This window comes from Pieris rapae, chromosome 4, assembly GCF_905147795.1.
Source record: "Pieris rapae chromosome 4, ilPieRapa1.1, whole genome shotgun sequence".
Taxonomy (NCBI): domain Eukaryota; kingdom Metazoa; phylum Arthropoda; class Insecta; order Lepidoptera; family Pieridae; genus Pieris; species Pieris rapae.
The window spans coordinates 1,354,265-1,426,353 of record NC_059512.1 but is presented as its reverse complement, the minus strand read 5'-3'; the positions used below and the strand labels follow the sequence as shown (position 1 = coordinate 1,426,353).

At 33.2% G+C, this 72,089-nt stretch overlaps 2 protein-coding genes and 2 long non-coding RNA genes across 4 annotated transcripts; 1 reads left to right on the top strand and 3 right to left on the bottom strand.

The window, feature by feature from the left end:
* Positions 1-4,699: 4,699 nt before the first annotated feature.
* Positions 4,700-8,268, top strand: LOC123689135. The gene is made up of 2 exons (XM_045628001.1): positions 4,700-6,945; positions 7,047-8,268. Exons 1-2 carry the CDS (start codon positions 4,700-4,702, stop codon positions 8,266-8,268), a joined length of 3,468 nt encoding a protein of 1,155 aa, XP_045483957.1.
* A 10,682-nt stretch (positions 8,269-18,950) lies between these two features.
* Positions 18,951-35,084, bottom strand: LOC111004133 (atrial natriuretic peptide receptor 2-like). The gene is made up of 10 exons (XM_022274998.2): positions 35,074-35,084; positions 34,640-34,753; positions 29,668-29,874; positions 28,177-28,296; positions 27,347-27,476; positions 25,983-26,224; positions 25,306-25,400; positions 22,306-22,524; positions 21,362-21,453; positions 18,951-19,512 (listed from the first exon to the last, which is right to left on the bottom strand). Exons 1-10 carry the CDS (start codon positions 35,082-35,084, stop codon positions 19,390-19,392), a joined length of 1,353 nt encoding a protein of 450 aa, XP_022130690.1. The 3' UTR covers positions 18,951-19,389.
* A 5,890-nt stretch (positions 35,085-40,974) lies between these two features.
* LOC123689152 lies at positions 40,975-54,959 on the bottom strand. Its single transcript, XR_006750193.1, has 4 exons — positions 54,856-54,959; positions 50,942-51,077; positions 50,193-50,299; positions 40,975-41,058 (listed from the first exon to the last, which is right to left on the bottom strand). It is a non-coding gene; the product is annotated as an uncharacterized LOC123689152 (long non-coding RNA).
* Positions 43,668-44,159, bottom strand: LOC111002257. The gene is made up of 2 exons (XR_006750192.1): positions 43,880-44,159; positions 43,668-43,762 (listed from the first exon to the last, which is right to left on the bottom strand). It is a non-coding gene; the product is annotated as an uncharacterized LOC111002257 (long non-coding RNA).
* Positions 54,960-72,089: the final 17,130 nt, after the last annotated feature.

Below are 72,089 nucleotides of genomic sequence, written 5' to 3'. Positions count from 1 at the left end.
ACTAAATTTAACATTAATTAATTCAGTGTTTTCAAATAATGATGGCAATGGTTTTTGCAATGATTATAATCACAAAGCAGGAAAAGCTGTTAGTAACAGATTATAGAATTCATAATCTTGACATGTATGCAAATATAATTCGTTCGGTAAAACCGAGCACCGTTGGGAGATAAACCCACGTGTTAAACTGGTTTAAGGAAATCGTGTATAATATGATTATAATGATAGGCTCGGTATGGCAAAATTAGAACAATTGAAGTGTCACTTGCAGCGGTTAAGAATGGGATGGGTAGATTTTTTTTAATGTTACAGGAGGCAGATAGGCCGGAGGCCGCTTGATGCTAAGTGACACCGCGGCCCATGGACACTCGACATGCCAGAAAGCTCTCAAGCGCGCTGCCGTTTAGGATTGGTTGGACTTGGATTGGTGAACGCTATTTTCTTGAAGGACCCTAAGTCGACTTGGTTCGGAAATAGTGGGCAGTTGGTTCCATATAGTGGTGGTGCACGGAAATTGGCTTAAGAATCGCTTAACTGTGGAACGGCGGATGTCAAGGTGACACGGGTGGTATTTTGTATTCTACCTCGACATCCGATGATGAAACTCTGCGGAACATGCGCAAACTTGTTTCTTTTTGGGGTTAAATTGGACTAGATTTAGTCAAGTCCAATACTCCACGAAGCAGAGTTTCGACTTCAGAAATAAGTTTGTCCCGGTAAATCGTCAACTACCCTAGAAATATCCGCCCGGACAGTGTATAGAGTAGATATAGATTGTTTATTAATTATTGGACCGCCGAGTTCTGCATTTGTTTTACGCTTCCATTTCTAAAGTTACATTTGAACATTTAATTTTTTTCCGTGTCGTAAATTTAGTTTATTTAACTATATTTTATCCATAACGTGTCACTATTAAGATTTTCGGTGTCATAATATTAAGTAAGAGTTAAATAATATAATTCCAATGAGATGACTTTCAATGATTCAATTTCAGGGAAACACAGATGTCGTAAAAATGTATGCGCGTGCCGCGCACGCGTACTTAAGTTACGGTTTTTCCCAACTATGACTTAAACCCGCATTTAAATAATCGTGAGAAACTAGACACACTATTAAACTTAAAACTTGTATTTTCTCTTTTTATTTTTATTTGCAAATAATCCTCTTTAACGTTTAAGTTAACCAACGTTTATTCGTTTTTTGATTTTGTAAATGTAAATTTACAATTAATTTAATTTGTTTTTTTTGACATTCATAAGTGTACATGTTTACCTATATGAATAAAGATATTTTTGAGTTTGGGTTTGATAGGACAATCGAAAACTTTGTGCTAATTTAAAACTAATTATAATATTATTATGAATTATTTAACTAAAGAACTACTTGACAAATCCAGTAGACAAATTAAATTAGATATATGCGATATTGGGATTAATAATTATTTAAACTCGAAATGTTTGTGAAAGTTCAAGGAAGGTTTAAATGGCCCCACCAATGATGCATGAGAAGTGTTGCCCCAGTGGCTTAGGGACCTTCATCCCTAAGGTCGTAGGTTCTGAACTTTCTATGTGCGCAATTAAAATTCGCTTGAACGGTGAAGCAAAATATCGTGAAGAAACAGACATCTCTTTGTTTCAGGCACAGGAGGCTGATCACCTACTTCCTATTAGATTTAAAATAATTATCATGAAGCATCAGAAATCTTATGTGCAGAAATATACAGGATTATGTTTTATAAAAAAAAAAAAATACTAAAAACGACATTTGAATTTACCAATAAGCACTGTTCCTGGGAAATATTTGAAATCTTTTGTCTTTTTAGGAATTAAACATTTCTACTTGGTGCCATATATAAAGTATATCCGATATCTTTGGTGAGTTTTAAAAACTTTTTATATAGATTTGTCACAGTTACATTTTAACTTTTGTCAAAAATTGATTTATAAAATTTTTTGTCGTAAACATTTGTTTTTGTGTGAAAAGGTAACTTACCATTACATTACTAAAAAGGGAATCCCGTTAAATTAGCGACTTACTCACATATTACCTATGTACCTACTTTAATTAAGGAAAGTCCACACAAATAGCACCAGCGGTCTAAGCTTTTAACATTAGAACCATTACTTTTAAACTAATTATCCCAAGTTCTATCATAAGGTAGGTTAAGATTTAAGGCCTAACTTATATTATATTTTGTGGTATATATAAAGAGCGTACAATTTTTTTTAAAGTTGGCAACGCACTCACGAGCCTTCTAGCAATATTAGCGTCCAATTAACATCAGTTACGCCTCCTGCCTTTGCCTCCTATGACAAAAAAAAAACACTTTCATCCTAATGTGAATTACGTGCCTATTTATTGCATAAAACTGATAATTTAATGTATATCTTTATTATCATTACCCATACTTCTACCTACATTAAAATATTGCCGCTAAGATTAATATATTTTCATTTAAGACAAAAGTCTAGTTTGCTAATATCCAATACTATTCTATAAAATAAGGTAAATTAACGGTACGTTGGATTCTCGTTACGTCAGTATTACGACAAATACTGACTCATAAATTACTTAAATATTCAAGCCACATTGAAGTTCCACCAGACGAGATCTTAACGCTCACAATGAAGACGTGTGTTCTGTTATTCACCTGCTTTGCGATCGTTCAATCGCGGCACATCGGTTCAATTGAATCGAGTAGTGTGAAAGTGAATAGAAAGATAGACAGTGTAGACTTAAGTCTCCGTGATATGAAATCGGAACCTTTACATACATTTGATGATGCGTTTGTAAAGTCGGATTTACTGGAGAAGATGAGAAAGTATGGAGATTTAAAAGTGATACATGAGAAATCGGATACAAAGAAGCTTTTAAGAAGGAAGAGAGCGGGTATGGTTGTTGGGAGATGTGCAAGAGGATACAGAAGAATGGGAATTTCTTGTAAAAAAATATAAGTGAGTATTTTATTGTTTATTTTCTATATGATCGAACTACTTTCATCATAAATTAATTTCGAAATAATTGAATCGTCGTCAATTTGTAAGCTTTCGAGGTAGCCCAAGATTTAAATCGCAACTTTTAAATTTAAATTTTTCGCCTATTCTAATTATAGTAAATTATTATCTGATTTCTTTCTTTATTCTGTCTTCACTTACGAACGTTCTTTATGCATTATATATTAGTTATTCCAATTAATGTATACAAATAAATGACACAAATTATTCAATTAGGCAAGTTATGTTTTTAAAATATCAATAAGTTCTTATTATATGAATGCAATTATAATCTCGATTACACCCATCCCCTTTTAAACTATAATAGCGTTCTCTTCAAATCCCGAACTAATTATTTATTATTTATTTCCAGATAATGATGGATGCCTCATCCATCAACCTTCTTCTAGTCATACCATCACACCTCAGCTAAAACTATGTTAATTTATTTAATATTTAATGTATAGTAATCACTGAAAATGTGTTCATAACTTTGTAATTATTATTGTAATTTAATTATATTTATTTTATTTCTTTAAGATGCTAAAAAGACAATTTATTGATAATTCTATAAAAACGACAATTAATTATATATCTTCTAAGTTATAGTAAAGAGTTTGAGCATTTCTGTATTTTACGTAAAAATAACTATTTTGAGATGCTTCAAAGACATTAGCGGCTATACTAGTTGAAAAAGGTTTAGACTTTTTGTTTTAATTTTCTCAACTGTTAATAAAACTATACCAAATGTTTAATTGTATAGTGCTTTACCAATTGTTAATTAGTGTCTGAATACGTTACGTTTAAAAAGTCCTGATAGGAATCTGTGATTTTAATTACTTTATAGTTATTTATTTAATATTTACTCTGATGAAAATTGTTGGCGACTCATAAATAGAAATAGAAATATATTATAAGTTAGGTTTGAAAATTGTAACTCTATAAATAGAAATTAAGTGCGAGTGTTAAGAGTTATAAGTTAGACAAAATATGTATACAGATTTAAGTGAGAAGGTTCATTTATGAATGTAAATATATTTAATAAATAAATAGAATACTTCGCCGAATAAAAGGGTCACAGCTCTCGACGCGGTATACCGGCGCAAATGTATGTAAGCGTAGCTCTCGTCGCGGTATACTTGCGTAGTACTTAAGCTCGGCGCGGGCGAGTCTCGGGGCAGTCTCGGTTCAGACAGTGGCAGTCGCGGTTCAGACTTGACACGGTGCACACGCGCAGTCGCGGTTCAGACTTGACACGGTGCACACGGGCAGTCTCGGTTCAGACGTGACACGGTGCAGACGCGCGTAGAGACTCGGGCTCTTTCCTCTATCCCGTGACAACGAGCTGTGATCCAAGAATAATCGGCGAAGCAAGAAATAAGAACAAGCCGCAGTTTCATTTCAAGACAACACCTACAATTACGCACTAGCAGGGGTGCGTGGGTCGAGGCGGTACCAGCGTTACGTCGAGCCGTCTTGACAAACGAGTACGCAGTCAAACCCCACCGGTATACAAAGCCGCACCGAGGTTACTTAGGTTACCGCACGGGTGTTATCAAACGAACACGATTTAAACGTATTATACCGTGCGGGCCTTAGTATATCTGCGAGTGTCGACGGTGGTGATTGGCTAACCAAACAATAGTGGTCCTTCGAGCCGGATCCTGCAACGGTTGTCATCAAGAAGTGAATATTGCGAGAAGGAAATGCCAGTCACAAGATCACAGAACGGGATGCAGCGAGGGGAATCGACGTTGACTGTTACCTCCGCCACTACGTCCGAAGTCCGGACCACAGGCGAAGAGAAAACGATCGAGCAGTCCACGTCGACGAGCGCTGCCAGCCAATCAGAGCAAGCATTGACTCTGATACCAGCGGGTTATACCCGGCGGGCCGCATCGAGAACCGTATCAAAAGCCAGCTCAAGAAGACTAGCCGAGGCCAGAGAAGAGTTGGCTCGCTGCGAGCTGCGGGAAGCGCAGGCAGCAGCACGCCTGGCCAGATTACGATTAGAAGCAGAAACGGAAGAGGACGACTCCGTTATAGAAGACGTCAACGATGACCATGAAGAAAAGGTAGCAAACTGGATGCGCTCATCGGAACAAAAGCCAGAAGAAATAGAAACAAAGAGCGACATTCGAGCAATAGCCGACGCAATAAAGGAAGTCATGACGAACCATGTAATGCCGCAACCGAAATACATTCAAGAGCTGCCAATATTTGAAGGGGACAGCTCCGAATGGACGGCGTTCCGAGTTGTATACGAAGATACATCTCCCATGTTCTCGGACGTTCAGAACATGGCGCGGCTGCGTAAGGCGATTAAAGGCACGGCGAGAGAGAGTATTAAGAGCCTCTTGTACTCAGAAGCGAAGCCAGAAGAAGTTATTAACGCTTTACGCCGAAGATTTGGTAGACCCAACGCATTGGTGTTAGCCGAACTTGAAAAATTAAAAGCGCTGCACAGAACGACGGAAAATCCCAGCGACATATGCGTATTCGCAAGCCAAATAAACAACAGTGTAGCCGCCATAAAAGGATTGAAGAAACCGCAATACCTGTACTCACCGGAAATCATGAAAATTATCATAGAGAAGATGCCTGCGATTCTGAGGTTCAGATGGTACGACTACACGGCTGCGAGGGAAGAGGAATCGTTCTCAGATATTCAAACAATAAGCGACTTCCTCAATTTAGAAGCGGATAAATGCGGCGCATTCGCGGTACTTGAAGACAGCAAAAGTGTACAACCGAGCGCAACGATAAGAAGACCGGTGAAACAGGCTACTTTTAATATTGCTGAAAAGAGTAGACCAGAAGAAATCAAGTGCCCAGTTTGTGAATGCAACCATAAGCTCAAAGACTGCCAAAGATTTCTGAATGCAGCAGTCAACGAGAGATGGGAAACGGTTAAGAGGCTTAAGGTTTGTTTCAAGTGCCTTGTTGGAAAGCATCGGAAAGAAGGATGCCGAAGACCACCGTGCAAGTTGTGTCAGAGATGGCACCACAGCTTATTACATGTGACATCGGAGAGCGAACAATGTCACGAAGAAGCAGCGACCAAGACAGCGACGGTCAATACAATTAGTACACCGAAAGCTATTTTAAAGATGCTTAAGGTGGAGCTATACGGACCGGCTGGGAGCAAACAAGTACTGGCGCTGCTAGATGAAGGCTCAACGGTGACACTGCTTGATGAAAAAGTGGCTGCTAGCATCGGTATTAAGGGTCCCCGCGAAACCTTAAATATAGAGACTATCGGCGCAGGACAAATGAAAAATCACGACTCAATGATTGTAGATATCAAAGTGAAAGGGATAAGACAATGCGAGAAGAGCACACTTAAGCGGGCAAGGACTATCAAAGAGCTGAAATTAGCCCCACAACTCATCGATAAAACCCGACTTAAGAAGTGTCAGCACTTGCGGGGTTTACTGCAAGACGTGTGCTACGAAGCTGAGGCGCCGAAGCTGCTCATTGGCCAAGACAGTTGGAAACATATTGTCTCATTACAAATACGACGTGGAAAGCCAGGGCAGCCGGTGGCGTCAAGAACAAAGTTAGGATGGGTTATCCATGGCTTCGATAGCAACGGTGTGTCTCCGATCAATTATGTAAACACATGTGCACATGCAAGAGTCGTCGAAGACAAAATAAATCAGCCAGTGAGAGAACATCTTAATATTGAGTCTTTGTGGGTTCAGCCGAAGAAGCCTTCAACCGATATAGAACAGCGAGCACTAGAAATATTGGAAAGAAATAGTCAACAATTAGAAGATGACAGATCCGAGGTCGGACTATTGTGGAAAAGGAAAGACGTACAACTTCCAAGCAATTTGTCAGCGGCCTTCAACAGATTTCAAAGAATAGAAAAATATCTGCGTGAGGACGCTAAGTTTAAAAATGAATATAGCACGCAAATAGATCTGTTGAAAAGCAACTACGCTAAGAAGTAACAGTCGACTGCGCATCGAACAAAAAGCGGTACCTGCCTCACTTCCCAGTGAAGAAAAAGCTAAGAATTGTGTTCGACGGTGTAGCCAATCACAACAGAGGGAGCCTCAACGACATTCTGCTGTCCGGACCGGACTTCAGAACCGGTCTACAGTCAATATTAGGAGTGTTACTGCGAGTACGTCGAGGACTCGTAACGATAGCGGCCGATAAAAAGGAAACGTTTCTGCGGGTGAATATATGTGAAGAAGACAGAAACAGTGTCAGGTTCCTTTGGCAAAAAGACAAGAAAGCGCTAGTGAAGGATAACAGAATGTTATCAGTGATTGTAGGAGCTGCGTCACCTTGTGCCAAGATTTATATAAAAAACAGAAACGCAAAGGCCTTCTTACATAAATATCCCGAAGCTGCGCAAGCAATAGAGCGGAATCGCTTTATGGATGACTATTTGCAAAGTTTTCACTGTGTCAACGATTACCAACGAGTTATACAGCCAGTGAACTTGATCCACATGAAAGCGCACTTTGAGTTACGAGGATGGACGTCGCACAAAAGAGTGATCGTTGAAGACGACACCGAAGCTCGGAAAAGCTACTTAGAGCATATCGGTAGAATAAAAGACAATCGGCTGCCGCGATGTATGTCACTATTCTGCACTGAGGGGGAGCTGCATACTGTCGCAGACGCGAGTGAGACAGCGTATGCAGCCGTAACTGGAGGTAATGGAGAATACTTAGAAAACCCCGTTGATGTCAAGTCGAGAGTAAAGTCTCGGAAATCAATATCTACGCCGAGACTTGAAATGCAAGCAACCTTGTTGAGGACAGAACACATAGACAATTCACCAATCACGAACCTAGCTGAGAATTCGAAAAAGGAGACGCTAAAACCAAACTACATTCTCATTGGACGATCCAGTGGAGCTGCGCGCATACTACATTTTCCTGATGCGAAGCTGGTGGGCAGAAAAGATTTGAAGTCCGTCCAACGACTCTCTGATCACTTTCGGAAGAGATCGCTACGGGAGTACTTGCCCAAACTACTGCCCAGGAAAACGAATAAACTACAGAAAGGCGAGCAGCTGCAACCAGGCGACGTGGTTTTTATCGTAAAACGCACGCTACTACGATGCACTTGGCCGAGGGGAATCATCGAAACTACATACCCCGGGCCCGACGGAATAACCAGAATCGTGGACGTCGCAACCAAAGGGGGAGTGTTACGAAGACCATCGTCGAGGATCCTGATCTTGGTGCCTGCGGAGTCGCCGTGCAGGAACGACGGTGCTTCGCACGAGGGGGAGAATGTTGGCGACTCATAAATAGAAATAGAAATATATTATAAGTTAGGTTTGAAAATTGTAACTCTATAAATAGAAATTAAGTGCGAGTGTTAAGAGTTATAAGTTAGACAAAATATGTATACAGATTTAAGTGAGAAGGTTCATTTATGAATGTAAATATATTTAATAAATAAATAGAATACTTCGCCGAATAAAAGGGTCACAGCTCTCGACGCGGTATACCGGCGCAAATGTATGTAAGCGTAGCTCTCGTCGCGGTATACTTGCGTAGTACTTAAGCTCGGCGCGGGCGAGTCTCGGGGCAGTCGCGGTTCAGACTTGACACGGTGCACACGGGCAGTCGCGGTTCAGACTTGACACGGTGCACACGCGCAGTCGCGGTTCAGACTTGACACGGTGCACACGCGCAGTCTCGGTTCAGACGTGACACGGTGCAGACGCGCGTAGAGACTCGGGCTCTTTCCTCTATCCCGTGACAACGAGCTGTGATCCAAGAATAATCGGCGAAGCAAGAAACAAGAACAAGCCGCAGTTTCATTTCAAGACAACACCTACAATTACGCACTAGCAGGGGTGCGTGGGTCGAGGCGGTACCAGCGTTACGTCGAGCCGTCTTGACAAACGAGTACGTAGTCAAACCCCACCGGTATACAAAGCCGCACCGAGGTTACTTAGGTTACCGCACGGGTGTTATCAAACGAACACGATTAAACGTACTATACCGTGCGGGCCTTAGTATATCTGCGAGTGTCGACGGTGGTGATTGGCTAACCAATTCAATAAAAATACTCATGTATAGTTAAGTCCAGCCAATACATTGTAAGTTTTTGAAAGTATTTAATATGTGGTAAATGAAATAATGACAACTTTTTGTATTATATTAAATTTTTAGTAAATAACTAATAAGCTTAAAGCTTAATAAGTATTTTTGATGACTGTAACCTTGTTTATATTACATAGTGGTATTAATAGTTGATAATATATTAAGTTAAACATAACAATTATTTTATTTATGCAACCTACAATAATTTCAAAGCGTCCTGAAGGACGTTTAGGCTTATTATTATTATTATTTAAATCCTAGGTCACTCTAGTAGTCACAGGCCCGCCTGGCTTTTTCCTTTCCCATTTAATGTTCTCTAATCTCATTTTCTTCTCTGATCTCTATATTGACATTCAATAGTAAAACATGTCTATTTCTCACGAATTTCTCTTATAACCATACCATACCATACTGGCATACCGCGGAAGCAGATACGAGACAGGTGTGTAATGTGTGTATGTTGTGGTTGCAACTGTGTTGAAAAACCACAGCGATTGTCGTTTTGTCAGAGACAACATAAGTCTAATTTTGCCTCAGACGCAAAAAAGTAAAATAACGTAATAATAATAATAGTAAAAATTAACAGTGTAAGTAAAGAAATCTTGTGTAAAATATATAGTAATTAAATAGCAATAAAAAATAAGAATAATTGTTAAGAAATAGATAAATAAATATTTTTGGGCGGATTATTGAGCTTTCGCGGGATAACATTTTCGATCACAGTACTTATTGAAATATGCAAGATAAATACAAATATACATGTGTATAATTAGTTTGCTATTTCTTATGCAACACATGTTGTGTTCAAGAAGAGAAATTCATTGTTACTGTCGTTTATAATAATCTTAATTTCATATTGTATGTTAAATAATATTAATAATAAGTATTTTTTACATAAATAAAATAAAATAGATATGAATATAATTTTAACTAAGATGCAGCCCTTGTCCGGGAGAAGGCCTCCTCCAGCTTTTTTTCATCCATTTTTATTTTGAGCCGTCGTCATCCAATTTCTTCCAGCTACCCTTTCGATCCAGAAATAAATAAATCAATTTCATATTGTATGTTAGAATACTCATAAAGCCGGCACCGCAATCGCGAGCCATATCACATAAAGGTCTATCCACATACATCGATCCGATCTACCCTGGATAGCTTGTCTTGACAGATGGCTGTTGGCACACTTTTATCAATATTTTAATTAAGATACCTATCTCACATGGTCAAAAATGGATTAAGATAGGTTATTGGGTTTGGGCGTATGACAAAGACTACTTTTACTAATACCCTATACGTACTGTTGTGACTATTTATCCAAATACGGTAATTTAGCAATGCGTAAAGCCGCGGATTTTAATAACGTCAGTATTATGACAAATACTGGCTAATAAATCGCTTAAATATGGTAGCCATAGAAAGGTCTATTCAGACGATTTTAAGCGCTCACAATGAAGACGTGTGTTCTGTTATTCACCTGCTTAGCTATCGTTCAATCGCGGTACATCGGTTCAATTGAATCGAATAGTATGAAAGTGAATAGAAAGATAGATAGTGTAGACTTAATTCTCCAAAAAATGAAATCAGAACCTTTACATACATTAGATGATGCGTTTCTGAAATCGGATTTATTGGAGAAGATGCGAGAGTATAGAGGTTTTAAAGAGATTTATGAGAAATCGGATACAAAGAAGCTTTTAAGAAGGAAGAGAATGACTATGATTGGTGGGAAATGTCCAAAGGGACATATAAAATATGGAAGAATATGTAAGAAAGTTTTTTTTTTTTTTTTTTTTATTGATAAAGATTGCCAACGCTCGGCACACTGATACATTGGTAAAAACAAACACAAAATACAATTTTGAATGTGATGAGCAATTAGAGGCAAACATGACATTCATTTTGAGCACATACAAAAATCAATCGAAACAATTTTTAAACAAAACAAACATTACAAAAAAGAAACAATTACAAAAAACTAAACCAAAATCGATTTTAAAGTGTGAGGGGAGCAACTCTGGATATCCAGACCTAGCTTGTTTATCAGAATGCTTTATCTGGACACCGGAGAGCTTTGACCAAACCGCGTCCTACGGAAAGGAGGGACAAATGAAATAACGGGATGCCTAGGGGATCGAGAGGGTACATAAATCTTAAATTTAGAAAGAAGGTTCGGACAATCAATCCTATTATTGAATATCTTTGCTGCAAACGATATATCAATAATTTTTCTGCGATTCTCCAATGACATCATATTAAAGTGTGCCAGCCTGGTTTCGTACGTTGGCAACTTTTTTTTCGAGATGCCACTGGAGAAAAGCAGATGCCACAGTAACCTCTTTTGTAATCTCTCGAGTCGTAGCATGTGCGTCGCATAATGCGGCCTCCATACAACTGAACCATATTCTAGAATGCTCCGCACGAGGCTATTGTAAAATAGTATTTTTGATTTGATGCTACGAAATCCTTTCGTATTTCTTATGACAAAACCAAGCATTCTAGAAGCTTTCTTAACTATAAAGTCTTGTTCTGAGAACGTTAGCTTATTGTCATAAAGTACCCCCAAGTCACGAATCACTCTTTCCTCTCGAAGTACTACGCTACCTATATGATAGTTGTGAATTAAAATATCCCTTTTTCTTGCAAAACGAATAAAGTGACACTTTCGGACATTTAGCTCCATACCATTAGAGACACACCATGAGGTCACTTCATTCAGATCAGATTGGAGCATCGAGCAATCATCGGAGCTACTGATAACACGGTAAAACTTGAGATCATCTGCGTACATGTACTCCTTAGAATGCTTAAAACAAGTTGTTAAATCATTTACAAATATATTAAATAGTATTGGCCCTAAATGAGAGCCCTGTGGTACACCAGAGGATATTTTATGTATTGTGGAGCTAAAGCCGTTAACGACAACGAAAAATTCGCGATTACTTAAATAAGATTCAATCCATTTAAGAAAACGCGGTGATACGCCATAGCTAGACAACTTATTTAAAAGTGTTCAAATATAGAGTGAGGAACTCGATCGAAAGCCTTGCTGAGGTCTGTATAAATCGTATCAACTTGGAGACCACGATCCAAAGCATCACTTAGGAATTCAGTATACTCAACTAGGTTAGTTGTGGTTGATCTACGTTGCATAAACCCATGTTGTGATAAAGCAATTAACTGTTCAAAGTGTTTATAAAGATAGGGACATACTAGAGACTCAAGTATTTTAGCAAAGGAGGAAAGAATAGAAATGGGTCTATAATTAGCAACTAGCTCTTTTTCCCCCGACTTATAGATAGGTACCACTTTAGCCATTTTCCATTTGTCCGGAAAAACTCCTAAGTTAAGAGATTTATTATAAATTGTAAGTAGAGGTTCCACCAAATACTTAGCACATTTGCGTATAAAAATGGGCGGAATATCGTCTGGGCCAGCGCCCTTATACTCGTCCAAGTGTATTAGTTTCTTAAGAAGATTTTCATAATTCAAAGCCGGCGGACACAAGTAAAGAGCACTATTATCAAGTTTAGAAAAAAAGGATTTTTAAGAAAGGAAAAAAAATTGAGCTACTTACCAACTTATACGTATTTATTTTATGTGAGTATTTTATTGTTTATTTCTTACATAGCATTAGTAGTGTATCGTAATATATCTATTTTGTACAAACCAGAATTCTAGCTAATGATTTAATTACTTTTATTATTAAAAGTTAAATATTTAAATTTTTCGGCCATCTTGTTTATAATTATTTATTATCCGAAGAAATAGTTTTTTAAACATACTTTATCCACCACATATTACCAATAAAACGTGTGAATTGTCTAGAACCAAAAGAGACAAAACAATTTAATTGTGGCAGTTATATTTTAAAATATACAATTAATATCGATACATTCTATTTAAAATAATAAAAAATAAAGAAAAAATCCTTCTATCCAAAACACTAACCAATTATTTATTTTTTATTTCCAGATAATGATGGTTGCCTCATCAACCTTCTTTTAGTCACTACCACTCTCAGCGACAACTATGTTAATTTATTTAATATTTATTATATAGTGTTTACTGAAAATGTGTTCATAACTTTGTAATTATTATTGTTAGTATAAAGGACATTTCATAAATAATTATATAAAGTTCAATTCCTCATTTGCTTCTTGAAGCTTAAAAAGTTTTTTAGTTTTTTATTCAATTGATTATCAGTATGTTATTAACGTTATAAAACTGTGGTGATAAAAATCTGTGATTATAATTATCTTATTGTATTTTTGTAATCAGAAGAAAATACTTATAGTTTTAAGGCAAAATTGTACAAATTGTTGGTATCATATTTTTTTACTCTTGATTTAAAACTGTACGCCTTGTTGATATTACTTTTTAGTAGTTGTCTTAATAGTTGAGAATATATGATTTTAAACATAACAATTATTTTTTTTACTCAATCACTCTATCCATATTAATTTACAGATTTTTTTTTATCACATTTGACTTACTCCATAGATGCGCAACGCGATAGGAGCCGCTCATGATATTTTTTGTTGTTGTACTCTCATTTTACTATATAAGCGATATGTTTGAACAATTTATTTTTATTTTATCACGTACAATAAAATTGCAATTACGCTGAAATGTAATTACGATATGTAATTCTTATGGTTCGAATCTCACTTTACAAAGTAATCGTAAAAAAAACATTATTGCTAATTTAAAAAAAACATATATATAAATGCAACCATTGAAGCCTGGACATCATATTTTTTTGTATCCATTTCGTGATCATTTTATTATTATAATTCTGTGCCTATTACATTGGATGTTGGTTAGTCTATGCTTTAGAACGAGGGGTAGTTCGCACGGCGAAGGAAAGCAAGTAAATATTTTTTTTATGTAACTTCTGATTATGCACTTCTTATATATTCTCATAATTTTTATTATTTTTCTTTTCTTACTAGGGCTGCCTGCAAGAGATCACTTATTAGCGATAAGGCCGGCCGTGGCATCTCTTTTAATTTTTATGTATTCTGTTATTTGTGTTTCTTTGCAACGAATAAATAAATAAGCACACAGAAAGGCCATTGTTCATCCATCCGCGATTATAGTCAGCCGCTGTAAACATGATATTGAAATTTCTTTATAACAACTTATGTATAGTCAAATTTTAACGAAAAACATATTACACTATATATTTTTTTTATAAATTTACCAGAAACTATTTTGCTATACATTAATCTTTTTAATACATTTTTTATTATAGTATTACGCTTCACAAATAAGCGAGTGAAAGTATATTTTTCACGCTGGACGTTACTAGTCAAGAGCAAAAAGGTTATGTTTCCGACAGCGGTGATTATTATGTCATAAACTCTCCCAGAAAGTATCAACTCCTGTTTTCAGTCTCGTAAATCATTATCTTCTAAAATAAAGCGAATTCTCTAAAATCCCCATTAAGAACTTTGTAGAGTACGGGTAATAAAAAAGGTTTTAATTTCTTTATATAATGTTTTAAGAATCTTCTTTGGAACCCTTTTGATCATTACCTTTTAATACTTTTCGTAAAGGACAGTAGATGGTTTCGAGAATAGATTTTACTTATAAGGAATACAACGCCCTAATACAGGTGTAAAAGGCTCTGACTTAGGAGTTGTCCTTATCTAACCTCCTAAAAGCATCTGTAATAGTCCGAATATGCACCGCAAACGAGAAATCCAGAACAAAAAAACGCCACAGTATTATTCGGAGAGACACTAAAAGTCATCTCTTCAGTAGTAAGTGTTTGGAAATGACAAACATTCTATGCATTTGCATTGCTACCGCACGTATTGAATTGAATGAAAATTAACAAGTGTATGGCGTTTTTAATATGAATTCACTACAGCATTTCACAGCAATGACTATACCGATGTAAGTGTGCCGAGTGTTGGCAAACTTTAAAAAAAAAGTCGGTAAATCGCTATCGCTATTAAAAGTTACAGTGTACGCGCGCTGATGCTGAAAACAACTGACTGAAAAGCTGTTATAGGAATTGACTTTCATTATGAACAATAATTTTACATTTACTGAATGATTTACGTATCCCAAAGATCAAAGTCCAATTCTGATATTTTCCCATACGTATGATATTTTTCATATAAATAAGGTAAAATAACGGTGCGTTAGAGCTTCGGGTTTTCGTTACGTCAGTATTACGACAAATACTGACTCATAAATTACTTAAATATTCAAGTCATATTGAATTTTCTCCAGACGAGTTCGAAACTAAGGATGAAGACGTGTGTTCTGTTATTAACCTGCGTTGCGATCGTTCAATCGCGGAACATCGGTTCGATTGAATCGAGTAGTGTGAAAGTGATTCATAGAGAGATAGATAGTGAAGACTTAAATCTCCATGAAATGAAATCGGAAGCTTTACATAAATTTGATGATGATTTTGTGAAATCGGATTTATTGGAAAAGATGAGAAAGTATACAGATTTAAAAGTGATTCCTGAGAAATCGGATACAAAGAAGCTTTTAAGAAGGAAGAGAGCGGGTATTCTTCTAGGAAGATGTGCCAGAGGTTATAGGAGATTAGGGATTATGTGCAAAAAAAATTGAGTAAGTATTTTTTTGTTATATTTCGTATTTTTTTGCTTATCAAAAAATATATAATAAAGTGTGATAGAGATATGACAAATAGACTTCATCAAATCACGGGTCGATTAAAATTATATTTTATTAGAATAAATGTTGAATATCGTCGACACAATTTTCTTGTTAGTAGTAATTAGCTGATGGATTTTAACTTTGTTGAACCATGTTGCACACAGGAACAATGGTTAAAAAGTTCAGTCCTTCAAAACAATATTGTATAAAAAATAAAAAAATAAACAAATAAAAATATTTTTGAGACAATACTAACAAATTATTATTTCTTTACAGATAATGTGGAACTTCTCATCAATCTCTTTCTAGTCAAATGTTTACGCTTCATCTTATCTTATTTAATATTTACTGTTTATTAATACATTCATATCGTGAAGATTTGTTTTTAGTACATTGTTAGCAAGTTAGGCAAAATAGCTATGTCAACAGTTATTATTAAAAATAAAACTAATTGTTGTAATGGCTTCGTAAAGAAGTGATTATATAGTAAATTCTAATTATGTACTGGTTTAAATTGTAATTCAAGAACCATTTCAATGTTTAAAATGGACCTTAGACTTAAGTAGAGGAGATTATCTTGATTGCACGGTTAGACTCTTCTGGTAAAACCAGCAAAGTTAAAATTATCGTTAAAATCTATTGTGATATGTTACCGATAAGCGGCTAAAGCTAAAAGCTTAAATAGTATTAAGAATCGCTATGTTGAGAATTCTGTGATAAGCATTTTGTGTATCATACGTGTTATTGTTATTAATAATAGTTAAAATATAATAAAAAAATCATACATGACTCGTTTATTATTCTTTTAAATTATAGACGTAGATAAATAGATTAATCACTTATCTGTTCACAGTTCATTCTGTCCATGGGCAAATAATTGTTAAACCTTTCATGGAATACGTCAATTGTGAAGTCCGCCTTACCATGATTACTTATTCAACGTATGAATTTAATTATTTATTAAAGTTTAACACAATATATATAATGCTCTATCTACAGTTTATGTTTAAAGTTATGTTAAAATATATGACGATTATATTTTTTTTTCTCTAATTTTACAGCAAAACCACGGATTAGGCATTTAATATTTTTTTTACTACCAAATATGTCTAGTTCTGGAACTTGCAATTACTTGATTTTTGTACAACCCATTATGTGGGTCCCGCATTTAAAATCATATTAAGAAGATCGGTCAATTTGACCTAAATAATTACCATTCAACATAAAGCTATTCACATTATATGCGATAAATTATGTATAATTATTTAATAGGATAATAACACACAAGTATATATTCAATTAAGTAATTAATTGAATATATACTAATTACTTACGTATGTATAATTATACATACGTAAGTAATTACGGAGTAATTGATCAACACTTATGAATAGGAAATCCCATACTAATGAATCTTAACAATACGACGGCATGTCGTTCATTGCGGTAATGTGACAATTTCATGTGATCTTTGTGAGCACTCTAGAAGGCTCACAGATTGCCTTTAAGGTAGTGATATACTTTTCTATTGCCCAGGGGCTCACGAACATGCAAACGAGTTAAGCCCTCACCGCCTATAATCATCTGCGACATCAAAAGCTTACGTTCGTTATCTAAAAGAAAGTGATATACGGTACTACTGTAAGATTTCCAAAGTAGTATAGAAGTCGGTAAGAAATATCAATTACCACCATATAATTCAAATAAATAACTTACTAGTTGATTAGTGAGGACGAATCTCTTTATAAAAATTACTTAACTACGTCCGAGCTATCAAAATGACATTAGCCTGTGACACGTGATATGATACGGATACTTGACAAAAAATCTCAACTCATCAAAGGTCACGGTGCTCTTTTATACAGTAATGGTTCGCAGAGTACCTCAATATTTATTAGTATGCTACTTCGATGTCTTGTGATGAAATGTAGATGAATCTGTCTTAAAAACCGTGACACCTCAGAAAAGTCTTTACCCAACAGGCTTAAAAACGCAGATAATCGTCATCGTCGAAATATTGAGTATGAAATAGTTTTAATATACCATGTTTTAGTTGTGATCAATAAAACAAATGAAACGTTCAATTGGATTTATTGTGAACAAGAGTAGAATTGAGATACTTTCAGACAATTTACAAATACTGGCCCTCACCCAAAAGACACCAAATACAGTCACATAAAACATCTACTATTTTATTTAAGTTGTGTTAACAATGTACTAATTAAAACAAGTTAAGTCTGTTTAATTATTTAAAAACAAATATTTTTATTAATTAATAATTATAAATTAGCGACTATTATCTGGCAATGTCATTATTAATAGGCCTTTATCTTAGCTTTCTGTAGTATTTTTTCATATCTAACATAGGCTTTTGTACAGTTTTAGTACTTAACTTGAACGTCGATCGTCCAAGGACCTAGAAGTCTCCTCTAATGTGACGTGTGAACGCTGAGGCAATCTCACTTCATAAACCTTTGTAGTTATTAAGAACAAGTGCGTTATCTCTGTAACCTGAACATTTATTTTTAAGGCTACAGGACACTAAGGCTGTCAATGAAAACGAGCGCTTAGTTGGGGGCGAAACAGCCTCAGTCACAAAAATGGTTTTTAAGATTCAAATGCGCATTACATTATTACTATTAATAACGTATAGGCTAGATTGTAATACATGTAAAGTCGCACAGTATTTTGTGAACTTTGATGTCGAAAAAAATTAACATAACTAACAAAATTAACTAACATAACAAATAATGAAACTGTTTCATATTTACCGGGACTAAATAACTATTAAAGTTCAGTGTCTTTTGTGCCAGACGTTTTTAAGACCTTAATAATAATAATACTTTAGTGGCGCTTTAACCCTATACGGGTCTTGGCCAACGTTGTATCCGTTCTCAAATACATTCTTTGCGGGTGGGTGATCGGCCTTCTGTGCCTAAAACGTGTCGATTTTTCAGACATGCCTGTACCCTCACGATCTTTGCCTTTAAGGCCTGCATTCACTTTGATTAGTGATTAGGAAAAACAAGTGTGGACTGCGACTGATTAGTGCAGGTCGTTAGTTGTCTGCGTAGTGACATGATTATAAGCGTGTTCTATTTTTTGAGTCACGAGTAACATGCCAATGCCAAAACAATGCCAACTTGAGGGGTTCAACTAACAACACGAAACAAGATGTCCAGGGATTTTTTTTTAAATTCCCGCTAAGAAAAGTTAAGAATAACTGAATTCGAAGAAAGAAAACTTTAGCAATAAAAAAATAAGAATTGTTTCATCTCACTGCTATTACCATTAATATTATTCGGTCATTGATTAACATATATAAATATGTAAAATTTATTCACATAATTACAACAGCTATTTTTTACTACTTCAACGTATTTTTAATTCATATTTGAAATCACATTTCAAACCAAATGTGGTAATACAATTTAGGGGTTTTTGATCAATATTTAGGGGTATTCAAAACAAGTCATTTTATTGTTTAGCTCGGATATACTTAACAGAGCCACTAAACAAGAATTGGACTCTACTTGCACTATACACCTGCACTAATCATCCTAAATTACTAATCACTTGCACTCGCACTAATAAAAGTGAATCAGGCCTTTAGCTTTAGAGCAAGTGTTTATTGAGCAAATTGAAAAGAAAATCTAGGGTCGCTTAATTAGTCTTTAAGACCTTATTAAAAGTTCTAAAACATTTTGGTCGTAATCCTGTAATCGTACACACTTGGGGCTTTCTATCTTTTCATCTTTCTTTCCTAAGAGCCAAAACGTCTCCATTACGCCCTTGCCCTGAAAATATAAAAAAACACTATTTAATATATCTAATATATAAATTACTGTACTTTACAGTACAATTAATTAAGATTTAAAAAATATAACAATCAAATTTGAACTGCGTTCCCATTCAGTGTTGTCTTTTATTAACATAACTTTTACACGTTTAAATAAACTTACTTTTTTAACGGATTGAAGTATGTATTATTGTAAACTTATGTTTATTTAAACATAATTTTAAACTTATCCGACGTTTAGCGTGCTTAACAGCGTCCTTAAAAGGATCATACAAAACTAGACCGCTAACAAAAAACAAATCTAACTTAACTAACTTAAACTTTAAAACTTATAATGTCACAACTAAGAGGCCATTCAAGGGAATCTATGCAATACATTACGTTGTTTATGCTTGAAAACAAACTGCACTATCGAGGGCTCCTACAAAAAATCAATACATCTATGAAATATTGTTTTTGAGAGCTTTGATGACACGAGGAACGGGGGGGAATCTACTTACATGATACTTGAACGGCCGCTAATACTAATGTAATGATATGTAAATTAATTATAAGTTGTATGGATTAATAAATAAAGCTTTTATCAATAATGATAATAATAAAAAAAATATCCATTAAGATCTACGAAACGAAAACCACAAAGAACCAAAATCTCTTATGGCTTATGAATCTTGAGTATGATGATGATCTTAAGTAAACTTTAAATTTTTTTTGAAAGACAACAAGCCAGCAGCTGTATTAAATGTAAAACTAGTAATCTACGTAATTGTAAGGAATGTATTAAATCCTCTGGACTGCATTTGTTATTTATTTTTTGTTATCGTTTACGCGTAAACTGAACCGGTTCGAAATGTGAAGATATAACGGCCTTGAGAAATAATTATGTTACTTTTTATCCTTATTCTTGGATGCTTAACTAAATGTGTACTAAATATGCAGGCACACATTATGCAGGAAAGAAACTACATCAAAACCCTTTATAAAGTAGTTTTTAAATTAAATTAATCATTCAGTTGACATGAAAGATAATCAAACAAGGATTATAAGACAGATAGTGCTCTATCTTTTAGTATAATGTTACTAGCCAGGTGTGGTAACCTTGAAATATCGCTACTGAGCCATACATGTTATATTATATACATGCATGTTTTTGACAATTAACAACTGCCAAAAACAAAGAAAAACGCTAGCTCGAATACTTAGAAACTTGGGTCTGTGGGGAACTATGACGCCTTTGTTTATTTCATTGCCTTTACTATTTTTTTTTAAATCGATTATGCTAGATCGGGTTGTCTGAAAGAAATATTATTAATCCTTTAAGCGATTTTTTTTTATTAATTTCATATTTTAAATAAATTTATTTTGCCATAAGCTGGCTGTAAGGGTCTAAAATCGAAAACACTCCCAAACGCACACATTTACATTTACATACGCATACACGCATACTAAAGGTCTTAAACGATTTAAGTTTATATTTAACACTGAGGATCTGTTTCACAATGTCTGGATAAGTTCCAAATAACCTATTTTTTACTTATTGGTAGCATAAATTAGAGTTTGTTGCGTTTCACGGCTGTCAGATAGTGCTATTTGTCATGAAATGTGAAGTATCTTATTTGGAACTTTTATCTTTCGAATAACTTATGTGTTGCATAGCTATTTGGTACTGTATCCATACATTGTGAAACAGGCCCTAAGAGTACTTCTTTTACATTTTAAATTGTTTTAAACAAGCACACTGCAGTACATTATGATTGTATATATATATTTACCCACAACACTCGCGGGGCTATCATCACCGTCATGAATAAAGTTTTATTATATATCTATATATAGGATTATTTTACCTGAACATCCACCAGTCCTCGTGACTGTACAATGTAATTTCCAATCTCGTCGAGTGCATCTTTGGTTGTCGGGGAAATATGAATTTTCATTGCTGAAAATGTATCACATATTTTTAATAAAGAACTAGACCTAACCTCAATGTTTTTGTGGCTTATAACGATGAGGTGTTCGTAAAATGCAACATGCTCAAGTTGTTGTAACATGTGAACCGAATGGCCTCCATTCATACCAGAAAATTTAAATAAAAAGTGTTTTTTTATATTATTATTAATATAAGTCCAACTTTAATAATTGCGTTTAAGAAATGTTACAATTGTTTTTCTTTTTTTAATTTTTCTTTAATTTTAACGTCTAGTGGTGGTATTTCAGTGTTTTATAGTGTGGGAATAAAAACAGTTTAATAATGTACATTTAAAAATGTTAAAGCCTTATATAATGAAGTTAAAATAAGCTTAAGATTTTTTATCTCTGTTTAATTGTCATTTCAAAATTGTATTGAATGAATCAAATTGAATTTACTTAATAAAAAAAGTGCGTGCGTACAAAGTACACATTTCAGAAGTGAAATTTCTTTGTTAATTAATTATTACGAAGGTAAAAGCCCCAATAGATGATCACTATATGAACACTCCATGTATTTGTAAATCTATATTCACTCTGCTTACACACTATATATGTGCCAATGAAAATATAAATAAATACAAAATTTGCGTTTACTGCACAAGACGTTATGCGACACAATTGCCATCTACAGTTCTAATACTAAACAAATAATACATCAACCAATAGCATATAAGTATTTTTTCTCGATCTCCCTTTCTAACTCTCAATCCGTCGCATTTGCTCTCTCCCTTATATTCGTCAAAAACGCTGCACATATTCGTGACGTTCCGTAAAATCTTTACCCTCATGCATATTTTAACATAATCGGTGTTAGCCATACCTTCTCCAGTACTTTCCATACGACTAGCTGTATTAATAGCATCGCCAAATAAGCAGTATCGAGGCATCGTTGTACCTACGACACCAGCAACGCACGGCCCCGTGTTAACGCCAGCTCGAATGCGGAGAAACTCTTCGGGTCTGTGAGGAACCCTGGCGCCTTCCAGACTTCTCATTAGAGAGAGAGACATGTCTGCTATTTCTGACGCATGTAGGTTTCCTAGAAAAGAATTTTAAATTAAATAACAACCTTGCTACTTATATATCAGTTAATTAATCTCTTTTTTCACAGTTTTTTTTTAAATCATAAGTAAAAAGTATCTAAGAAGGGTAAGAAGGACTTTGATTAATTTTAAACATATAATTTAAATTCATTCAAGGAAATCATTTCACATTACATATGGTAAAACCACTTCGTTCTGTTTAGAAATTATAAAATTACTCATTTTAAATGATTAATCGAACGACGTAAGTAATGACGTCCTTTTTCTGAAATTAAGTTACAAATATTATCCTCGACAGCGGTCTAGTGGGAAAAAAAGGACTCAATTGTGAACCCAGATGCACTCCTTATAGGTCACTACTATAAGTCAATTTTAATCAATACTTTTAGTCGATAAAAATGTACCAAGGAATCGATTTTGCCGCTTCCATTTTAATTTACATAATATATTTCAACACGCGGCGTTAGAAATAGATTTATGGCACGTTTGCGACATCTTGTTTACCTCACAACTACGGATAAATTTCACGAGATCACTCTTAGTAATTTGAGCTAAATCACGACTGATCCAAATTGGGTTTCAGTAAGTCCATATCTTTATCGAAAACGGCTTGGGGCGAATGCTAATTAGAATGCCTAAATATCATAAACTCTTGAAATAGGTCCGTGCTTAATCTTATTCTCTTTAGCTTATCTTCAAAGTTTTGGTCGCGCCAAGTATTCTTGTTGTAATAAATAATAATAATAATAATAAATCAATTAATTATTATATTATTATTCTTGTTGTAGCTCGATATAATGTATTTTTTATTTTCCGATTCTTGATAGTGTAAATGGCGCCGCACAATTTCCTCCACTCTTCCCTGTCTTGGACTTCTGCGTCTCGGTGATGGAAGACCAGTAAGAGCCCTTACTTATTCAGTCCAGCGGTTAGGAGATCGGCCCCGAAGTCTGGTCCACTTTGCCAGTCACAATAAGTTATTTTAATTTTCGGTATCGATAAAAACTGATCCGTTAACAAAGTGTCAAAGTTTTTTTTTACCGTTTAGTATGGTCAATTTTGTTTCCATATATGTCCAGGGAATCCTAAGCATCCAACACCGTATTTCCGGAGTATCTATTTTTCTCTTTTCAGACGTTCGTATTATCTATTCGCTTTTATTATCAGTTACCACAACCGTCACAGTTGCATTGATGTATAACTTATAGTTAGAAACTTCAGTGCATTGTAAAATATTCAAAAAGCAATACTGAGTCGTGCACTCGAATAACGGTTGAATCAGCAAACTTTTCTTTGTTTGTTATTCGCTCATAGCGACACACACCGGTATATATTTATTTTTATTTTATTTATTCACACTTCGTTGCTAGAAAGACACACAAAAACCACAATACATATAAATTACAAGGGATGCAACAGGCGTGTGGTATATAGTGTGACTTAGACCTTAAAATCGTCGTGTAAATTCTTTATTTATTCAAACAATGAATTGTATTATAATACAAAAGCATCTGCTCAATATTGCAAATATTGTATTAACCATATTTAATGAAAGCAAGGGATAAAGTTTATGAATGTTTAAACTAAAATTTTACATCAGACTGATGTAAATTCAGCCTTTATTAATTTCATGGATCAATTGTTAAACCAAATTATACTCAAAGTATTTTATAGGCCAGTCTTTCCCACCGTGGGGTCCACGCCCCACAGGGGGGAAATTTGATTGAACCCCTTTGAGGTGAGGGGGCAATTCGAAAATTATTTGTAATTTTAATTTCATGTTTTGTAAATTGTGTTTCGTTAACAATTTCCTAGTCTTCCTCAAACCTATAATTTAAGTTACTTAAGTGAACAATTCAATAACTTAATTTTAAAAATTATATATGTTACATATGAATTTTAAAAATAAAGGCTTGCGACAAAAACCGTTGGGAAACACGAAACGCAACAAAATAGAACCCGACAATACTCAAATGAAGTAAAATGTTCCTAAGAATAAAGGTACGAGTATAATCTTCGTCTCGCCTGTCAAGGTGACTTTCTTTTTTACAAATAAATACCGAATTATATCCTATTCTGCACATAATAATTCGTTAGATTAGTGTTATTATACTAATTTGGCTTAACAGGAAAAATGTATCACTTCGCTCGGCGCCAGCGTGCATTTGTTTTTGTGATTTCCTATAAGATGACTGTTTCGGCAACCTTCAGCCATGCTATGGTTAAAATCATCATCATCTTCTTTGGCGTAACAAGATGAAAATCTTTATCTACGTTATAGATAAAAAGTATTTAATAAATTGAAAGTTTTATTATAACGCATTGTCTAGTTAAATAAAGTTTATTTAAACATCACAAAAAACTAAAATGTTGACGTTAACTTCAGGGTGTTGGTTTTTTGTGTCGGTGGGCGCGCATAGTAAAAATTTAGTCTCATCATTTTAGACGCGCCAAAAGAAGTACAACTTCTTGGCGCATTAGGAATAAATCATGAGAGTAAATTTTTACGATGCGCGCGCACACCCTGAAGCAAGATGTTCAACATTTTAGTATTATAGAAAATCAATTAAATGATATCCAAAATATCTCCAATTATTGCTTTTAGTATATAAAATATCGAATTTGATTTACGACTCAAAAACACACCATAGTGAACTAGTGACCGAAAATGGCGGAAATAATATAATATGCCAAGAGAGATGAGATGTACATCTATGTAGGCGAAAAAGTACTGTATAGCTGTGTATGTGTGTATGTTCTCTCGGAAAAATACTTACCATTCCGCTGTGGAAGTCCCGATACGACCATATAAGCGTCTCCTATAGTCTCCACTTTGTAAACATTATACTGCATTATTTTATCATCAAACATCCTGAAATTGTAATGTTAAATATTTTAACATCTATCTTTGTATTATGTTGTATTGTGTCATAGGAAAATAAGTCTTTAGAATTCGTACTACCACTGTGTTTTTAAGTAAAATAACGAATGGACAAAGATTAATTATTTTCTTTTGCAATTAAGAAATGTATAAATATACAAAACAATTATATCATTAGCAAATGACAATGTATTTCTAAATAAATTACCTGATTTTCTCTTTCCTAAATACACACTAATATTATTGACATAATTATAATTGTTTCAATCTCGCTAGACTTAACTCAACGCTGACTTTAACCTATCTCAATCCATTTTTGACAATCTAAGATAGTTTAGTCCATACATTGTGAAACAGGCCCTTAAATTCCTTTATTAATTACTTTTCATTTACATTTCTTTGGTTACTTTTACACATTAACATTTATTGCATAGCTATCTTTTTAATGTGATTATTTTAAGAACGACTACAATGTCTTTTTAATCTAAAGTATTATTCTGATCATATTTGTAGAAGAACTTCTCTTCGAGACAATTATATAACTTTGTACGAGATAGTGAACGTTCTACTTACTTATAAAGCATATTGAGCATATTAATCACTTCCATAGGAGTGCTATTCGCAGATATATTCGTGAATCCAACGATATCACTAAAGTATATAGTGACTGCGTCAAAAGATTCCGCGGGTACGGTCCTTTGTGCACGAAGCCTCCTTAATACTGGTAGAGGCAGCATCCTTGATAAAAGCAAGTCACTCTTCTGCTTTTCAGCCATTAATTTTTGTGTACTTATTTCTATTGATTCTGTGAATTTCTGGAACGGTATTTGGTGATTTAAGGGATTGGTTTTAAATATGAGATTCGATATATTGTTTCTAAGTGCAATCACCTTTAAAATGAAATAATAAACGTGAGAAAAAAGGCTTAGGCTTCGAGCAAAAAATTTACAATGGCATTACATACGCAGTAGACATTTTTTTATGAAATAAAAAAGCAAGTCCCATAAAAAATTGCGCAGTGTAATATATAATAACTTCACGCCACTGAATCATGCATTATGCAGTGGTTATAATATACTGCTTTACATGGCAGAGAATAAAATAAAAAGCTCACACAAGATAATACAATAATTTTTAAACAAATCCAGTTAAATAAAACACTTTTTAACGAATTAAAGCTATGTATTATTATAAACTTATATTATCTGTATTTATTTCCCGGGAGTTGAAATAAATACAGATGTTATAACTTTTTCAACAGCTGTGATACTTTTTGACATTCAACGTCTTCAGACACCGTGACCACGCAAGCTGTAAAGCACGCGAAACGTCGGAGAAATTTAAATTCTGTAAAATGATTATAAGTTTATAATTATTTATAGAATTTTTTGAAATATTTTTTTTATACATAGCTTACATCCGATAAAAAAGTATTTTCTTTAAATGTTTAAAACTTATGTTAATAGAAGACTAGATGTATTTAATCGTGAAATTTTATAATTAAGTATACCAGCGATTTTCTAATAGTTTACATATCAAATGAATGTGTTGACTAAATGTCTTATATGCCTTAGATGGGGGATTATCATACAGACATACATATATCCATATCGTGTATCTCATGTATTTAATATTTAAGTTTTTTTTCGACATTATTGTATTAGCTTAGTATAATATATAATACAGTAGATTGTAAGGATAGTATATGTATATTTTTGAATAAATAAATATATGTTTTACTAAATGCCTGCCCTAACACAGCTGCAGAGTATTTAGTAGTAGTATTTTAATTAATGATAAAACAAGCTTCCGGTCCAGTAGATGTTGGGTTTATCAGTTATTAAAATAAAAATCAATCCTCTCTTAATTCTCTAGAGTCTAGACATCTGACCTTTCTTCGATCTAAACTAAGTGAAAAATAAAATAATTAGTCCTACCTGAATAGTATTAATTGTATACCGTAGTAAAAGTATTAATAGTGGTGAAACCAGCAATACAAGTATCAAAACTACGATTCCAAAACACAGTGTCCGTCTCGCAGACCACATTTCACTATTCACCGATTGCCTAAAAATATAATAGTTATATTTTAAATATAATAATTAGTTTTATTTGAGACTAATTAAAATAATTAGTCTATGATTTTGTTTTTAGTAATTTTCTTGTATAGGCATGGCTGACGGCATTCCTTTGTTGGGAAAACTATAAAGAATAAGAATGTTATGGGGTAATAAAACCCCGTAACATTATGACGTCTATTTATTTTTGGAGGATGGATGGATTTATTAAGGGCATTATTTTTTGCAGTTATTTTACGTTGCCTCTAAATCTGTGTAAGTTCGAGAGTTAGAGACACAGTTGTAGTTAATATTTGCAATTTTTTAATGTATTATGTACACATTTAATTAAGTAATTTTTAACAGCACCTATAACAGGGCGCAAAGAGAGTCGTGCATGATGTCATGTGATACTGTCATTTGTGAAACCAAAGGAAGAAGGGAGGCAGACAAGGCTACCGTGTCCTGACTCAGGCGATTTCTGGCGCCACCATGGGGTTTTAGTATGCACAGCAGCGAGTCCCAGATAACCCTTCACCACAAGGCAAGCGTGCCGAGCAGCGTATAAAAATTTCTCACAAAAAGGGTGAGAAAAATAAATCTTTGAAATAAATGATTTCCATATACAAAGGTATCCATGGTAAGAAATACCGTACTTAACTAACGAAAGGAACTAAGGTAAACACGGTACTATGTTATAAATGCCTTGCCTGACATAAGTCCACAAATCCTCTTGTACGTCCCTCAGCTGAGCCAAGTGGCTAATCGTTTCCTCAACAAAGTAGCGATCGGAGCCTTCCTCGAACTTTAAGCCGTCTCTTGATTTGTAGCTGGAAAAATCTGATTAAATTGAATTTCGAACGAGAATTGTAAAGTTTGATTGGCAAGTTTTTGAATTCTTTTTAAAGTGAAACTTCTATTACATCGTATCAAACTTTTTGGTCTGTGTGGCGCATGTCGCGTGACGGTCGGCAAAGGAGTAGGGATAAAGTGAAAGGCGCTCGTTATAGCAGCCTAGGCCAATATGGCGGCGCACATAGTTCGCAGCAGCTGGCCGTGTAGTGTATAGACTACTAGATTCATTTGTGCCAGTGCTCCACGCTATTATAATATGTGTATATAATCTAAATAATTGTTAAGTATTATCTATGTCGTAATCTCTAAGACACAGAATTCAATAAAAATATGAGTTGGAGACTTAGTCTACTTTTATAAGTCCCATTATATTTCCAATTTTCCAAGTATAAAAATAAGATTTATAAAGCGATTTATACCCTTAATGGAATATTAATCCAAAAATCTTTAGTTATGTCTATAATGTGAAAAAATTTTCACTTTTACCGTGGTTTCAAAAAACCACACAACATTTTTTTACGTTTATTCATTATACAGGCGGCGCTTGAATTTAACTCTATCAATATCACTAACTACATTAGCTGCGCATATGGCGGAACACATGTATTAAATGTATTAACATTCAGCTAGGATAAGACCATTCTTTTTCTTGAGCCTATATTATTCTAAGGTCTAAGCTTAAAAGGTTAGACGGTTTCCTCACGTTAGTTTTCTTTTGCTTGCATTATTGCAAATTGAACTAACTCCAAATACATTCGAGGTACAAAGACATGTCCACAGCAAATTCGTAACGTAACTAATAAGGTACTGTTAGTATGAAACAGTGTGAGAAATATGACATGACCTACAGAGACACTAGAAATACAATTCTTAATTCATATGTATGATGTTGCGAATTCAGTCATAGAATTTAATCGTTTTATTGAAAAGTTTACATGGGTCCAACTTAGCATACTTTATTAATTAACCAGCATAGGATTTAAAGAAAAATTTAAAACGTATAATTTTGGTATGTTTACTGTTGTTACGACAAAATCACGTCCGTTACTATTACATTTACGTCACAGTTTAAAAAAGCTACTGAATATTTTGTTGTTATCAATTCAGAGTATCTAGTAGAAAATGTAAAAAACCCTTTAAGACGTTAAAAACGTAAAATTTAAGTGTTAAATATTTAAATTTTAAAATAATTTGTTTCGATCATTTCAATCAATTTATTTATTTTTTCACTATGACTTCGGTGAATCGACACATGGAACGTATAAATCCTATAACACAGAATATTACAAAATTCAGTAGATTTTGTGTTACAGTTTTTGAACAGCGATAGATAGATAGCAGCTCACCTTATCAATATTTTGTCAATCACACGTGCGTCTAAGCCCTCCAAATCCAGATATTGCTTGGTAGATTCCAAGTACTCCAGGGTCAGCTTCAAATGGAGCTGGAGGAAGAAGTTCTTAGTCTCCAAACTTTCTAATACCAAGGGATACAGAAACGCAAGCGATAGTTCCTCCATTGACTTTAAGATTTCATAGCATGCTGTTAACTGCCTGAAAATATTTTCACATGTAAGTGATTTATATCCAATGGATCTGTGGGTATCGTTCGTACATAGGCACATAACACATATAAGGAGAAATATTATTAAACAACCTTACCAAACCTTGGAAAACGACTCCTTATTTAATTCATTTTTAATATAATGTAAATGTTACATTAATGATTTTAGTAAAAATTGACATAAAAAACTATTTGACGAAGAAGTTCTGGTGATTGAAGCGGTTTGGATATTTTTCGTGGTTCATGCCTTTGCTTTTAGAAAGCACTATTCAATTACAGCGATATTAATATTGACCTAATAGGGAAAGAAGGAGACGAGATTAAACAATTTATCAAGCAATAAAAAGCACACCCAGTAATCAGAAATTTTTACATATATATCGCTCATTGAATACAAAACGGCCATAAATCAAAATATATTGAAAATCATTTTATTTCAAAATTAGGGACTAAAGCTACAATATTTTACGTTTTGCTGAAGACACCCGTCATTTTCAATCATATTAATGCCAAACTGATCAACCGCCTTTTTTGTATTGGGTTGACTTACGCGCTAACTTCAGAACAAAACCGCCATTTTGTGAGTTGCGACCCAAAACTCGGAGCGAACGCATATCAGTTCAATACAAAACGGCTACAATTCGGAAAAACACCCAATATTTAATACAGTGTTCTGTGCAAAAGAGCCACTTTTTGAAATACGTCTGTGTTGCATTCAAATTTCAAGTAAGTATATTCTGATTTTTTAGTGCAACATAGCCATATTTTGGAAAACGTACATTTTGCATTCCAAAATAAAATAAGGCGATGCCATATTTACAAATGTGTACTTTTTGTATTGAATTTTTACAGAGGTATTAATAATTTATGTACAGCTAAACTGCATGTTTTAAAAATTTGTCAATTTTAGAACAATGGCAATTGGCCATGCTCAAAATACGCACCATCTAGAACTGAACAGAATCAAACCTTGTTCCACGACAACACGCAGGAAACTGAAATAGCAGCACAGGATGGACAACAAAGAGAAATGGCAAATTTTAGTTTTGATACGGACTCCTACCCTGACAGCCAGCCTGATTACAATATATCGTGGTTAAGTGATGATGAAGAGAGTTTAAGAACTTGGAAAAAATCTATTAAAATCGTTCCACCTAGTCACTCATCAGAGTCATCAGACAGCGACTCTGACGACAGTTACATGAACTGTTGTACGTTATCTAGTTTAACTGATTTTTCCTCGGACGATAGTGGAAAGGATCCTCATTTTCTACCTGAGAAACACATAGAAACAAAACGGACTAAGTAACAATTTTTCTTACCGCAACCGGGACCTTCTAGGGCAGATAATGAACCCATAGAGACTGGACAACCACAATCACCCAGTATTATCATCCATCCCCCTAGTATTGACAGCCAACCTCTTAGCATTGACACTCAGCCTCCTAGCATTTACTTGCAGCCTCCTAGCATTGTCACCCTGCCCTCTAGCATTGACATCCAGCCCCCTAGAATTGACACCCAATCCCCTAGCATTGACACCCAGCCCACTAGCATTGACACCCAGCCAACAGTGGTGATTGTCAACCACCCAGCGTGGAACCTCAGCTGCTATCACGAAAAAGAAAATGTAACTCAACACATTGGAAGAGAAATAAATCCAAGGCTCTTAAAAACAGCGGAAAAGCATATGAAACCATGTCCAAATCAAACAAACAAATAGAAGCCAAGAAAATTGGACTTGAATGTTCCGATAAATGTAAATTAAAATGTGCTAACCAATTTTCACAGGAAGAAAGGTTGGCTTTGTTTGAGAACTATTGGAAGATGGGTGACTTGACAAATCAGAGGCATTTCATTAGCGACAACATGACAAAAATTGAACCTAAGTATCGCTATGTCCGTGTTGGCAGCACTCGTCAAAACTTTAATCACGCATATTATTTTTTCAAAGACGATAAACGCATTCGAGTATGCAAAGTATATTGAATACAAGTGAATACACTTGCTATTTCTGATAAAACGATAAGAACTGTTGTCAAGTAGAATTCTGGACGAGTTGGATTAATACAAGAAAATCGAGGGAAATATGGGAACCAGTTAAAGTTAGAGACCGCTTTGAAAGATGGTGTCAAAGCACATATTAATTCAATCCCTAGAATTGAAAGCCATTATTGTCGTGCTTTGCATCGCCTGTACGTTATCAAGTGCAAAGAAGAAAATAAGCCACATGTTTTATATAAAATATATTGTAATATTTTCATGGAGGACTGTAACATCTCCTTTTGGCAATCTAAAAAGGACTAATTTTGTGATAATCATTTGAATAGTTTGTAGCTTTTTAGATTTACAGCGAGAATTTATTTTTTATAGTTATTTCCTAGTAAATCATGAAATAAAGCATGTTTCATTTTAATATTTGTTTAATTTTTTTCAGATAATAACCCTAACATTGGTTCAAATTTTGAATGCAAAAAGGGCTTTTATTGTTTTTATCCGGTTGGACGAGTGCTATCACAGAGGTAATATTTTAAAAGATAGAGCAACAAATAAGGAATACAATGATATATTAACATCATAACAATTAAAAATAAAAACTTGTTTTTTTTTCAAATAAACATTTTTTAAATTTTGTTTCGCCTCTCCTTTAAAAAATGAGGTTTCTGGTTTGTGACTGTTTTGCATTCAATGAGCGATATATAGAATTGTCAAGTACGATAAATAGCACAAGAGGTAACGTGGGTCCCGCTGTAAATATCATGAAGTTTTCCGGAGTAGTTGTCCCCTGGATCCTCCAGACCTAAGCTTAGTCAAATGAAGTCCTTTTTTAGGAAAAAGGGGAAATTTGAGACGACCCTGCTACCTAACCTCTCGGCCACTTATCTGGCTGAACCCTGATAGGCTACAATAAAAAAATACAGAAATTATTGTTGTTAGTTGGAACCCAGTACCTCCGTTATAAGGACTATATCAGCTGAGTTAATAGGAAGAATAACATGAAAACAACAAACAAAATGAGGTCACACAATTTATGACACACTAAAACTTCATGTAAAAGTAGCTGAAAACAAAGGTAAGTTTATGCGAAATAACGAGACAGATCTTAGTCTATTTTTGTACGTTTGCCCTTGTCCCGTTTCTCAACTTATGTTATCCCTTTCATAGCACACACTATTTTTAGCAGCTATTTCTGATTCCTAGGAATTAACAGGTTAAATCTAGACTGATAACTTAAAAAAAATCAATTACAAAATTTCTTTATTAAAGTTACATTGTTTTAGCAGGTATTTAACCCTGAACTAAGGCTAGGAAGACCTGTACATCAGGGTACTCCGCTCTTCCAATAGGTTAATGAAATTGTAACTAAACAATTGTTGCCAAAATACTATATAAAGATAAATAGAAAGATTACTAAAATAAAAATACAGGTTCACATGTTTGAGAAATTTGTACACACCTAAAATTACTGATAATGTTAAGAAAGGGATGGATGGGTTAATGTAAAAGAGCGTACTCGACTGCAAAATGCAATCCATCTATGGCCAGCGTTAAGTGCATTGAAATTAAATTTGTGGCGCCATATTGATAGCCCTCCTAGTAATTAATATAACCATCAAAAGACACCTGTGTTTATTCGACAACTATCGTACTATTCGTTAAGTTTTTTAAGTAAAGTAAGATTTGTTTGTTTAAAAAAAAATTATGAAAATGAATTTCGTTCGCCTCCGACTAATATGAATAATATTTCTTACATAACATATTTCACATATATTCTTAATACAAATTTTAAAAAAAGCAACAAACTAAAAGTAAGGTAACAGTTATGGAAATTAACTTAATCGAAAATATAAGCACGCAATTTAATAATCATATGAAACAAGATTTTCTAGTTTAGCCCCTTTAAGCCTCTTTCATTTAAACATGCTTATGTTTCAATGTAAATGTAATGCAAGAAAGAGCTTTATTAAATATCATAATTCCGAAGCTTTGTGGCTGTTGGGAATTTGTAAGCATAGTTTGCTATGTGCTTATTAACTTGATCCTCTGCATAACAACTAAGCCTTCAGATAATAGGACAGACGGGACGACAGACTGCAGGTATACCATAATGGAAATGGAAATTCTAAACGTAGTTTGATTTGATTCTGTAGAATATTCAATCTACTTTGTATGTATAGTTTCGTTTGTGATAAACAAAAATCTCTAAATAGATGCTGTCTTAAAAAAAAGTTTACAAAATGTTTACGCTTTGTATCAGCTACTACTTTATGTACCGGTATATTTTTTTACACTTTACCATAATATAAAAAAAAGAAACAAAAAAATATGGCTACATAAATTATTAGGCAAGCCGGCCTTATCACTAACATGCTGTTTCTTCCAGGCAACCCGAATATACAAAATAAAATTCCATCAACGGTATATTGCATTTTTTTATTAATATAAAAAAAACATACTTAGCTTTCAATTTTAACACGGCATGTTGGTGTTATATTTAACCAATCAGAGCAAGCGACAACATAAACTGATAAAAACTACACCCGTTTTTTTAATTATAGATCTTAAAATTTTAAATAAAACCTCTTTTCCAAATAAAACGCCATTTTAAACTTATATGTTTCTCGCCTATTCAATGTAACGTATCTTAAAATGAAACAGTTCGCCTATAATTTATAAAACTTATAGCGTAACTTTAGAAACTAACCATTAAAATTAGAATCTTATATCAATGCAAAAAGATTCCATTTCACTTACCTCCACAGGTTCGATGACGTAGCCTTGACACTCTTCATTATGTACAAGAGAAGAACGGAGTTGATTTGATCGTAAATAGATGCTCTGCTCGAAGCGTCTGTGAGTTTTGAATTTCTGCAGGAATTATTATTTTTTAAAAGGGTCTTATAACATTGTCAATAAAAAATATTACGCACTTCTAATATTAGATTGTGAAGTGCGGAAATCATAATTTAGAATAACTCTAACTCATTTCAATTCCAATTTTAGCCAGCTATGACAGTTGACAATTAAACTTTGCTTAGTTACTACTTACTGATCAAATAATGCAAGTAATTTCATCGATTTTTGCTAAGCAATAGTTTAAGCAGTGATACAATTAATCTAGAATAATATAAAATTTAAACATATTTTACTTTGGTTTCTGAAGAATGTCAAATGCAATTTCAACTTACCCGATTGACATCACATCTTCCCGGTATGTGCTGCGTGTTAATGGTTAAATAAATTAAGCATATTATATATTTACATATGTTTAGGGCCAAATCCTGAGTTCGATTCCGAACTGATAGAAGTCATTTCCAAGTAAAACTATTTGTTAACATTTCATTATGGCAATCTAGTGTGAATAAGATATAAATTTATTTATAGTAGTTTTACATTGTTTACAGATAGATCACATACTTGCCGATAAAAATGATAATCAAAACAGATGAGGAAGTATGTCACATGCCCCATTTACAACACAAACAGAAACTAGACGCATGATAAGCTCCGTAAAAGGCATAAATCTTGCAGCATTGTGGCTACCTCAAAGAGCCTGTCTTATCTTGACTTCTTAAGAAGATCTATCAAAGCTTATACAAAACGTTTATGATGGGTAAAGCAAATTGTTTTAGTAATATAACCGACAATTGAGTCGATTAATTATTATTAATACAAAATCCTTCCGAAAATCTAATTCTAATTTGGTCAATTATGAAAATGGAATTCTAATCTTCGAAGGTTAAAAAAATCAAAACTTATTTATATTTTATTTAATTATTTATTAAGACTTCGTTGCATTACATAAAAGGAAAAAAAAATAAACATAATTTAATAAAAAGGAACTGGCGGCATTATCGCATTCGAGCGATTTCTTCCAGACAACCACTGTGAGTAAAGGAAAAAATAACATAGATTAAATTACATAAGGTAGGCAAGAAGTACAAAAATATATATTACAAATACAATAAGAAGGAAAAAACATACATAACAGAAACAACAACGGCAACGCACTCGCGAGCCCTCTGGCATTGAGAGTGTCCATGGGCGGTGGTATCACTTAACATCAGGTGAGCCTCCTGCCCGTTTTCCCCCTGTTCTATAAAAAAAACAAAAAAAAACAAAAAAACAACAAAAAAAACAAAAAAAAACAAAAAAAAACAATAACAATACAATAATAAGTGATATTGTGATAATATTTGTAATGATTTGTTACGGACACACTACGTTTCATAAATTTTATGCAAATTAAATCCGCGTTCATAATACAATTACTGTTGGCTTTAACGGTTTTAAAATTTATGATCTACGGATTTTATCTCTTTAAACTGCATTTCATAAACAGTTCTGATAGAGAAGACAGTTCTCAGTACTATTTTCTCAATTTACTCGACGCAAACAGTTTTCAAAGCTTAACACTAGAGTAGTCTAGGCTAGTAGTATTCTATACTTATATAAACATTTCTAATATATTATCTTATTATGTTCGAATATAAACGAAAGATGATTTAAAACTGTACTGGAATCTGGTTGTTCACAAAGAAATTGACAGTACTCATAATATATACTGAAAAAACAAGAACGAACATTCGTTCGTTGTAAAATGCGTAATATTACAAACATCAACAATTGATAGCAATAAAATGACATTTAAATATTCTGTAATTAAAATATGAATTACTAGCTGACCTGGCAAACGTCGTTTTTCCATGTATATCATTTATAATAAAAAAAATAGGGGTTGATCGTAGAGACTGTATCACAGTTGATAAAAAAATAATCATTTATCTAAAAATTTTAAAAAAATATTTAGGGGTGGACTACCCTTAACATTTAGGGGGATGAAAAGTAGTTGTTGTCCGATTCTGCAGGGATACCCAATATGCCCACAAAATTTCATAAGAATCAGTCAAGCCGTTTTTACATCAAGAAAAAACATTGAGACGTACAATGTGAATTTTACGGAACATCACACATATACTTTATGTATATCTTAGTAGCAAAATAATTTAATTTGCAATAGAGTTTTATTCTTGAGTTAAGAAAGGTTTTAAAGAAACCATTTTAACAGTGTACTTTTTAGTTTTCTAATCTTCTTTCGAGATAGCTTTCTCGTGTTCTAATGGACATTTATGCTCCACAAATCTAGATAATATAAATTAAAGAATATATCATATACGCAGAGATGTTTGTTAAAAGAATATATATCTATCAGATTATTAAAAGACGGGAATTTTTATTGCCAGTACGTCCCTTCAACCTTGATTTCAGAACTGGCAATCAATATGAGTGTATCTTTACCATCGGACTTCAATACAGAATACGAAATATCACCCGTATGAGGTCCATCGTGCCACAATCGAGCGTACCAATTTTTAAGGACGAGCAGAAGGCAATGTGAGTGTCCATGGGCGGCGGTAAACATATTTTACTTTGGTTTCTGAAGAATGTCAAATGCAATTTCAACTTACCCGATTGACATCACATCTTCCCGGTATGTGCTGCGTGTTAATGGTTAAATAAATTAAGCATATTATATATTTACATATGTTTAGGGCCAAATCCTGAGTTCGATTCCGAACTGATAGAAGTCATTTCCAAGTAAAACTATTTGTTAACATTTCATTATGGCAATCTAGTGTGAATAAGATATAAATTTATTTATAGTAGTTTTACATTGTTTACAGATAGATCACATACTTGCCGATAAAAATGATAATCAAAACAGATGAGGAAGTATGTCACATGCCCCATTTACAACACAAACAGAAACTAGACGCATGATAAGCTCCGTAAAAGGCATAAATCTTGCAGCATTGTGGCTACCTCAAAGAGCCTGTCTTATCTTGACTTCTTAAGAAGATCTATCAAAGCTTATACAAAACGTTTATGATGGGTAAAGCAAATTGTTTTAGTAATATAACCGACAATTGAGTCGATTAATTATTATTAATACAAAATCCTTCCGAAAATCTAATTCTAATTTGGTCAATTATGAAAATGGAATTCTAATCTTCGAAGGTTAAAAAAATCAAAACTTATTTATATTTTATTTAATTATTTATTAAGACTTCGTTGCATTACATAAAAGGAAAAAAAAATAAACATAATTTAATAAAAAGGAACTGGCGGCATTATCGCATTCGAGCGATTTCTTCCAGACAACCACTGTGAGTAAAGGAAAAAATAACATAGATTAAATTACATAAGGTAGGCAAGAAGTACAAAAATATATATTACAAATACAATAAGAAGGAAAAAACATACATAACAGAAACAACAACGGCAACGCACTCGCGAGCCCTCTGGCATTGAGAGTGTCCATGGGCGGTGGTATCACTTAACATCAGGTGAGCCTCCTGCCCGTTTTCCCCCTGTTCTATAAAAAAAACAAAAAAAAACAAAAAAACAACAAAAAAAACAAAAAAAAACAAAAAAAAACAATAACAATACAATAATAAGTGATATTGTGATAATATTTGTAATGATTTGTTACGGACACACTACGTTTCATAAATTTTATGCAAATTAAATCCGCGTTCATAATACAATTACTGTTGGCTTTAACGGTTTTAAAATTTATGATCTACGGATTTTATCTCTTTAAACTGCATTTCATAAACAGTTCTGATAGAGAAGACAGTTCTCAGTACTATTTTCTCAATTTACTCGACGCAAACAGTTTTCAAAGCTTAACACTAGAGTAGTCTAGGCTAGTAGTATTCTATACTTATATAAACATTTCTAATATATTATCTTATTATGTTCGAATATAAACGAAAGATGATTTAAAACTGTACTGGAATCTGGTTGTTCACAAAGAAATTGACAGTACTCATAATATATACTGAAAAAACAAGAACGAACATTCGTTCGTTGTAAAATGCGTAATATTACAAACATCAACAATTGATAGCAATAAAATGACATTTAAATATTCTGTAATTAAAATATGAATTACTAGCTGACCTGGCAAACGTCGTTTTTCCATGTATATCATTTATAATAAAAAAAATAGGGGTTGATCGTAGAGACTGTATCACAGTTGATAAAAAAATAATCATTTATCTAAAAATTTTAAAAAAATATTTAGGGGTGGACTACCCTTAACATTTAGGGGGATGAAAAGTAGTTGTTGTCCGATTCTGCAGGGATACCCAATATGCCCACAAAATTTCATAAGAATCAGTCAAGCCGTTTTTACATCAAGAAAAAACATTGAGACGTACAATGTGAATTTTACGGAACATCACACATATACTTTATGTATATCTTAGTAGCAAAATAATTTAATTTGCAATAGAGTTTTATTCTTGAGTTAAGAAAGGTTTTAAAGAAACCATTTTAACAGTGTACTTTTTAGTTTTCTAATCTTCTTTCGAGATAGCTTTCTCGTGTTCTAATGGACATTTATGCTCCACAAATCTAGATAATATAAATTAAAGAATATATCATATACGCAGAGATGTTTGTTAAAAGAATATATATCTATCAGATTATTAAAAGACGGGAATTTTTATTGCCAGTACGTCCCTTCAACCTTGATTTCAGAACTGGCAATCAATATGAGTGTATCTTTACCATCGGACTTCAATACAGAATACGAAATATCACCCGTATGAGGTCCATCGTGCCACAATCGAGCGTACCAATTTTTAAGGACGAGCAGAAGGCAATGTGAGTGTCCATGGGCGGCGGTATTAATGACTGTCAGTAGCCGTTTGCCCACTATTATAGGAACAAAAAAGGATTCTATGTACTGTTATTTTACGTAAACACTTTGATTAAACGCAACGTATATATAGTGAAAACGTTTTATGTCACCATAACAATAAAAACCGAAGTAATTAGCATAATGTAAAGGCTACAACGAATCAAACGCGAATTGAATTTTCATACATTATATGAAACGACCAATTATCTTATTGGTATAAATATTTATGATACCATGAAAATAATTTCTTATTTATTCAATTGGATTGTTTCTATTCGCACTGAAACGACTCGTTTACTTACACTATTTGTTTTTATAACTGCGAACGAAAAAGTTTTCCTCGTTCTTAAGCAATCCTCATCCCATATCGTGCGTTCGGATCACGCCTGTGCACTTAATAAATAAATGTTCTTTATATGTATTCGGTTAACAATCACACTTATGAAAAAGGCATCAAGTGGATTAGGCATAGTACAAACTCATAAATCGATGACATGTGCTGATAACTGATACTGATATGATTATGATACTGTCAATAAAATAATTTTTTTTTCAGTAAAGCCACATCAGATTGCATCACCCAAATATAGGGGTTGTAAAGCCACTGGATTATTATTTTTATATTTTCCATTGAATGATCGAAATGGATTGTATTATTTTCCGAATTTTCATAAATATTTGATTTATTTATTTATATCGCACTTCGTTGCAAAGAAACACAAATAACACAATGCATAAAAATTACAAGGGATGCAACGGGTGGCCTTACCACTTACAAGCGATCTCTTAAATTAGATCTCTTAAAGTTATTTATATCAAATCCAGAGCAAACTCTAAATTTTCCAAATTCCTTCTGCAAAAACCAAACTAAAAGTTCAGGCACCTCTCTCTTGAGTTCTTCGCGATTTTAACGGATTAAACAGTACTTATCTGTACTTGGATATATTCGGTAGCGGGCTGATCGGTTTTAAAGAAATTGGTAAGTGTCTATCTTTTACCTAATCCGCTGTTAATATTGCTGCTGGTTTTTTTTTGCTTGAAAAAATATTTATGGTATTTATCGTATATATATTTAATTGAATTTGTTTTAACATTTATTTACCTAAATTGCCATATGTTTGAGATAAACTTTGTATCATATATCGTAGATTTAGTACTATGTATGATGTGGTAAACTTTTATAAATATATACATTATGCATGTAACTGTATGTGTATTAAATCTTGCCCGACGCTCTTGAGTTATGGTGCCTAATAAAGCATATCTTATATTAATATGTGACTGTTAAATGTTAATAAATAGTATTATATATAACACAAGTATATACATATTCGTTAGATAGCCATATAAAAAGTAATAAGAAATTACTTACTATAGAATATTCTTCAGCTTCTCTGGTAATGTGTCTTGTATGTGAAGCAACTTCTGGTCCGTCGATGAAAACACTCGCTCCAAATGTATGCTATAATTGAAATTAAACAGAGGTGGTTAAAAATTGTAGTTTTTTTTCTTCTTGTCAGTTTTATTTCATGGGCAGAAGGCACATCTGATGTTAATTAATGCTATCGCCCACGGTCACTCTCATTGTCAGAGGGCATGCGAGTGCGTCACCGGCATTTAAATAATAAGCACTACTTTTGCGCATGTAGGTAATTCAGACAGTCTCTCTAGACGATTGTAAGGTTGAGTGTGTGACAGTTAAGTTTCGGTTTTGATGGTCTTAAGTTTGAACCTTAGCTGTGGACCCTTTCGATTATTCTATCTATATGCGCAATAAACAGTAAGTGTTATAAAAAACAACCAGAGGAAACAGCCAAATCCACGACAATAGACGTATTTATTTGCGATATATGTTTTAAAATAAGTGTTGTTTGATGATTTTCTATTTTAAAAGAGTACCGAAAGTTTTTTACCCCGGCTTTTTTCTCGGTCAATGACCTCTGTCTTTGCCGATGAGTAGGGATGCCCATTCAAATTTAATGACGTAGGGAAAGTGATACCTGTATCTTATATTCCAAAATAAACATATTTTTCAAAGGCACTTCAGCACTGTTATCTTTTGTGTGCCATGCTCCATCTTAGTCTTTTCTAAGTATGCCTATGTAATGATATACACAATTATTAATACCAAAAACTTTAATAGTTCAATATTTAAATTATATACGTAGGCTTTAGAAAAAAGTTACTGGGAAATTCTTAACGCAGTAGGTAAATTTTCAAAATATACAATCAAGAACTGAAATTCGTATTTCAAACAATTTTAATAAATTTTCCAATAGACTTTCTTCAATCATATGGCCACACGTTGAAATAAGGTTAAAAACAATATAATTTGCGTGCTTACTTAGCAGCAAATTACGCTGTAGCCAACAAGCATGGTCTGGCTTAAATTCAGTTAACTCACTGCAGTGACACCTGAAGTCAGTAGTGTAGCGCCAAACTTTATATCTACGAAGTAATATGATTATAATCTTGTTTAATCCAATTAGCCATTTGGTTTTATGGCTAAATCCCTTCATGAAGGCCGCTTTATCGCTATTTAGCGATCTCGTTCAAGCCAGTTTAGTTGCTTCTAATTATAGTTTAATTTTAACCTTACATTTTAGTTATTGTTATGTATTTTTTTATATTTTTAGTGCACATGGGCTAATTAAAGATTTATATCAGCTCCTGGTATATAGTACCGGTGCAGGTGCTTTTCTCGATGATCTCTCAATGGAAATGCTGCCAGCATTGAAGGTACACTGCCACAATAACACTAAGCTTTTTAAAGTTTAATTTCCTTTTTATTATTACTAATTTAAGAAAATTAGTAATAATGAACTCTGCCTGTGGAATAGAAATCTATGTCCGCAATTTGTACAAGTGTGTTGTAAGAGTGAAGAACTACATAAATATACTAGCGGATCCGACAGACGTTGTCCTGTCTACACGTCTTTAATTTCAAAATTTCAATTTTAAATAAGCCATTTTGATGAAAATTATTATTCAAATGTTATGATAATATCTAACGATCCAGCACATGGTCACACACGATATAACACAATGATAACAAAACTTTTTTTAAATTTCGGGACAGACTAAAATTAAAATTCGAATATTATTTAAAATTTGACACTGCGATGGTAGCGCCGTCTGTCGGATCCAATGTAAAACATTCCAAAATCAACAACAACTAATAAATTGAAAATTAATGAAAAAAACATTGTCCAGCGGACAAAATTGTGAATCTAAACCATTCCCAGATCCCCTTGAACACACACAAAAAATTTCGTCTAAATCGGTCCAGTCGTTTAGGAGGAGTTCAGTCACATACACACGCACACAAGAAATATATATATTAAGATGTTAAGAAATAGGTATATTATTTAACATCAGTTAACAAACTGATGTTTCATTTAATTTGTTTGTTAGTCTGTGGAAAAGTCGCTACTTCTGGCTATTTATTTGAATTCGAATATTTTGCTGCTCCAACCCATAGGATTATTAAAGAAACAGTATAAAATTAAAATCTATATATATAAAAGAAAGTCGTGTTAGTTACACCACTTATAACTCAAGAACGAAAGAACAGATTTGAGTGAAAATTGGTATGGAGGTAGCTTAGAGCCAGGAGACGGACATAGGATACTTTTTATCCCGTTCGACAGCGTTCCCGTGGGACTTGACATGAAACGTCAGTCACTATAAAAAGTGGTATAACAAATAAGAATCAGACTTGGAATAATAAAACGCAAATGATAGCTATGTAATTGACGTATAATGACAGCTATGTAATGACGTATATATGACAATTTGATATTTGTAAGAAATCAATATTCAAAATATTTCTATTAAATAAATACGTTTAATTATTTTTACAATTTACAATTTAATTATAATGATAGTGCTATTGCCCATTCGTATAAACAGTGAAGAGAACTATAAAACTCGGTATTGTCGTATGTATACAGTTCATCCAAAGAATGATGAATGTTTCTATTTGTTGTTGTTGTCGAATGACGCATTTAATCGAGTATTGGAACGGGAACGTGAATATGATCACCAGGAATTAAATTTAGTAGTTCAAACGGTTAAACTTTCCAATATGACCCGTCGATTTTTGAGGTTTTTTTGATGGGAGATGGAAGAGGGGATGGAGAAATACCCCCTGTGTCATTCCCAACCTGCGGAAACCCATAGTTACGGAGATATTCATATTTAAAATTTTAAGGTTAGAATGGTAACAATTTAGAAATGTGTCCCTTAATTTGATAATACTGATTATGTAAGTGTCTCTTTACCTTGAATGGAACACCTCCAAGTTATTTTTTCTGCCGGAGTTCCGTCTAAATATTAATAAAGATTATTTAAACCTGTATAATGTATAGAAATTCGTAAATAAATCGTACATTTTCCATTGCTTATTTTTTTTTATTTTCAATTTATCCCTAATGGGAAAGGCAAAGGACTTTAGCCATACAGATTCCATTAGTTATTAGAGACGTGACATTTTGCATCAAAATCGTTTTTTTAATTTGTCGATAGTTTTTTTAGAATAAAAACTTGAATTTTATTCAAATATAATATAATAATATGATATAAATATTAGTTTTTTATATGTTTATTGATGATTTCAGAAACAGTTCTTAGAAAAAAGAAATTCATATACTAACCTAACCTAACCGAACTAGATAATCATTCGGTTTATGAACGGCTCCGGCGCTACGGAAAACGCAGCCCCTTCACCCTTGCGTACCAAAGCACAGGCATTTCATGCCTGTGCTTTGTTACGGCGGGTGGGGGCTGCTCTTCCTCCGCGCCTCCGATTATTTATATACACTCTAGGGGTAGGGCAGACAAGACCACGTGGATAGTGGGGTGCTCTGATTCGGTGTTGGGTACTTTTAGGTTATTAAATAAAATGTTATTAAAAAAAATATTCATATACTAACCTAACCTAACCGAACTAGATAATAATTCGGGTTTTGAACGGCTCCGATTATTTGTATACACTCTAGGGGTAGGACTGACAAGACCACGTGGATAGTGGGGTGCTTTGATTCGGTGTTGGGTACTTTTAGGTTATTAAATAAAATGTTATTAAAAAAAATATTCATATACTAACCTAACCTAACCGAACTAGATAATAATTCGGTTTTTGAACGGCTCCGATTATTTATATACACTCTAGGGGTAGGACAGACAAGACAACGTGGATAGTGGGGTGCTTTGATTCGGTGTTGGGTACTTTTAGGTTATTAAATAAAATGTTATTAAAAAAAATATTCATATACTAACCTAACCTAACCGAACTAGATAATAATTCGGGTTTTGAACGGCTCCGATTATTTGTATACACTCTAGGGGTAGGACAGACAAGACCACGTGGATAGTGGGGTGCTTTGATTCGGTGTTGGGTACTTTTAGGTTATTAAATAAAATGTTATTAAAAAAAATATTCATATACTAACCTAACCTAACCGAACTAGATAATAATTCGGTTTTTGAACGGCTCCGATTATTTATATACACTCTAGGGGTAGGACAGACAAGACAACGTGGATAGTGGGGTGCTTTGATTCGGTGTTGGGTACTTTTAGGTTATTAAATAAAATGTTATTAAAAAAAATATTCATATACTAACCTAACCTAACCGAACTAGATAATAATTCGGGTTTTGAACGGCTCCGATTATTTGTATACACTCTAGGGGTAGGACTGACAAGACCACGTGGATAGTGGGGTGCTTTGATTCGGTGTTGGGTACTTTTAGGTTATTAAATAAAATGTTATTAAAAAAAATATTCATATACTAACCTAACCTAACCGAACTAGATAATAATTCGGTTTTTGAACGGCTCCGATTATTTATATACACTCTAGGGGTAGGACAGACAAGACAACGTGGATAGTGGGGTGCTTTGATTCGGTGTTGGGTACTTTTAGGTTATTAAATAAAATGTTATTAAAAAAAATATTCATATACTAACCTAACCTAACCGAACTAGATAAGAATTCGGTTTTTGAACGGCTCCGATTATTTATATACACTCTAGGGGTAGGACAGACAAGACAACGTGGATAGTGGGGTGCTTTGATTCGGTGTTGGGTACTTTTAGGTTATTAAATAAAATGTTATTAAAAAAAATATTCATATACTAACCTAACCTAACCGAACTAGATAATAATTCGGTTTTTGAACGGCTCCGATTATTTATATACACTCTAGGGGTAGGACAGACAAGACCACGTGGATAGTGGGGTGCTTTGATTCGGTGTTGGGTACTTTTAGGTTATTAAATAAAATGTTATTAAAAAAAATATTCATATACTAACCTAACCTAACCGAACTAGATAATAATTAAGTTTTTTGATTACAAATAATTAATTTGATCATAAGTTACAAATAATCTATGGTCCATTTTGAAAAGTTATTTTTTTTCATTTCATCGATACGTCAAATTTTTCGAACCCTTCACTAATCGATACGTGAAATGGTTGATGTTTGACATCAGTTATTTGTCAAATTCATTGTGTTATGGCGTGTTATGGAATGATATTTGTCCATTTGTATGGAAAGTATAAATAAATATATCTCATGAACCGTAAGTTTCCGCAACTTAATACTTTACAAAACGCTTTCTTATGGTGAGTACTATCTACAAAAAAAATTTGAGCATTCAAATCGACGGGTCATATTGGAAAGTTTATCCGTTCAAACGAATGTACCCCTGTTGAAATACCAACAAAAGGAAGTTTATGATACTTTAATGAAGGCAAACGATGATGAAAATGGTGGTTTATATTTCCTAGATGCCCTTGGTGGAACTGGCAAGACATTCCTCATGTCATTAGTTTTAGCAACTGTTCGGGCGAGATCCAACATAGCGGTTGCAGTTGCTTCTTCTGAAATAGCAGCCACATTGTTAGAAGGATGCCGTACGGCTCATTCAGAATTAAAATTACCGTTAAATCTTCAAACTATTGGAGAACCAACGTGTAATATTGCAAAACACTCAGCAATGGCCAAAGTTTTAGCGGCATCGAAAATCATCATCTGGGACGAATGCACAATGGCGCATAAACGTGCATTGGAAGCACTTAACCGAACATTAAAAGATTTACGCAATGAATCGAGATGTTTTGGAGGAGCAATGATTTTACTGTCTGGCGATTTCCGCCAAATACTGCCAGTAATTCCAAGATCTACGGCTGTCGACGAAATAAACGCTTGCCTCAAATCGTCAAATCTATGGCGCTATGTGACGAAACTGCAGCTGACAACAAACATGAGAGTTACATTGCTTACTGATAAAAAAGAAGAAAAAGAATAAAGATGTAGATGACCTGAACTACATAATGGTATGCGTTTGGTGGTTAGAAAATTGAAGAACAATGTAATTTACGCTACGATAATGATAGGAAAATTCAAAGGTGAGGAAGTTCTTATTCCGAGGATCCCGATGATCCCAACCGATATGCCGTTTGAATTTAAAATCCGATACGTCTTGCATTTGCCATGACCATCAACAAATCACAAGGCCAATCCTTAAAAGTTTGTGGTTTAAATCTAGAACATTCATGTTTTTCCCATGGTCAATTATACGTGGCATGTTCACGGGTCGGAAGACCATCAGCGTTGTTTGTTTTTGCGCCTGATAATAAAACAAAAAATGAAAAAATGTGTATCACAAGGTACTTAAGTGAAGAGCAACCTATGTACTAAAATACAGAAATAATAATGAATGATTAATGTAGGTATTTAATTTTTTTGTATTTTTTCCAATAAAAAAACCCAAACTGCTTATTTATTGCCATTAAGGCGGAACAAAGTTCGCCAGGTCAGCTAGTCTATATATATAAAAGAAAGTCGTGTTAGTTACACCACTTATAACTCAAGAACGAAAGAACAGATTTGAGTGAAAATTGGTATGGAGGTAGCTTAGAGCCAGGAGACGGACATAGGATACTTTTTATCCCGTTCGACAGCGTTCCCGTGGGACTTGACATGAAACGTCAGTCACTATAAAAAGTGGTATAACAAATAAGAATCAGACTTGGAATAATAAAACGCAAATGATAGCTATGTAATTGACGTATAATGACAGCTATGTAATGACGTATATATGACAATTTGATATTTGTAAGAAATCAATATTCAAAATATTTCTATTAAATAAATACGTTTAATTATTTTTACAATTTACAATTTAATTATAATGATAGTGCTATTGCCCATTCGTATAAACAGTGAAGAGAACTATAAAACTCGGTATTGTCGTATGTATACAGTTCATCCAAAGAATGATGAATGTTTCTATTTGTTGTTGTTGTCGAATGACGCATTTAATCGAGTATTGGAACGGGAACGTGAATATGATCACCAGGAATTAGATTTAGTAGTTCAAACGAATGTACCCCTGTTGAAATACCAACAAAAGGAAGTTTATTGCATTTGCCATGACCATCAACAAATCACAAGGCCAATCCTTAAAAGTTTGTGGTTTAAATCTAGAACATTCATGTTTTTCCCATGGTCAATTATACGTGGCATGTTCACGGGTCGGAAGACCATCAGCGTTGTTTGTTTTTGCGCCTGATAATAAAACAAAAAATGAAAAAATGTGTATCACAAGGTACTTAAGTGAAGAGCAACCTATGTACTAAAATACAGAAATAATAATGAATGATTAATGTAGGTATTTAATTTTTTTGTATTTTTTCCAATAAAAAAACCCAAACTGCTTATTTATTGCCATTAAGGCGGAACAAAGTTCGCCAGGTCAGCTAGTAAACTATAAATGTTTATTTTCGAAACATATGAGTTTTCATTCATCATATAGAAAGTAATCACAGCAATAGACACATATCTCTGCCTTCATAAAGCATATCAATCACGAATATTAACCATAATAAATCATAAAGCTTAAGCAAAAAGCGCTTTTTATTTGGCTGTCCAAGAAACATTTGCTTCATGAAATTATCAATAGCTATTTATTTTGCTTCAATAGCTTAACATGAGTTGTCTACACCAGACATTGGTAAAGCAAACATTAAATGTTTAATACATTTTTGATCGCTCGCTCTAAAAATATAAATAGATTGTTTACAGTTCTGTTGCTTTAAAACGTAATTGAATTCTCATTTCTTGAAACAATATGAAATGCATGTAACTATTGATGGAATAAGACGATAGAGGTTAAATTTCCTGAAATCAAATCATATTGTATCATACTTGTTATACACATATAGGAAATCATTTAAAGTCAGTGGCCTTATAACCTTTTTAGGTCGAGGCCTCAAATTTCTGAATTTGTTTCATGATAATTTGTCTTATAGGCGATCAGCCTCCTGCGCCTGTCACACAACGTCAACGATATAGGTCTTACCCTTAGAGCAAATGTTAAATGCGCTCATAGAAAGAAAGTCCATTGGTTAACAACCTGGCAATCGAATCTACGACCTCAAGAAAGTTTATTTAACCTTAAGTAATTATAATTTTCCTTAAGTTTTTATAATTTAAGGGTGGATTATTTTTTTATCTCTTCTTGGTTACTATAAGTGTTTGTCACATTAAATATTGCATTTTATTTTTCTTGTACCAATGTATCAGTGTGGGGAACTGAAACGAAAGAGAGGCGGGCAGATAAGAATATGGGAACACGATATAAAAAGGTAGCGGGTCCAAAGTGGATTCGAACTGAGATAACACCAAGATTGGAAAAATTGAGGTAGTCTTTATCAGAGGACAAGTAAATAAATAACCTTTCGCGAATAGATAAGTATTGAATATAATGTTTTATATATATTTTGGCTATAATTTTTATTAATTTTTTTGGAAAACTCGTGTTTTGATCATGGAAGAAACAAAATTCTGTTTCTTTTTATTAATTCAATTCAAATGAAACCCTTCAAATTGTTAGTCTGAGTATAAAACATTTATTTCGATTATATAAATAAACACTATAAGTGTTATTCAATGGCTACTTAAGCTTTATTTAACGTTATCTCTATCTGATATTACATTTGTGTAAATTTTTATTATATTGCAGCTAATGTAATAAAAGTTTACACTAAAACCGTTTTAAGCAAGAACAACCAAACACCGACGCACAAGACGCTTTTAAAAGACTTAGAGAATCAGCTATTATTATGCTAATTATATTCGTTATTGCAACCACTAGAGAGGATTGTCCATACATTTCAGTTTAGAGTTCTTCTTAAAAGGCTGGCCACACACTTGCGAGCCTTCTGGCAATGTGTCCATGGGCGGCGGTGTAACTTAAGCGATGAGCCTCTAGCCTTTGTCTCCTGTTACATAAAAAAACTTTTATGCAAAGCAAACATTATTAAGATTATATAAAAAATTGGAGCAATATTCAACCAAACCAATATTTCATTTTTGGCAAGTCATCGCTAGCACCTGCCTACACAGTATCGATTTTTTACACAAAAATTTGTCGGTTTCTTGCAATATTTCAAATACCAAACGAGTAAGAAAAACCATTATTTGTTTAACAAAATGTGCAATACGTATGCATAATTATCAAAGACAGACCCATTCGGCTAACACTGTTCTATTTATTTAGTCTAAAAATAGAAAGGAAATCTCACCGATTCGACCTTTGTTCATTCACCCCCTGAACCAAGTACTTGGTTACGGCGACGCGTTCATCCTGGATTGCCAACACAGACTCACAATGTAACAAAATTGCCGCCACCTGTAACAAAACTTTAAGAAAAGTATAGTATTTCAAATTATCTGTAATAAACGCTGTGAATTAATCAACCGCACTATATTATAATTTTCGATATCTTTTAGAAATAAATCAGAGTATTATTAATAAACTCAATAATAAGATCAATTATAATTATTATTTATTTGTACGTGCATTAAATTGTTTGTAAATTGAAATGTAAAAATGGGGAGGTCTTTGCCAGTGGGCACACGGAATCAGTTATCATAGACAACAAAAAACAATAGCTATAATGTATATATTGATTCTGATATAAGGCTAAAAATATAAATAAAAAATATACATGAAATTGTCTTCAATTATTTCATCAATAACTCAATCTAATAGTAGATAAATAGTTTTCATATGTCACTGAGATCTTGCCTGCACGTTCACGTGCAACAGCGTTATTTTACAAGAATTACAACATATTGCGGGAATATTATTTCACAATCACTACGAATTTTCTAACAAATAAACCTTCGTTTTAAATTACTCGATCTAATGATAAATACGTTGCGAAGTTTAAAAGATCCAAGTGTTTATACAGCGAAAAGCGAAAATGATACTTGATTGTAAATTATAATATTTTCATATCAAATTTATCAAAATTATTTTAAAATATACCTTGTGGTCAAGGAATAAGGAAGCGTCCATTGTGTGTGACAGTTGAGCCATGGCTGTACAGTTTTGAAAGACAAGAGCTGCATGAGGTACAAAACATAGCACCAACATCTGTAGTAGAAATATTTTCCGTCCTCGCCTATAAAAATATTATTTAACACGTATATTTATTTGTCAATATTACCATATGTATTTGTTACCGAAGCAGCAACCCTATTGGTTGAGCGAGAGATTCTTAATCCTGTAGGGTTGCGTTTGAAGCCTGGGTGAGAACTAATAGAATTAGCAAGTACATACGGAATCAACAAATGTAAAGAAAAAATATCTAAATTAAACCATCATGTTTAAGATGTAAACGCAGAATCCTAAAAGCAATAAAAAGTACGCCCCAAGAGGTTACGGAATTTAATACAAAATAATTGTCGTAATAATTTGTCTACCCCATGCCCCATTACGGAGTTTCGGGACTTGATGACATGCATACCATTCTTAGTGTGGAACGAATTCTTTATTTTTTTATTGTTACATTTCTCTACAATCTAACTTTAGAACCATTGTAGTTTCAACTTTTACGTAGCACTTCTACGCCGTTGATGTTCGTAGACGCGATGTAGCGTATAGCTCCTACGAGCAGTCTACAATTTCTTAAGAACTTTTGAGTTAATCCGTAGTTAATCCGTTAGTAAGTTTTATAGATATAAAACCTTAAGAAAGATTATATTACATTGTGTTATGTGTGCAGTGTCTGTGCCTGTGTGCATTCACCAAATACCCTCTTTTTTGATTTAGGCAAAAGTTATGTTCTGATTTAATTTGAACATTGACTAACTGCTGACACAGTTTAGTTTTAGTTTAACAGTTGAAGATGCAATAAACCAAAAGCTCAAAAGCATAATATTATGTAGGTGTGAATAAGTAAGTAGTACTAAGGATATTGTTTTAAAACAATATATCATATGAATATTGCTCTATTTTATTCCGTTGTCGATTTCTCTCAAGGTAACGAAGACTCTTTCAAGCCTATCGTGATTTGATAATCCCACCACCTTTATAGGATTAGTGATTTGTAGGGTAATTAGGTTCTTACATATCAACCTCTCATAAATTTAGATATCTATATATTATTTAGGACAGGTTGCTGATACATCCACATGTACCATACACTGACATTTATTACATAATAATTTTAACACTAATTTTCATTGTCTCGCAAACGGTTTAGGATTTTTTAAAGAGGTTCTTTTTAAAATGAGGAATTAGTATTTTTTAAGAACTGAGGATTTTTTTAGAAATGAAGATTTTTTTAAATTAGATTTTTTTTAGAAATTAGTATTTTTTAGAAATTAGCTTATTTTTAGAATTGAGGATTTTTTTTTAATGAGGACCAATACTCAGTGACAGCACACTTTTATTTGTATTAGGAAAGCTATAGAAATATTTTGCTCCCACGTAAGTAATCACCCATTTTCCATATTCGTCCGTCCTCGGTTTGGGTAAAACCGAATCACTATCCCGTCGAGTAATTCGTGTGGTAGCGGTTCTTACTAATAAATTATATTTAAAGTCGATCTATGAAATAAAATGTAGAGTTTACAGCTATGTTTAATACCTAATGTATATGTACATATAGAGTAAATCTGTGGCCATAGATCTAATTCAATTAAATTATTAAGAAATCTTGAAGGTACTATAATATAAAACACTGGAAATATTAATAAGTCATACTGAGCAAAAATATGCTTATCATTGTCTGATCTATGCCACAAATATATAACCAATTAACGTTCGTTATCTGTGTGATATGTCGAGCAGTGATGGCTTAGTGTAGCTTCGGCGTGCTACTCTGGTCGTAGGTTTGCTTCCCGGCTGTGCATCAATGGAGTGTCATTATATATGCGCATTCACTTGAACGGTGAAGGTAATAAGAAACCGGCTTGCCTTAGACAAAAAAGTCGACGGCGTGTGTCAGCCACAGAAGGCTGATCACCTTCTTACCTATTAGAATGACAAATGATCATGAAACAGATAGGGAAATCTGAAGCCTCGAGCTAAAAAATATCTGTGTAATATATGTCTCTAGAAAATGTTCGGATGGGTGTTATTTTATAAGTTGACTTTGTTTTTCTATATATTTTTATAGTTGACCCAAATTACGGTGGTATTAAAATGTGTTTTAATAGATTGTATAATGCGTCTTATGTGCAAAACACTGGACGATGTTTGAGAAGGCAATCAATACAGACGCACAGACAAAACATTTATAACAAACAAAACACACACACATAACAGTAATCAAAGAAGAAAAAACATATGTGCAATTCACACATGGTAGAAGTGAAACCTTCAAAAACATTTTTTTTATTATTAATCATATATAAATTAATCATTTTCCATTATCTAAATGTGTGTGTTCTTTTAAAACAGTATATTTTAATGATAAATTTTAATTTATAAGTTTAATATAAATTTTTAATTTGGGAAAAACTAAAACATCGAAAGTTTGAAATTCGATCAAATGAAAAAGCGGCAGTAAAGAGAGGCTGTATAATGCCTGCTATCTCATTTTCTCCCACGTTAAATCATATGGTGAATTGATGTTTCTGTCTCTCTTTACCGCTGCATCCGGTTTGAAATCACGACGATTCGAAAGAAGTTTATCTATCTCATTTTCTCCCACGTTAAATCATATGAATTAATGTTTCTGTCTCTTTTTACTGTCGCTTTTTCGTTGCATCCGGTTTGAAATCACAACGATTCTAAAGAAGTTTCACTTCAAAAACATATGTGCAATTCACACATGGTAAAAGTGAAACCTTTAAAAGCAAAGTTTTTATAATTAATCAAATATAAATTAATCATTTTCCACTAACTAAATGTGTGTTCTATAAAAACAGTATATTTTAATAATACATTTTAATTTATAAGTTTAATATAAATCTTTAGTTTGGCAAAAACTAAAACAACGAAAGTTTGAAATTCGATCAAATAAAAAAGCGGCAGTAAAGAGAGGCTGTATAATGCCTCCTATCTCATTTTCTCCCACGTTAAATCTTATGAATTTATGTTTCTGTCTCTCTTTACCGCTGCATCCGGTTTGAAATCACGACGATTCTAAAGAAGTTTATCTATCTCATTTTCTCCCACGTTAAATCATATGAATTAATGTTTCTGTCCCTTTTTACTGTCGCTTTTCCGTTGCATCCGGTTTGAAATCACAACGATTCTAAAGAAGTTTCACTTCAAAAAAATAAAATGAGATATCAAAAACAATGAAAAAATTATAATAATTTAAAATAAAATGAGATATCAAAAACAATGAAAAAAATTATAATAATTTAAAATAAAAATATAATAATAATAAAATTTATATATGCTGGCTCAGCATTATGCTGAGAAGCAGAAAGTTATACAGTGTACATTCTGCCAAAGACCACAGTAGCTAGTTTACGCCTCAGAATGTAATAAATACCTAATAAAAAAATAATAAAAAAATTACCAGATACGCGACAAAGGTTTGGTCCTAAAATGTGTACGAGCGAAGGCTATACTCACTCAGGCTTTCTTAGTTTTATAAGCGCGGCGATTACCTAAATCGTCAAAGTTACGCCCCGAGAGTATAGCCAGACGCCTGTTTAACTGTTACATTGTCATTTGTTACATAGCAATTAACATTTCATTAGTTTGCTTACATTCTATAGTACGCGAGTGGTTCATATATAGTAAAAATCCTTTATTATTTAAAGCACCCAGGTGACTCAGGAATCGTACATACGATTTGAATATGCCAAATTATAGGGCTATCAAATCTTAGGATAACTTTTAAGCATATTTTGGATTGACACATCCATGAAAAGGGAATATCAAGAATAATTTACGATATATATATATATAAACGTATAAAATAAGATTGTACTTACTCAGTAGCCAAATTGATATGTAAACAGCCAACTTTGACTGGAACCAGCTGTGGGCCATTGCGGTCAGACGGCGTAGTACAGTGAGAGGAACTCTCGATTCTAAGTGTATTAGATAGCATTGTTCTAAAAGGAAATATGCACAAATTAGTATTATTTTATTTTGCTATGTCCACAGACTAAAACTTCTATAAAATAGGTTCTAGTTCTTAAATAAAAGTAACACACTTTGCTGCATCTTGCCCGATTACCCTTTGTTCTATAAAGAAATACACAATTTGATTGTCTGTCGGCACTGAAGAATAATGATGATCAGGAAGTAAAAGGCCCCTTCCGAATAAGCATCACGTTTTTGGACTGTTTTTGTTTTTAGAATGATCCGTTAATCTTAAAATACAAGATATCTTAAAGAGTTATGCTTATTCATAAAAAGTAGACTGGGGTTTGAGATGGAACTTGGATGGAACTGTCCGAATTAATTAAATGATACAGTACATATTATACATAACAAATAATTACAATATTAGATGGTACTATAACATAATTATTGATTAAGTATAAGACAGTTTTGAGAAGGCGAAATACAAATATATTTTTATGTTCTGTTTGAAATATAATAAGTAGCCAAACCCAACGTAGACAATTTACCGCTCAAACTCGATAAGAAGTATAAATATTCAATTTCTTTGAATATGTCCAAGATTTACCTCATATTCCGAGACAACAAAGAAGTGAAAATGTAGAAAAACATCTCGCTTTTATCGTTGGCACTTATGTGTTCTAAAACTTTATACAGTATTTGCTATATTATTTGGATTGAAATTCACTTAGTTTTAGTCAAGTCAAAAATAATTTATAAGCCGGCGACCTACGCGTTAGTCCTTTCCTCGCTCAACTTAAATTTGTTTTCATTTTCCATTTATCAAATTTTAATTTTTATTATTCGTATCCAGGTTAAGAATATAGTAAATAATTTAATTATTTCCCTATAAAATGTATTAATAAGTCCTTATAATACAAGTTTATACAAAAAAATTTTATTTTACTTAAACTTTTTTCGTGTTCCACTAAATCGACACTAACTATACAAAAACTCAGATTTGTATCGCACAGGCTGGACAAACAACGACCAATATTTATGCCTGGACTTGTTTAAGGTATCATGAAATACGGTTTAAATATACATAGCGCTAAACCACCTGCATCATGAGGATACCCCATATAGAAACCATCATACAATATAGCCAAATAAAGTATCACTAAGTTACATTTATTGAATATTTTTTATGGTTTTTTCCCATTTATAAATGAACCTTTGGCTATATTTTTAATATAATTGTTTGTTTTTTATATCAATTTGAAATGATGAAAAGATGATCTTAAGTCTGTTCTTTTTTTTTATGTTACAGGAGGTAGCAGCAGGAGGCTAACCTGATGCTGAGTGATACCGCCGCTCATAGACATTCTCAATGCCAGAGGGCTCGCGAGTACATTGCTGGCCTTTTAAGAATTGGGCGCTAAGAATTTTCTTGAAGGACCCTAAATCAAATTGGTTCGGAAATGCTCAGTGGGCTGCTGTTTCCACATAGAGGTAGTGCGCGGCAGAAATCGCCTCTTTTAATCGTTAATTAATCGCTTAGTTGTGGAACGACAGACGTTAAGGTTATACGTATGGTTTTCTGCCTTGACGTCCGATGATGAAACTCAGCTGCAGGTATTATTCCGAACAACTCCTCTGAACACTCCATGGTAAATTGAGAATTGAGTTATAATCTTAATATATAAACATAATTGCCATATAAAATTAATTTATTAAACTAAAGTTGTTGGAATGTGAGCAAATGAATCTAACAAGGCTTCCCGTTATAGGTTTAATGAGGGCACACTTCTGGATTTCTTTGGCCTACACCCGTATTTGCCATCGTAATTACGTTCAAACTTTTGGCGAAACAGAAATGTACTCCTATTACCTTCAGGTATTTATCTAATTAAAAAGGTGTGGTACGGTAATGGAGAAGTATGTATATATGAGCTTATAATAACAGTAAAAGTATGAAGGGTAAATTCGTCGAAACTTAAAACAGCTCCAGGCAATGATGCAATAATATGGTGGTGTATACTTTTTAACCCCATAGAAGATAATTAAAATAGAATAATTTGTGAAATTAATGAGAAAGGCACATTATTTGGCAAATGTAATTGAGTGGGAACTGAGACAATATTATTTACACATTTATTTATTTATACTGACAGTTTTTTATTTTTTTAAGGAGTCCAAAGCCAGGCGCCTCGTTATTATTTCTTGAGGCACTAAGTACCAGGTAAGTCGTAAACAACGATTGAAAAAAAGGTCGATACATAATTCAATAACTTTACTTTATAAACAATTCAAAAGGTCATATCATTAAATAAGGAAGGCAAAATAGTAGGATTAACAATACAAATACAATTGTCTACATCGTTTATTTAAAATAAAATTAGAAATTTAAATTTCCTTTTAAAATGTCGAAGCGAAGTGTATCTGAATATTTTTTGTAACCAGCCCTCCGCTCCCTACACACCCGCTAACCAATTCTCAGTAACGTATCACGAGCGGCAAACGCTGCGCTATTTTCTATGGCACATTCCTTTTGTCAAAAACGCTTCCATTTAACCGATCTTTTGGCGAACTTTTTTCATTATATAGGGTAAACCAGCTTACGGAACAGCTATAAGCAGATAGAACCGGCCATGGACACCCGTTTTAGTGCGTTGCTGGCCTTTGATAATGAAGTAAAGTCTCTTGAAAAAACTCTTTTGTAATTACTTATACTAGCCGTCTATAATCGGATGGTTATATTTACCTAGTTAAACGAAATGAAATTTGTATAAGCTTTTTATTTCGTTCAATATTACACAATATATTCAGACAATTTTAATTTAATATTGACTTAATTATAAAAACTTTATATACTTCGACAATCTCACCTCTTTAGGTATACTGTTACATGAGTTGGAGAGGTTTATATACTTCATTATCCTACCTTGACGCAGGCCAATTTTCAAAGGCTTTTGTTCTTAACAATTTCCTTGGAAATTTAAGACAAAGATATCCTGTACCTTTTGCACAATTTATATTTATATAAAGAATTAAAACCGCCATTTGCAGGCGTATACTGCAAATAAAAGGCCTGGTATGCTCGTTATAGCGACCTTCTAAATCTTAATATAGAGGTCGTCGCCAGTGATAATATCGCTGAGCAATGAATGTTCTATAACTATCTAAAATTCATGCTATTTGGGGTCCTGACGCCATGCGTTTTTTGACAGGACAAACAATATTAACAACAAAATTTGCGTTGAAAAGTGAACACATCCTTTCAATAATTATTAATTTTAGCATAAAACTGTTTAATGAACTGTCATATCAATTCCAATACAAAACTTATGTTTATTTAAAAAAATATATATTATATTATATACGTATATCTCGCAGTTATGGGTTTGGTTTCGGCTTCCATTGTAATTATATGTGACTGAAATAATCAAAGTCTAATTAGTTTATCACCGTTAATAGTTGGTTTTCTTATTTGCCAATATTACTAGATCGACAGATAAACGACTAATTAATAGTCTATAGTTATATAACAGTCTTTATTATTAATAATGGCATAGTTAAATTAGTTTAACTCCGTTAATACTCGTGATTTATTTGATTTTTCGATAATAGTGACTATGATAATATTATTTTTAAAAGTGCTACATTTTGCGACTGCTGCTTGAGTCTGTACTTAATTCAGCGGAATGAGTAGTGAGACTATACAAGGCCTGTATCTGACCGTGCATGACCTACGCTAGCATATTCTTCGAGAATTGTGCGCCCTCCCATATCCACCTACAGGCACTCCATCCGCGACTCTCGTAGAATAGCGACCGGCGCACCCTTCTTCGTAAGAAAAATCAAAACAGCTGAGGGGTAAAGGCTGTTCAGACCCACAGCGAGATTCCATTAAAAACAAAACAAAAAAGCGGCCCTCATAACACAGAACCAAGCCTATAAAAAGTAGGCAGACAAACAGACAGTCCTGTTTTTATTAAAAGTATACTTCCATATACTAATTAATTAGTATATCAATAAATCGCCAAGTTTTTTGTTTTACACAATGTTTTTAAGGAGCTACAACCATTACACTATGTTCCACATGATATCTTAAGTAATTAATTATTATAAAATAAATTAAAAACAAGGATTTGTCAGCAGTAGGAGGCATTGTGAAATAGGAGCACGCACATACATTCTCGTGGGAACAACGCGCAAATATATAATCGAAATAACTAACATCTCGATCACGATATCTGCCTTCTTGATGTTATACGACAATATTTCTATCATTCATTGTCAGCTTGTAATATCACTCCGACATAAATAATAGTTTTTATTTATGGGTTGAAATACAAAAAAAAATATGGTGCGATATAAATTGCTTTAATATTTTACCTTATATAACACAACAAAATATACAAAAAAACATATTATATGATCGTTTGTATGTTATATTGTTATATTTGTAAGTTGATATGTATAAGGAAGGTATGGGCGTTAAGAAAAGAATTATAGAACGAATTTGTTTATTGTGCGTTGTTTGTTATACGCAGAAATCCAAACTTCATCTGATGTTGTTCCATCTGAAAACACAGACCAAGAGGAGTTCTCCTCCTCTTGGTGGAGTAACAAAATGACGCACTTCGCTCGATTGCGACTGGTCAAACGAAATATGAAACGTGTCGGACTTCTGTATAGAGCTTTTGAAAATCTAACGACTCGACAACGACAACGAGAATCAACTATATTCTTCTCACCTGTGAAGGCCTTTTCAGATACATTAGATAACTGTTTTAAACTGTAACTGTTCTTTTGTAACTGTAGCAGATGTACACAAGAAAATTTATTTATTCAACAGTACCACTATACAGTACCAAGCCAATATGTTAATGTCAAAATTAAATACTCAATATCGCTAATGTGAATTCACTCGTCGATTCAATCGTCGATAGCGGAGACATTCAGTAAGTGCAATGTTTTGGGGACAACCTTTTTGGGGAACACTTGGATTGGATGTAATATATGGGCCAACTGCAACCGTGTTTTTTTTAATTTATTGTATACGAAACTCATTATGTTTGTCACTGTACTTAATAAAATTATTAAACATTAAATTATCTACATTAATAAGCTAAAACTAAATTAATAATCTGCCGCTTTTATGGCATATTCTATCGGTTTTATAGCATGGTTATAATTATACGTATTGATATATACATATAAATGTATAAATATGTATAATTATGATCGTTTCATATGTTATATAATAAATTATCGATATTTTTCCACACATCTCAAGTTTAAATTCCATACAGGCAATATTACATGGGCGGGAGTTTAGCCAACATAATGGAGACCATAACTCGGCACCAACACGAAATTACGGAAACAGCCTGAAGACATATTGTTCTAATTAAATTGACCTAAATTGCAACATATAGGCTTACTATTTTGAGCGTTGCATATTTATTAACAACTTTGTTCACGATACATAAAACAAACAATGTACAATGCACTATTTTTTATGTCGTCAGGTAACCTCCGTTTTTCTACCGAACATAGTTTTTTTTAATACCTACACAATACACAATATTTATGATATATTTTAAAGTTGTTTTTTTTTGTAAACTGGAAAATCTGGGTACAATTATTGACGAAACAAGAATTCTTTCGGTTATTTTGAACACTATCTATTAAATGCTTTTTTAATTTTTATATTTTATTTTTGTATGGCATGAATTTCGAGGCTATTCTTGACACTGAGAAGAATGGGACAAAAGCATTTGAATAAGTGAATTCGTGAGTGCACGTTAGTGCTAAACCGTGAGAAGTGAAAAATAAAACACAAGAGTGTCTTCCCCTTAATAGAGACAGTAAGTGTAATAACACTTACTTTCTTACAAGTGTTTAATACAACACTTTCTAGTGTAAAATATATTTTTAGTAAATAAGGTTATTTTTAAATTAGTAATTAGTTGTAAAGGCTAGATCGTAAGATTTAATTGTGTCTTTGTGCAGAGGGGTTTATAAAACCATATGTTTCCGACAATTGCACAAAATATTCCGGTATTTAGGTTTCATTCACATATCAATGAATCACACGGTTAGTTGTTCAGTTGACACAATCGCAAATTTATTAAACCATTACAGTCAATGCGTTGTAACCATTTACAAAAACACTCCCAGAGTCGTACTTTAAATTATCTTTACCACCTGCAGCTAAACGCTTTTCGTTTATTTGGATAAGAATTGCGAAGAATTAATTCTAAGTCAATTTACACGAAACCATACTAAATCTTCCCTAAGGAAATCTTAATGTTTTTTCAGAATGGTCCACGTTTCTACAATCACCTTTCAACGCTTCAGGCGACAATTTTACCTAATGTTGAGTGTGCGGCCTTTTGAAGTGCACATCTGTCCAAGAAAAACCTTTTTAACCTCTTCTGATTTATAGATGAAAAACCCGTATATAAATGTATTTAGTAGTTCTTGAGTTGATGGCGTAAACAAAGACAGACGTGGCAGAGGAATTTAATATCTTAGACAATTTAATTAACAAAGATACGCGTTAATTTTTGGGTTAATGTTATCCAACTTAAGGATATATATATATATATATATCCACATAAATATATATATATATATATATATATATATATATATATTTATGTGCGTGCGTATATAAGGTACCCATGTCAGAAATTAAATTAATTATTACTAAGGTAAAAGCCCCGATAGATGATCAGGTACCAGAACATGATCACTCCATATATTTGTATATATTCACACTGAATGCGTGCTGATGATGACGAATGATGATATAAATAAATAATAACTTTTACGTTTACTGCACAAGACGTTATGCAACAGAATTGCCATTTAGAGTTCTAATATATAACTACTAAACGTATATATCAACCTCAATACAACAACTCTCTCTCAATCGCTATCTCCATTTTCTTCGACAAAGACGCTGCACTATTTCGTGACGTTTCATCCGTAGAAAATTACCCTCATGCTCCTTTAGAAGTTTCACTTCTAAAATCGATTGGTATAACTTCAAACAGTTCTTCATAGTTGCGCGCTTCATTCGAAAAGGACAGTAAGGCCTTCTTCTTCTTCTCTACCGTTCTACGCCCTTGATTTCAGAACTGGCAGTAAATGTAAAATTAGAAGCATTTAATGTATAATTATTTTTGTACGTTCAGTACGTTCATAAGTGTACATTAAGTTACCTACATGAATAATGATTTTGAATTAAATTGAATCACCATTAAAACAAATAAATTAGTGAATAAATAATATGTGGCTTCTATCTGATCTATTTGATCTAGTGGCTTCAGTTTGCAATTCTCATCAGGTCGTAGTTTCGATCCCCGGCTTGAATAATAATTTAATTAACATCTCGAACGGTGAAGGAAAACATCGTGAGGTGTGTCAGGCAGAGAAGGCTGATCACCTACTCTATTTGGTTGACAAATTATCATGAAACAGATAAAAAGTATAGCTCAGACTTTAAAAGGTTGTAGCGAAACTGGTTTGAATATTTACGGCAATTTTTGTAGTCATCTATATAATATAAGATACCGTTATTCTCAAGTAGACTTGTTGACTACACAATATACTACGTATTTTTTATCTCAGGATCAACACGGTTTCACATAAAGAGACGATTGAGTATTTAAATATAGTAAGGAAGGGGAATTGGATTGTATGAATAAGAAATCCTTATTACTCTTAAACTCTCCAATTGGTTTCTCTGGTATAAACAGATAGACTATTCGAAACATCAGTTATCTTTTACAAATGTCTGTCTATTTTAATTAAAATGTGGTCGTACATGCTGTAAATAAATAAATAAATATTACAAATCACCATTGGAAGACACCAAACACACGTACACATAAAAGTTCGTTGAAAAATTATCTGACTCGGCTAAGACCTAATTCTCCAAGACATCTATCTCAATAAGAAATAAGGTGAAGGCGTAACATATAAAGTCGCCTACTCGTTATACTAGTTTAGACTTTTCCGTAAAAAAATCTTTTATAAGAAAAGTTATAAACGATTCAAAGTATTTCTTAGCAAAAGTTACTACGCTAATGACACTTGGAACGACAAAGTGTCGAGACATTCCAAATTTAAATTCAAGACTTCGATCGGTATTAATTATACTCGTAACATTTTTGGAATGTTGCGAGTATAATTCCGCTTAAAATACCTGTTATAAATTCGTAGTTCTCTCACGTTCTTGACATATGTTTGAACTCCTAAATCCTCCTAACAGGACATGTGATGGATAAGTAAATGAAAGAGATATAATTTGAAATATGAAAGATATATTTTATATAAAAATTATTTTTATTGATGAAAACATTACTGCTCTAACAAGCGACCCTAAATTGACAAGAGTGCACAATAAGTGAATAAAATTTACAGACGAAACAAACAAAAACAAGAAATCAATTAAGAAAAACAAAATTACATAATAAAAATACAAGAAATTAATTAACTACTATAGGCACTAACAAATAACAGAATTTTTTCCAGTTCACTCAAAGAAAAAGGTTCGTTAACCTATGTAATTTGTCAACTAAATTATTACACCGAATCATATGTTAGACCTAGCTGTGAACACATGAAGGACCCATCAGGCACATTGAAGCTAAGGTACTGAAGTACTGTCGAATTAGTCTCCTTGCTATGTAATAATAGTATAAAGTACTTCACAAGCGCGATTCTCGGAGTACTCTACGCTCGTTGTAGCCCAACAGAACCAAGGTCAGAAATAAGGTCGGATACGTGAGAGGGTAAAAAGGGTTCACAGTTTATTCTAAGATACATATATATTTTTTATAACTCAACTAGCTGACCCAGCGAAATCGTTCCGCCTAACAGTCTAATAATATCGTGTTAACTTTAGTGAAACTTAATTCAGGATTTCATTAAGGTAATAACTTTTTTTGCAAATACATAAATGTTTTATTTTGCTTGCCATTGCGAAAGAAGAATGGCAGTTTTACATGTTAGGCCTCTTCTCTCTAGCGCCAATATTGCGATACTACATGTTAAAGTTCACTATCTGATATCCAACATTTTTGTTTTTTTTTTATAGAACAGGGGGAAAACGGGCAGGAGGTTCACCTGATGTTAAGTGATACCGCCGCCCATGGACACTCTCAATGCCAGAGGGCTCGCGAGTGCGTTGCCGGCCTTTTAAGAATTGGTACGCTTGATGAGGCAACATATCAAAATCAAAGGCAGGTTATGCATATCCTCATTCATCTCAAGATCAGAATTTCTTGAACTGACAGGAATTCGAAGTAAAATGTAGTTCTGTCAACACATGCTGCTTGCATTTGTAAAATTAATATATTTATTCGTTGTTATTCGATAACTTATCCGATATTTAATTACTTTTTTATTAGGACCAGAGAAGAATCTACCAAAAAAGAGATCACTAATATCGTCCAGCCGATCTTGAGTTATTGTTTTATATACTTAGATTTGAGTTTGTTTTAAATTGCCACCATGAAATAACCTTGCAAAATCGTTTAGCCTTGCTACGAGTCAGTGATCAGGGATGCCAGTTCCTACAGAATGCTCCCCCTGGAACCAACTTCAAATATCCCTTAGTATCGAGTTAAACTCCTAAAGTTTTGGTTGTACACCCGGCTCATAGTTAATTATTATCCAACAAAACAAAGTACAGATACATTCAAGTGAAATAGTATAACATTTCGTTCTCGGAGCTTTCCACCTTTTTGGTATTTCGGTTATAGCCAAGTTTATATTTGGCTATGGTAGCCTCTACCCTATGGCTTATGGAAGATTAGTTTGTTAATAGTCATTGTATAGATTCGAAAGTTTTCTTAATATTATACGAAATTGTTTAAAAATTATTTACTTCATTTTAAATATTTAAAATTAAATAAATTTACTTCCTAAATATCCCCCGACACATCTTCCTTCCCCCAAATTTGGGGTTAATGAAATTGACATCATTGCTACGAATGCCTTCTGAACCCATCTGTCATCAATTTCCGTTTTGTACCTAGTCTGTGCCTCCATTATGCTTCACCAAAACAAACCTCACTCAGCGTCAGTAACGGTGAATAATGTGACCATATAACGATTTCATCACAAATTATCGGCCATGTACATTAAACAAGGCACTTGATTATAAATAAAATGTTTCGCTCTATTGTTTGGTAAGGGTACAAAAGAAGTTCATTAGAACCTTATACATTGAAGGTACAAATTCTTTGCTTACGATCACCCTACGAAGTTGCTGATTGGGATTTAAGCGTATATTATAGTAGAAGTGTTCGTTTAGATTTGGATTTAATCAAATTTATTTTAATAATGAATAATGCAATGAAAATCGCATAATTGCTGGGAGAGATTATGAGACTAAGTTCCAGACAATTATCACCTGCTTAAATATAATTTATATGCTGTGTATTCGACTCGTTCAGTCCAACGTCAAAAAGCCCCCTTTCCTTGCTTACTCTCGCAGGGGTATGGGGGTAAATAATTATGAAATGTACTTAGGTTTTTTTTCTAGTTGAAATTTGATCATAGATTTACAAAATCACTTTAATACATAATTTTTATCATCTTCGAATTATATATGTTATCCAATGAGTAGGAAAGACCGGAGCGCAATTTGCACTCACTTTATTCCAACCCTTGGTAAATAAGGATTGAATTGAACCATTGGCGAAGAACGAAAAAGTAAGTAAGGGCTCTAATGGAATAGATTTAAATTTTATATAACCTTTTGCTACTTTAATATTTGGTTTCTCGATTTAAATATTAAAAATAAAAAGTTATATAAAGGCTTATAAAATACTATAGTGTGAAGACGAAATACATTGTGTCAGTAACCGTGAAGAAATGCTTTAATTGTATGTCATTAAAAGACTTTGGAGTCTCTTGGGGTTTATTTAAGTTGGCACCTGGTAGATAGTACCAGTGATCCCAAAGGTGATGCTCTCCTCGCTCTAAGCATAAGTATCGTTATACGAGAAAATGGTGCCAGCGTAAAAGTTGCCACAACAACAAGGAACAAATTTAAAAAAAAAATTTTTTAATTTTATTTATTCACACTTCGTTGCAAAGAAACACAAATGACACAATACATAAAAACTAAAAGGGATGCAACGGGTTGCCTTATCACTAACAAGCGATCTCTTCCAGGCAACCCTAATTGGCTTTTTATTACTTTTATGAAGGTTTCAAAATACTAAATACTATATATTTAATTGTTATGTTTAGGTTTTAATAACCGATATTAAAATAACCATAAAAGCAATTACATAATATCGAGTAAAAATAGGAAATTAATACAACTCTTTCTATTAAACAATCATGTTTAATTGAAAGAGGAAAACTCGATACCCATCTGGCTTCTTACCAATTAGTGGTTTATTCGTCTAGCAGTAATGAAAGTTTGTATTTACACGCTGAACTCTTTTTGAAATTGCAAAAAAAAACCATCCAAATCGAGCCATGGATGACTTTCGGATATCACACCTAGGCTGAAAAGACGTCTTAATCCAAATATTGATAAAAGTGTGCCAATAACTAATCGACAGATTGTAATAGCCATCTGTCGATACAAGCTATCCATGATAGGTCGGATCGGTGTATGTGGATCTCAGATTGAAAACAATCTGAGATTGTGATTCAGTCTGAATCTGTGATTAATTGGGTTCGGGCATAGCTCTTTCTTTCATTTCTATCATATACCTCACCCTATATTCCCCGAATAGACATTTAAATATTAAAAACAAGTGTTTGACTGTTATAAAGTTAGGTTGGATACAGCGAAAAATAATTTCATTTTCAAATACGGCTTCCGATGCACTTTAAAAACATATAATGTTACAATTGGATAAAAATAAACACACCATAACTTATTGAGACAAGCGAAGAGAATCTTATTTGTTTCAAAGATAACTTCTTTGAAACAACTATAGCTTTACTACGAGTCTGCCCAGAATCAAATATAGTAAAGCATTTAAATGTTCTATTTTAGAAGACGTGCTTTCAAAATGCCTTAAAAGGCAAGTTATGATTACAAATTCATTTTGATTTTAACTGGAATATGTGTTTATTTAGAAGAGCGGTGGTGGCCTAGGCTTCTGCGTGCGAGTCATCCCCGAGGTCGTAGGTTCGATACGTCTGTGTCCCAAAAGACTTTATGAACGGTGATGGAAATCATCGTAAGGAAACTGGCGTGCCCTAGACACAAATCTCGGCGTGTTTCAAGCATAGGAGCTGATCACCTACTTGCTTACAAGACAAATTATCATAAAATAGATACAGAAAGCTTAGCCCAGACCTAAAAAGGTTGTAGCACGACTAATTCATTTATTTATTTAATGTGTTTAAATGTGTCTTATTTATGTAAAACTGTATTATTCGTAATTAATATATGATTATATATATTAACCTAATGCCCATAATTATATTCTGTACTCGGTCGAAGTAGCAAGAAGTGTTTAACGGTTAATTTATTTTTTAACTAATTGACATACATTTCCGTAAAAGAATGGAAATGTTAACGAGAAGCAATTCGCGTTACGTTTAAAAACTTACAATTCTGATAGTAAATAGTAGCAGTTAGTGTACTGTTAAGTGTTGGCTGGCCGAAGCTTGCACATGAAGTCTCATACCTGAGATCATTTGTTCGAACCTCGGCAACAATGTAGATAATAGAAATGGATAAAAATCTTAGTCTTTATTTATGTTCTTAATCTTACTTCTTGGGTCTTTTAAAAAAGAGCGTAACATTTCTTAAAAGGCCGGCAACACATACGTGAGCTCTTTGGCATTCAGAGAGTCCATGGGCGACGGTATGACTTAACATCTGATGAGCCTCCTGCCAGTTGGCCCCTGTTCTTTAAAAAAATATTGTATTAATGTTTTTTTAATTGAAAGACGTCTACCATAGTGTGTGAATCCTTTTTTAATACACACAATCAATTTTCCCTGAGCTTGTTAGTATTGAAAATAAGCTAAGAAAGTTCTCTTCTAATTGGAAATTCTTCAAGTTCGCAGCCAGAAGTTACAATCATTTGACATGTACAACAAATTGCGCTCGTTTCGAACACATTCCAAATGTATTCCACCCAATTATCTAGTACTGGCATGTACCAACTCAGTAATTAATTTATAAAAATGTGTATTAAATTTCGTACGTAAGCCACTGAATAAAATTCAGTACTTGTTTAAAAAAAATGTTTTCTTTCTTTCTCTGATACAAAATTCAATTAATTAATCCATTTTCTAGCCTCATATTGTACATAACTTGATATAATCAGTCTAAGGAATTATGTAAATCTTATGAGTTAAACAATATGACATTACCTTTTAGACATACAGGAGTAGGTACAGTTAACGAAAAATCACGACTCTGTGGTTAATTCTAATGCCTAATTCAAATCCGGCAATTGCTTGAAGTCATTATAGGGACTTCCTTACTTGGGTTAGTCTGGACAAATATGCCAGGAATTCATTCCGTAATTGTTATTAATTTATTCCACGTACGTGCCAAAACGTATTTCGCTCAAACATTTACATCTTTCTTATATAATAGGGGGCAATCTGACACTTAGATACATTGCCGGAAGGCTCGCAAGTGCGTTGATGGTATTTTAAGATTTGGTTCGCTATTTTCTCGAAGGACCCTTAGTCGAATTGATTCGGATAACGTTTCCCTGCAAAACGTATCCCTGTAGCTATTAATATATGACAACGAATCCCTTAATCTTTAATCAAAATATAGTATATTTCATTACAAGTGCGGAAAGCCTGGGTTGACAGTCGGAACAAGTTGCAATGACGGTTCCGCACGTGTAATGAACGACTATTTTTAATACAGTTGCAAAAAAATTAAGCAATTTTATTAAACTATTTGGTTTTTTTCTCTTCTCTCTACGGAATAAATTCGTTGCACGTAGATATGTAGCGACTTACATATATGTTTGCGGTAAATTGTTCTCTGAAGCATTTTGTGCAATTATACTGCGTTCGGGTGGTATTCATTCAAATAAAATATCGTCGAAATACTCATTTTGTGCAACAAATAACTCAACTCGAAAGAACATTTTTGGAAAATAGCGCCAACCGCAAAGAATGTGAGCAAAGCTTGATTTTTCTTTTCTTCACCCATTCTGGGTAGGCAAAGGGAACTTGGCCCATACAGCCAATTCTTCAGTAGACTATTTTTATTGAAAGAAAACCAAATCTAACTCATTGAGTCCAATCATTAAATCTGATATTGAAACAAATAGTAGCTTCTTTTTAAAATATTTGCATGAATCATAAAAACATCTGTGATTTTTTTTAGTAAAAACTTCATGGTTAGTTTTTTCTTTTTAATATTTTTTTCTTGATATGAAATAAATAAACCTAACCTAACTTATTGAATACAATTATTAGTAAACTTTTTAAAAATACGTATTTTAATATATGCAATATTATAAAATTCTTTTTAATATTTTTTTAATTGATATGAAATGAAAAGAAACCTAACCGAACTTATTGAATCCAATTATTATATAATATTTAGAAATCATATATTATCATTAAAACTTCTATGAATCTTTTTAATAAAACCTTCGTGGTTGGTTTTTTCTTTTTAATACACATTGTTTTGACAGTTGGCAAAGAAAACGCACGAGTGCGGGAATGGCAAAGAAAAAGCACGAGTGTGTAATAGCCCTCTTTCCGAACGCTATACCTCCCTGCAATATGCCACTTTTTGAGCAACTGTATTAAAAAATATTTTTTTATATCTAATTATACTATTATAACTTCGTCTCTTACTGTCAAACTATATTCACGCTATGATGAAAAGAGACGGACTAGTTCTTTAGCTAGAACCACCGTTCTAGATAAAGAACTAGTCCGTCTCATTTCAAAAAATCATTGTAATTGCACCCAATTACAATGATTTTTTTAATGAGGCTATTTGCTATTTATTTATAACATAAATAATATACATAATAGTAATAATACAAATTCCTGAAAGCGGCTTGGAATGTAAAGAATGTGGATCAAATTTCAGAGCGTCTATAAAATATTTCTGAATACAGTGGCTTACAAAACTATTTGTATGACACCGAACCGAACGAATATGACGTATAAACCAAAACCTCTATGAGGAATTGTCAAGGTTTAAATAGTGACAAAGAAAGGTTCGGTGGCCGCTGATGCACAATGTTATATTAAAACAATAAGCCCTGAATACATACCTCGTTTCCATAATATATATGTTCACAATTGTCAGACGAGAGGATATGGAGAAAATTAGTTTGGAAACAAGAAGAGTTGATACTACTTATATCTAGCCCTTAAAAATATACAATTGAGGACGTAAGTAAATATATGTAATTGGCATAAGGATAATGAAAAAATCACTTTGTAGGGACCTTACTATCTCATTATATTTTTTTAAGGTCCTTAGAGGTAAAGTTTATAATGCAGAAATGTTGGATAAACTCGGGCTGCGTACTTATATTTTTCTTTTTTTTTGGAAAAGAAATCAACTTTGACGTAACTCACACCACTTACAGTATGTTAATAATTTTTTATAAAGAATAATTTAAAATCTATAGTTGCAATACTTATGACATCATAATTTACACGTCATAGTTAGCTGCTTCATTGTTTTATAGCACCTAATTTATTTTGGTATAGTAGTTTTTTTACAATTTTAAATTAATTACAATTGTAAAAACTATTTTAAAAGAGTAAGTATGTAGTTTCGTCTCTATTTTTTTTCATATGATACTACCTTGGACAGGGTCGGAGAAATTCTATTTAATTTTTGTATTTAATAAGACGCAACTTCAGCAATCATCATTATTTGGAGGGCTTCCAATTAAGGTCCCCCGATACTCCTACATAACAGTATCATCAAATTCAGCCGACTTATTTCTAAAAACAACCCCCTAATTGAAATAAATGATTTGACTTGACTAAACAAAGAAGCAACTCCATCCAAATGTGACGATCGGCCACATTTTGAACAAATCAAAAATCAATTAAAACTTTCAGCTAATTATAATACAAATTATGAAGATATTGACATTTCGCAAGTTATTAATAAGGGTGTGAGGAAGATTTTGGGATTCTTATATATATTTTTTTAATATTAAGTTTATTTAATATTTCATTGTATATTGTTTAAGTGTTTCAAGGATATCTGTATTCTAACCATAAATATATAAACCAATGAATATATTTTATACCATTTTCGGAGTCAGAGTTTGTTTAATTTAAAAAAATCTACGTATTTCATCATGGCACAAGTTGTCATATTTAAAGCGGGCGGCTCACTAACAGATGTAAAAGAAACCGCAAAGAAGCTACTAATTTAATCTAATTATTAGTTTAATCTACTAAGTTTCAGTAAAGTAAAAAAAGTGTACCTTAAAACCTCTTGATCTTCACTTCAGATTTACGCAAAACGGACCAAATTTGAGTCTAGTTGCGGAAAATGAGTCCACCTACCTAACCTTCACTTCAGATTTCAGTATTAGACCTGATTTTCTGAAAGATAAGTCATGGCTTGATTAGTCTTTTAGAAAATCTGGTGATTAGCCTTCAGTTAATTGGGGCAAAGTAAATAAGGCTTGTTAAATAGAAAGAAAACAACCGGGGGTATTTCTAAATAATGGATATTTTTTTACCTAAAAGCCTATCCCCGGGAGAGGTATATCCCCGAGCAGTGGAAAGATAGATATATTAGATAGATATAGATATATTGAAAGATAGATAATTTACATTTTTTATTCACTATAACAGCTGTTTACTTATTTTAAGGACCTATCCGGTCGCTAAACTCCAAAAAATTACTGTGTTTTTTTGCATTTTTTCATCTTTTTAAAGTATGGGAAATATAAAAAAATATATTGTGGAGTTGAGTAGTTTATGCATTCTGAAAGATCGATACACGATTTAAATTCGCTCTATAGAAAAAAAATTCAAACATAGAAAATTTTGGCACTTTAATTAAATTACGAAAATTTATATAGGACATGATTCTGAAACTTACACAATATATTATCACAAGTCAAGTAATCCATTTCAGAAAAAAAATGTCAAATTTCATTAATTTAATGTTTTACAGATCTAATAG

What these genes read in the sequence shown, in the direction of transcription:
- LOC123689135 (XM_045628001.1), top strand. Translation starts at nt 4,700, where the DNA reads ATGCCAGTCACAAGATCACAGAACGGGATGCAGCGAGGGGAATCGACG. An exon ending in AAAAGCAACTACGCTAAGAA is followed by an intron (nt 6,946 to 7,046) that starts GTAACAGTCGAC and finishes CAATCACAACAG; the next exon opens with AGGGAGCCTCAACGACATTC.
- LOC111004133 (XM_022274998.2), bottom strand. An exon ending in GATTTGTGGACTTATGTCAG is followed by an intron (nt 27,477 to 28,176) that starts GCAAGGCATTTA and finishes TTATATTTTTAG; the next exon opens with GCAATCGGTGAATAGTGAAA. An exon ending in GAGGACTGGTGGATGTTCAG is followed by an intron (nt 19,513 to 21,361) that starts GTAAAATAATCC and finishes TTATATTTTCAG; the next exon opens with GGCAAGGGCGTAATGGAGAC.